This window comes from Suncus etruscus, chromosome 18, assembly GCF_024139225.1.
Source record: "Suncus etruscus isolate mSunEtr1 chromosome 18, mSunEtr1.pri.cur, whole genome shotgun sequence".
Taxonomy (NCBI): Eukaryota; Metazoa; Chordata; class Mammalia; order Eulipotyphla; family Soricidae; genus Suncus; species Suncus etruscus.
Genome location: NC_064865.1, coordinates 27,879,789 through 27,951,660, shown reverse-complemented (window position 1 = coordinate 27,951,660; position 71,872 = coordinate 27,879,789). Strand labels below are relative to the sequence as shown.

General features: G+C 43.6%; 1 protein-coding gene and 1 non-coding gene across 5 annotated transcripts; both read right to left on the bottom strand.

Annotated features, from left to right (window-relative positions):
- Positions 1 to 12,490: 12,490 nt before the first annotated feature.
- Positions 12,491 to 12,593, bottom strand: LOC125996788 (U6 spliceosomal RNA). The gene has a single exon (XR_007491465.1). It is a non-coding gene; the product is annotated as a U6 spliceosomal RNA (small nuclear RNA).
- Positions 12,594 to 28,664: 16,071 nt separating this feature from the next.
- Positions 28,665 to 65,426, bottom strand: RNF8 (ring finger protein 8). 4 transcript variants are annotated; one of them, XM_049765370.1, is made up of 8 exons: positions 65,216 to 65,426; positions 58,834 to 58,962; positions 46,794 to 47,525; positions 43,871 to 43,933; positions 41,630 to 41,719; positions 39,130 to 39,237; positions 36,408 to 36,612; positions 28,665 to 29,124 (listed from the first exon to the last, which is right to left on the bottom strand). In XM_049765370.1, the coding sequence occupies exons 1-8, from the start codon at positions 65,324 to 65,326 to the stop codon at positions 29,105 to 29,107; spliced, it is 1,458 nt and encodes a 485-aa protein (XP_049621327.1). In that variant the 5' UTR covers positions 65,327 to 65,426; the 3' UTR covers positions 28,665 to 29,104. The 4 variants fall into 4 exon arrangements, with proteins under 4 accessions (XP_049621327.1, XP_049621329.1, XP_049621328.1 ...); XM_049765372.1 differs by lacking the exon at positions 39,130 to 39,237; XM_049765371.1 differs by lacking the exon at positions 43,871 to 43,933.
- Between the last annotated feature and the right edge of the window lie 6,446 nt (positions 65,427 to 71,872).

The following is a 71,872-nucleotide window of genomic DNA, read 5'->3' as shown; positions in this document are numbered from 1 at the left end:
TTCCCCTCCCTCCCTTCCTTAATCTATACTTCCATTTCTCTCTTCTTTCCCCCTTTCCTAAGAGTTTTCCTAGGAGAATCATTCTTACAGGGCTTCCTTTACACACTTTGATTAATGTTGTTTGTTCTCTTTATTTTGAGTTGTAGAAGCTCTTTAGGTAATTTGGATAATAAATTTTAATGAGCTGAGCAATTTGCAAATATTTTCACTCAATCCATAGGTTGCCTTTAAAGTGCAAAGGTTCTTAATTTCGATAAAGTTCATATATCTATTGTCTCACTTGTTAACTATCGTTTTGGTATTATATATTCATATATAATACATAATGTATATTTATAATCATAAATAAATCCAGTAGGATGAGGATTTTTGTCTATGTTTTCTTCTAAGATTTTTATTATTTTTCAACTATCACCATATTAACAATTCCCAGCTTCACAGCTTCACGACTAATCTCAGAAGCTTTGTAAACATGGGTGCACACTTCTTAGAGTTGAAAACTCTGGGGTGCTCCTAGAGCATTTGATCATAGACATAACTGCATGAAATCTCCAAATTCTACAATACTGACAGTCTAGCAAGAACACTCCAAATTATAGGAGAAAATAGCAAAAAACAAAAACAAAAAAAACTAAGCTCAATAACACAGAGGTTCAGCTAGCAACACACAGTAAACCCTCAGATTTTTTTTTGTTTGTTTTGTTTTTTGGGCCACACCCGGCATTGCTCAGGGGTCACTCCTGGCCGTCTGCTCAGAAATAGCTCCTGGCAGGCTCGGGGGACCATATGGGACACCGGGATTTGAACCAACCACCTTTGTTCCTAGATCGGCTGCTTGCAAGGCAAACACCGCTGTGCTATCTCTCCGGGCCCAAACCCTCAGATTTTAATGATCCCCATGCTGAGATGTGACAATTTTCATAAATTTCCTTTTATTGAAGTCTTTTTTGATCATTCCAATAGTTTTTTTGTTGTAACAAGAAATGTGAAATAACTTATTTTGTGCTTGCCAAGGGAGCAGGTTAAAGGTGTAGATGAGAAACTGGGGGCAATGGCAAAGGAAAGGTCATATTAGTGGTGGGGATTGGTGTTGAAATATTGAATGCCTGGAGCAAGTTATTATGAACAACTTTGTAGACCACAGTTTTGAAATAAAGTTAAATTATAAATAAGAGTAAATATATGCAAATTCATTTCAAAAAAAGGTTTTATTGCCATAGTTCTTATATTTAGCTTTTTTTTTTTTTTTTTTGGAAGGTCACACCCGGCCGCGCTCAGGGGTTACTCCTGGTTCTATGCTCAGAAGTTGCTCCTGGCAGGCTCAGGGGACCATATGGGATGGTGGGATTCAAACCACCGACCTTCTGCATGCAAGGCAAACCCTTTACCTCCATGCTATCTCTCCGGCCCCCATATTTACTTTTAAATCCAGTTTAAGTTAAAAATTTTTTTTGGTTTTTGGGCCACACTTGGTCATACTCAGGGGTTACACCTGACTCTGCACTCAGGAATCACCCCTGACAATGTTCAGGTGACCATATGGGATGCCTGGGATTGGACCCAGGTTGACCATGTGCAAGATGCAACAACCTATCTGCTGTACTATTTCTCTCAGCCCCATATTTCTGCCCTCTTAAGAAAAAAAAATCTGTATTTGTTGATTCACTGCTTGTCTACTTTATCTGAAATTATTTTTTGTGGTATCAGGGATTGAAACCTACACAGAGCCTCCTGCATGCAAGACTGTGTTCTACCACTGAGCCACATCCCTAATTCTGCTTTTATTCTTTAAACTTAACTTTTTTGTCCTTTAAACATAATCATAAGAGTCTCTTTGACGTTTATGTCTGCCAAATTCAATATATGTGTCAGTCAGAGTCGATTTCTATTTATTGCATTTTCCTTGTTGTAGATGGGTCACATATTCACATTTCTTTGTGTAACTTGTCATTTCTGTTGTTGTTGAAAATTGGATAATTTTTGATAATAGCTTGTGGCAACCTAGGCTTCTCATTTCTCTCTGAAATTTTACTATTGTTGCTATTTTTCTGTACTTTTGCTTAGGAATTTATGGGGACTGAGTCCCTGAAATCATCTCTCCTACCGTTTGTCACCACTGCTATTTATGTTCTGTTTGGTTATATTTGATTCTTATTTTTCTTTTGTGCTTCCTAAGGATTGTCCATGTCTGTGAAGCTTGGTGGTCATCTTTGATAGGACAGAGTTTGTATTTAACCACCTTTTGTGACTAAATCTTCTCTTTCCTGCAGAGAGTAGTGTGTAGAGTTAGGAGAAGGCATCCAACATTTAGATTCTTTCAAGTCATACTCAGTGTTGACAATCCCTTGGATCTTCCTGTGCTTTAGATGTATACCTGAATTTGGTGTTAGACAGGATGCTGTAGTTGACTTGGTCTCCCCCTTGTTTTTTGCATGTGTCTTCACAGCCTTGCTCTAACCAAGTCCACAGCCTGAAACTATGAACCCACAGGCTCACTTTATGCCTATACTTGAGCCTGGGAGTGGCTTGGCTTACTGCCAACAATTGAGAGAGCCCCGGTGGCCAGCAAGGAAGCTGAGGGTATCTATCCATGTATAAGCATATTTCATGACTTCATTTTCATACTAATGACTTCATAGTATTCTATCGTGTATATGTATATAGTTTCTTTATCTACTCTTATATTGTCAGGCACTTAGATTGTTTCCAGATTCTGGCTATTGAACATAGGAGTGTAGATGTCTTTTCCCAATCCATGAGCAGGGGATGTGTGTCCATTTTTCATGTCCTCTTTACTTTTATCTTGAAGAAATGTTTTGTAATTGTCTTTGTGTAGGTGTTTCTATACCTCTTTAGTTAAGCTGATTCCAAGATACTTGATTTTCTGAGGCACAATTATAAATAAGATTTTTAAAATATCTCTTTCTTTTTATTTATTATTTTTATATAGAAAAGCCATGAATTTTTCATATTAATTTTTATAACCTATACAAATCTATTGTCTCCAGAAGCTTTTTTGGTAAAGTCTTTAGGATTTTTCTGTCATATCATGTCATCCACAAAACAATGAGAGCTTGACTTCACCATCTCCATTTGGTTGCCCTTGGTATTTTTTTCTTGCATAATTGCTCTGGCCAGTACTTTCAGTACTATATTAAATAGAAGTAGCAAGAATGGGCAACTTGGTCTTCTGCCTCATCTGAGAAGGAAGGCTTTTAGCTCCCAGCCCCGCATTGAGTATAATGCTTGCTGTGGATTTGTGGTAAATGACTGACTATATTGAAGAAATTTCTTTCAAATCCCTTCTTGTTGAGAGCTTTTATCATGAATGTGTGTTGGATCTGCATCTGTTGATATGATCATATGATTTTAATTTTTTCTTTTGTTGATATGATGTATATACACATCATTTAGTTTTGGGGCTTTTGGGGGGCTTCACCCCACTAGTTTCATATACCTGGCAGCAGTGGGGCAGAAAAAGATGCACAATGCTGAAGTTTGCAGGCAGCAGAGCTGGGTTTAGGCAATCCTGAGCTCACAATAGCACAGTAATCACATCCACAGTCTTGGGTTTTCAGCGAGGTCCCTCGCAGTCACAGAGCATCTCGCAGGCCAGAGTACTCAGCACTTTGCAGGGAAGATTAAGAACAGATCCCTCCTGTACAACATGCTGTATGTTCCTGCCTTTTAGCAATACATGAGCAGGAACTGCAATCTAAGGGAATGTTAAAGCTCTCTATTCACAGACCTTGCAACTCTATACCTGATCCAGATCCTGAATTAGCAACATAAGTTTTGTTGTTTTTTTGTTTTTTTTTAACTAACTCAGTGTGCCAGACACCTCAGACACTAAATTACTTCTAATACTTCTGGTACCTACTTCTAGTTTAAACACCTGTTCGTTTTGTAAATCAAGCTGTCTTATGGAGGAGGAAGGGCTAAGGATCCTTATGTGAACCATGCTGGTTTGCAAATCTTGAGCCAACAATAGAAACAACTCACTTCCTTTGTTTGATCAGCAAACAATTTTTGCTACAAACTCCTGTAAAGCAGCAAATATCTAAGTCAGGAAGAGAGAAACATACTGCTTACAAGTGTAGAATTGCCTAATGCATGGCTAGCTGTGTCACATAAAAGTAATGGAAAACTATAATTGCGTATTGCCTTACAATAGATCTAATAAGACTGTAATTCAGTGACCAGAAGTAATATTTGGAAATATCTACAGCAACTTCAATGCGACATGAAAATAGCTTTGGTTTGATTCTTTTCTTTTCCCCTTCCCTTTCTTTTGTTGTTATTGTTCAAGTACCATGCATCGCATACTTGATGTGGCATTCAAGAACACTTGTCGGTAGTGCCCAGAGATGCTTTACTGGAGAGTCACGTTTCCCAGTGGCAGTGCCTCTGGGCAGCCTGTAGGCAGTGCTGGGAACTGAACTGGTGCTCAACTGGCAGGTCTCTGTGTTTCTATCTGGTGACAAGGTCACAGAAATTACTAATAGTTTTGAAGCATGCTACCCCTTGTGTTAGTTATCTTCTGCTGCATCACGTATTGCTCCAAAATGTATCACTTAATATATTTATGGGCCAGAGTGCAGTGGTTAAAGCATTAGCCTTACATGTGGCTGATCCCAGTTTGATCTCCCAAACTGCATGATTCTACTGAGTACAGCCAAGAGTGATCCCTGAGCACAAAGCCAGGAGCAATCCCTGCGCAACACTAACTGAGGCCCATACTGTGACCCTCCCCCCAAATCTGCTAACATTTATTTATTTATTTATTTATTATTGTGGTTTTTGGGTCACACCCGGCAGTGCTCAGGGAATTGCTCCTGGCAGGCACGGGGGACCATGTGGGACGCCGGGATTTGAACCAATGACCTCCTGCATGAAAGGCAAATGCCTGACCTCCATGCTATATCTCCAGCCCCAATACTAACATTTATGATCTCGTGATTTCTGAAGGTCATGAATATGGCAACAGCTTAGCCCAGTGGTTCTATTCAGGGTTCTCTCCTATGGTTGAAACCAAGATGTGCCACAGAAAGGCTTGACTCAGCAGGAAGATCTTCCAATTATATTCCTGTGACTGAGAAGCCAAAAGTCTTGGATTAACAAGATTTCATTCTCAATTGATACAGTAATCCCAGCCAGGTGGCAACTACGTGTGACCATATTCCATATGGGTCAATGAGTCTTACATAGACATTGTCAGAATGAAACTTCCTTCCTTCCTTTTCTTTTTCTTTCTTCTTTCTTTCTTTCTTTCTTTCTTTCTTTCTTTCTTTCTTTCTTTCTTTCTTTCTTTTTCTTTCTTTCTTCTTTCTTTCTTTCTTCCTTTCTTTCTCTTTCTTCCTTTCTTCTTTCTTTCTTTCTCTCTTTACTTCCTTCCTTCTTTTTTCCTTCCTTCCTTCCTTCCTTCCTTCCTTTCTTTCTTTCTTCTTTCTTTCTTCCTTTCTTTCTCTTTCTTCCTTTCTTCTTTCTTTCTTTCTCTCTTTACTTCCTTCCTTCTTTTTTTCCTTCTTTCTTTCCTTCCTTCCTTCCTTCCTTCCTTTCTTCCTTCCTTCCTTCCTTCCTTCCTTCCTTCCTTCCTTCCTTCCTTCCTTCCTTCCTTCCTTCCTTCCTTCCTTCCTTCCTTAATTTCTTTCTTTCTTTTTTGGTTTTTGGGTCACACTGAACAACAGTGCTCAGGGTTTATTTACTCTTGGCTCTACGCTCAGAAATCACTCCCAGCAGGCTCAAGGGAACCACATGGGATGCTGGGATTCAAACAACTGTCCTTCTGCATGTAAGGCAAATGCTCCACCTCCATGCTATCTCTCCAGTCCCAACTTCTTTATTTTTAAAAAAAAAACTTTATTTATTGATTATTTGGTTGTTGAGCCACACCCAGTGGTGCTTAGGTGTTACTTCTGGCTCTGCACTCAGAAATCACCCCTGGCAGGCTGGGGACCATATTACTGTCAGGAATTAAACAGGGTCCCTTCCTGATTGCCCGCATGCAAGGCAAATGCCCTACCGCTGTACTGTCTCTTCGGCCCAGAATGAAACTTCTTTAAATTTTTCAGATACTTGCTGTCTTGGATCATCAGGCAGTCACTAGGATGGCTAAACCCAAGACAGAAAGGGCCCAAGTCCTCAGTAACAGTAAAATTTCCCTTCAGCCTCTACTTGTCTGTTTATGGGAAAAAACTTGCTTTGCATTGGCCTGATCTACCCCATTCTGCTCACATTGTCTCCTGCCATCACATAAACCTCAGGAGGAAATATTTGATTCTGCACTTTGTGGAAAGGGAGTCACAGTGAGATAGAGACTTGTCTGAAAGCACAGGCACAGTAGAGATTGAGCAGGAACTTGAACCCTGCTGGCTCTGATTTTCTTGCAGTGCCCATGACCTTTGCAGTCTGAAAGAAGGCCATCCTCATATGGGTGGTAATTACAGGCTAACAGAAATAGCTAATAATTGGCCAATACTTGCAACAATGTTTCTCTTCTTTCTTTCCTTCCTCCCGCCCTCCTCTCTTTCTTTCTTTCTTTCTTTCTTTCTTTCTTTCTTTCTTTCTTTCTTTCTTTCTTTCTTTCTTTCTTTCTTTCTTTCTTTCTTTCTTTCTTTCTTTCTTTCTTTCTTTCTTTTCTTTCTTTCTTTCTTTCTTTCTTCTTTCTTTCTTTCTTTTTCTTTCTCTCTTTCTTTCTTTCTTTTTCTCTTTCTTTCTTTTTCTCTTTCTTTTTCTTTCTTTCTTTCTCTTTCTTTCTCTCTCTTTCTGTCTCTCTCTTCCTTCCTTCCTTCCTTCCTTCCTTCCTTCCTTCCTTCCTTCCTTCCTTCCTTCCTTCCTTCCTTCCTTCCTTCCTTCCTTCCTCCCTCCCTCCTTCCCTCCCTCCCTCCCTCCCTCCCTCCCCACTCTTCGATCTCACTCAGAGATCACTCCTGGCAGTGCTTAGGGAACCATATGTATGTTGGGTTGGTCACAAACAAGTCAGTACCTTACACACTCAACTATTACTCTGTCCCCAGAATTTATATTGTCATGGGGTAGTTTACTCCCATTTTCAAAAGAGGAAGAAGTCATTTTAATTCATTTCCCTTTAACTCTAGCAGGGATGTAGGTGATCAAGGTGGGTTCTTATGTATTCTGTGGATGCTGCCACTGGATATGCAGGGGAGCTGGATTGGAGAGGAAAAGAACAAAGACTTAAAAGCTCACTCAGAACAGTACATCTTTTTTTTGTTTTGTTTTGTTTTTTTGTTTTTTTTTTTTGGGCCACACCCTGTGACGCTCAGGGGTTACTCCTGGCTATGCGCTCAGAAGTTGCTCCTGGCTTCTAGGGGATCGAACCGCGGTCCGTCCTAGGCTAGCGCAGGCAAGGCAAGGCACCTTACCTCCAGCGCCACCGCCCGGCCCAGAACAGTACATCTTAAACATTTTCACATAAGAAAAAAAAGTTCATGGTTTTGGAGTCATACCTGGTGGTATTTCAAGTCAAGAATCACTCCTGTTGATGCTTGGGGAGCCAGATGAAATGCCAGGGTTCAAACCAATGTCAGCTGTGTGAAAGACAAGTTCCCTATCCATTGTACTATTGCTCCAGCCCTCACCCAAGAAGTTGTCATGCTACCTTTGATAAATGGGTAGACAAAATAATTATACAAAGTGAACATATACTGATAATAAACCATTAGAAAAGAATTTGGGGTCACACCTGGCGGCACTCAGGGGTTATTCCTGGCTCTACACTAAGAAATCACTCCTGGCAGGCTATGGGGATCATATGGAACGCCGGGAATCGAACCGGGGTCCCTCCTGGGTTGGCCTTGTGAAAGGCAAACACCCTATCGCTGTGCTATAGCTCAGGCCCTAGAAAAATATTTTAATTGGGGCCGGCGAGGTGGTGCTAGAGGTAAGGTGTCTGCTTTGCAAGCGCTAGCCAAGGAAGGACCGTGGTTTGATCCCCTGGCATCCCATATGGTCCCCCAAGCCAGGGGCAATTTCTGAGTGCTTAGCCAGGAGGAACCCCTGAGCATCAAATGGGTGTGGCCTGAAAAAATATTTTAAAGTGATACATTCAGGTATGTGACTACATCTAGGGTTATGACCCACCCTCACCCCAGTTTAAGAGGCTATGACAGAGGAAGGAAGGTTTGAGCACTTGGCCATTCTCTGAGTTTTACTTTCAATAAGTCTATTTTATAGATTTTTGAGGAAACTCCTTTTGTGGGGGGGGGGGCGGGGGAGTAGGACATTCTTGAATCACACCCAGTGGTTTTCAGAGGTTTCTTTTGAGCCTCCCATGTGTGCAAAACAACTACCCCAGACCTATTGAGTTCATTTGGGCCCTAGAAAACTGTTTTGTCTTTTCCCCATGTCCAAGAGCACAGTAGAGGTGTCTCCTGGTCGTTATGGCTGACAGGGCTGGTGATTTAGAGTGATTAGAGAGAGCACCTATAAATATGGTGCTGCTTGGCCCCTGAGTGTCTGAGATAACCTTGGCTACCACGGCAATGCTCAGATTCAGAGAAATCACGTGGATCAAAATATCAAACCAGGGTCAACCACGGGCAAGGCATTTGCCTTAATCTTTGCACATGCTGGTCCCACTAGGAAGCTTGGGATTTTTATTTGTTTTGGTGCCACACCCAGCAGCTCTCGGGGCTTACTTCTAGCTCTGTGTTCCAGGATCACTTCTAGTGAGGGCCATATGTGGTGCTGAGGACAGAACCTGGGTCAAAAAATAAATAAAAAAAAAAAAAGAACCTTGGTCAGACACAGACACGTGCAAGCACCCTGCCCCTGGACTATCTCCATGGAGGATGCTTGATTTTAAGGCAGGTTTTCTTCAGGAGGGTGAGGCTGAGGTTACCTTTATCTGTCTTCTCACAGCTCCAAGTCTTCACACTTGCTTGAGCTTCTGGAATGTCCACTGTCCCAGATACTCCCAGAGTTTATGAAAGAATATAGGTAGCAAAAAGTGAAGAGAAACCTCTTTCTAATATCACATATTTAAAGGAGACCTTCTGTGAGTCAGAGCTAAGTATGGCAATCCATCTTATCCCTTATTTCTCAGCAAAGCCTTTTTATTATTATTAAATTACCTTGACATACAAAGTTAAAAATTTGCTGATGGTTGAGTTTCAGCGATACAATGTTCCAATACCCATCCCTTCACCAGTGTTCATTTCCTGCCACCAATGGCTTCCGTTTCCCTCTTGTTCCCACTCCCCCTGACCCCAGCCTGCCTTTATGACAGATACCTACTTCTCTCTCTTTTTTTTCACTTTAGGCATCATGGTTTGCAATACTGTATGCAAATACTCCTTTCAGCACCCAGTTCTTGTCCAGAGTGATTATTCTATTATTATTATTATTATTATTATTATTATTACATGGTAGCATCTCTATCATAACTGTACTTCTGTTATTTCTATTATCTTTGGATATTATTCTCACACTATTTTTTTCATATCCCATAGACGAGTGAAATCTTTTTATGTCTGATTAATTTCACTCAGCATGATATTCTTCATGTCTATCTATGTATAAGAAAATATAGTACTTCACTTTTCCAATGGCTTTAGAGTATTTGTTTGTGTAGATAAACCATAATTTCTTTATCCTCACTTCTGTTCTCAGGCACTTGGGTTGATTCCAAATTCTGGTTATTGTGAATAGTGTTGCAGTAAACATAGGAGTGCAGATGCCTTTTCCTGCATTGTGTACTGGGGCCTCTAGGGTATATTCCCAGGAGCAGTATTGCTGAGTTAAATGGAAGCTCACTTTTTAGTTTTTTGAGGAATGTCATATTATTTTCCCAAAAAGGCAAAGCTCTCCATGACATTGAATCTGAAGGCATCTTCAGCAATGAAACACCACTGACAAGGCAAGTGGAAACAAAGATAAATAGATGGGATGATATTAAAATAAGAAGCTTCTGGGTCGGAGTGGTGGCACAAGCGGTAGGGCGTTTGCCTTGCATGTGCTAACCTAGGATGAATTGCAATTCGATCCCCTGGCATTCTATATGGTCCCCCAAGCCAAGAGTAATCTGAGCGCATATCCAGGAGTGACCCCTGAGTGTCACCAGGTGTGGCCCAAAAAGGAAAAATAAATAAAATAAAATAAGAAGCTTCTAAAAAAATAAGAAGTTTTGGGCCCAGAGAGATAGCACAGATAGCAAGGCATTTGCCTTGCAAGCAGCCGATCCAGGGCCAAAGGTGGTTGGTTCGAATCCCGGTGTTCCATATGGTCCCCTGTGCCTGCCAGGAGCTATTTCTGAGCAAACAGCAGGAGTAACCCCTGAGCATTGCCTGGTGTGACCCAAAAACCAAAAAAAAAAAAAAAGAAGTTTCTGCACCTCAAAGTAAAAAATGACTAAAATACAGAGACCACTCACAGAATGGGAGAGATAATTCACCCAACAGGGGTTAATATCTAAGATATATAAGACACTGGTAGAACTTTATAAGAAAAAGCACCCAACCCCATCAAAAATGGGGAGAAGAAATGAACAAAAACTTCTTCAATTGGACAAAGGTGCATGAACATATGCTCCACATCATTAATCATCAGGGAGATACAAATCAAAACAACAATGAGGTACCATCTCACACCACAGAGATCAGAGCCACATCACAAAAAAAAAAAAAAACCCACAAAACCCAAAACCAAAACCAAAACAACAATAACAACAACAACAACAAAAAATAAAACAAGAACAACCAGTGCTGGCTCAAATGCAGGGAGAAAGGAACTTTCATTCGCTGATTGTGGAAATGTTGACTGGCCCAGACTTTCTAGAAAACAAAATGGACAGTTCTCAAAAACCTAGGAATTGAGCCTCCATATGATCCAGCAACTCCACTCCTTGGAATATACCCCTATGGCACCAAAGCAAAATGGAGAAAAGACTTTTGCATCCCTGTGTTCTTTGTGGCACTATTCACAATAGCCCAAACCTGGAAACAACCCAAGTGTCCAAGAACAAATGAGTTGATTAAAAAAAAAAAAAAACAACAGTGGCACATAAACACAATGGAACATTACTTGGCAATAAGAAAAGATAAAGTCATGTAATTTGCTGCTCTATGGAGAGATCTGGAGAGTATTATGCTGAATGAAGTTAGTCAGAGGGGAAGAGAAACTGTCACAGATGATCTCTCTGATATGCAGGCTATAAAGAAGCATAATGGTGAAGTAACGAATATCTAAAGAAAATGAAATGAAAGAGGATGAGCACTGGTACTCACCTGAGGGACCTGGAAGATAGGATAGGGAGGAAGTAATGGTTGATGGAGGAAAGAATTCAACCAGGAGGAAGAGGCGATTTGAAGGGTGGTAAGCATCACATATAAACCTCTATCAGTAACAGTGCTATATATATATATATATATATATATATATATATATATATATATATATATATATATATATATATAGTACAAAAACTAAAAAGGAAAAATAAAACAATAGCACCTCTCCTAGAAGCCAACTGGTGGGTTGGAGGCAAATGAGGTGAGATGAGGCATTAGAGGAGGCAAGTGAACATTGGTGAAGAGATGGAGTTGAAACCTGTGCCTAAAACCCAAAATGAACAGCTTTGAAATTTCACGGTAACTAAAACAAAAAACTTTTTTTTGTTTTTGTTTTTGGGTCACACACGGCACTGCTCAGGGGTTATTCCTGGCGCCATGCTCAGAAATTGCTCCTGGCAGGCACGGGGGACCATATGGGACGCCGGAATTCGAACTGATGACCTCCTGCATGAAAGGCAAATGCCTTACCTCCATGCTATCTCTCCGGCCCCAACAAAAAACTTTTTAAAAATAGTAATAAAATAGTGCCAGATAAAGAGGTCAAATATGGGTGGGACACTTACAGGAAAATCAACATAAGATTTTGTAACAGTTTCCCTTACTTCCCATCAGGAATTAAACACAGGCTTTGTGCATCTGAAGAGTGCAATCTATCCTGGCGTTATACCTCAGCCCCATAACAGTACTGAGGATGTAGCTGGTTACTGTTTAATGTGTTCCTGCTATGGCTTCTGAAGATGAAGGGGAATGTTAAAGTAAGAAGAGTGATAAGAATGTATTCTCAGGGAGCCGGAGAGATAGAACAAGAGGTAGGGCGTTTGACTTGCATGCAGCTGACCCAGGACCGATGGTGGTTCGAATCCTGGCATCCCATATGATCCCCCGAACCTGCCAGGAGCGATTTCTGAGCAGAGGCAGGAGTAATCCCTGAGTGCCGCTGGGTGTGATCCAAAAACGAAAAAAAAAAAATGTATTCTCAAAAAGGAGATTTATTTATTTATTTATTTATTTATTTATTTATTTATTTGTTGGCTTTTGAGCCACACCTGGTGGTGCTCAGGGGTTATTCCTGGCTCTGCACTCAGAAATTACCCCGGGCAGGCTCTGGGGACTATTTGGGATGCCAAGGATATAATGGAGTACAACTGTGTGCAAGGCAAATGTTCTTTTTTTTTTTTTTTTTTAATATGGAACGCTTCACGAATTTGCGTGCCATCCTTGTGCAGGGCCCTGCTAATCTCTGTATCATTCCAATTTTAGTATATGTGCTGCCGAAGCGAGCACACAAATGTTCTTAATAATATATTATGTAATGCAATTTTCTTATAGAAAATTGACATACCTATAAAAACTACTATATTCCACAAGAGTAATGCATCTATATGTGAAAAACATGACTACATCAATGAAGGAGTGTGCATAGGCAAAACCCATCACTTTATTTTGCCATGTTTGGCAGTAGAAATTGTTCTAGCTTCTAAATTCCAAGGCCACAAATTAGTCCTCTGACTTCCATCTCCCATGATCTGATCCTGCAGGTGATTCTTCCACTCCCTGGACCTACTTGCATTCTAGCTACCTACCACCTGCAGTACCACCTCACCTGTTTTCCTTCTCCACCTAACCAACCTTGACTCCAAGTTCTATCACTTCAACTGCTTTTCTCTACCCCATAGCCTTACAAAATCTTAGTTCTAAATCCATTTGGCTTTTGTCTCCAGTCACAGGAAATTGAACCCTTCCAGGGAAAACTACTCCTCATCCCCATGCCCCAAGACATCCACATCAATCTTCCTCTCTGTCTCTCTGTCCATCTCTCTCTCCTATCATGTTCTCTAAACTATTTCTCATCTTTTTCTCCTTCCAACCTGATCCCAATCAGTGCTTCTCCTTTCCTTATTCTTTTCAAGAGCCACTTCCAAGAATAAACGGAAACTACAGTAGAAAACTTCCCAGTGTGCTCCTGCCATAGTTTCAGACTATCTGTATTTTAACATTCTACCCCGCCATTTTCTTTTTCCCTTAAGACAAGTATTTCACTCATTTTACATACTGGAAAAATTGTTGATTTTGGCCTCATTATGTCACAAAAATGTTTTTTCCAACCTGCTGGTTGCTGGTTCTTGTCTTACTTGGTCAAACAGCAACATTGGCTCAATCATCTACTCCCTGGGCCTGAGGGATATTACAGTGGATAAAGAAAGTTTGCATGTGCCTGACCCAAGTTCTATCCCCGACACCACATAAAATCCACTCAGCCACACCAGGACTGATCCTGAGTGCAATGCCAGGAGTAAGCACTGAGCTCTGCTGGATGTGGCCCCAAACCAAAAAATGAACAAGCGAAGTGATCGGATGCTCTGTAATACTTGGGTATTGGGAATTTATTTTATTTTTTCCAAACCCAGAAGTGCTCGCGGTTTACTCCTGACTCATCACACAGAGATCACTTGTGGTGGTACTTGGAGCATTATATGGGTTGCTGAGAATCAAAACTGACTCCTCTTCATCCAAAGCAGACGCCCTCCCTCTCCCCTTGTACTCTCTCTCCAGCACCTACTCCCTAATTCTTAAAATGCTCCCTTACTACATTCATACTTCAACCAGAGAAACAGAACTTATAGGCTGTAGACAGTAGAGAGGCATAGAAATGATTCACAGTTACTGATGTTGACTTAAGTGGTAGAACACATACCTTGCATATGTGAGGCCTGGGTTCCAGCTCCAGAACTGCATAGCTCTGAGCACTGCTAGGTTTGGCCCCAGCAATGGGATTAGAAAAAAACAAAACAAAACAAAACTGGAATTGGCATAATAGTACAGCAGGTAAGGCACTTGCCTTGCATACAACCAATCCAGTATTAAACCTGGCACCTCATCTGATCCCCTGTGCACTACCAGCAGGAATTCCTGAGTGAAGAGCCACGAGTAACCCCTGAGCACTAGTGGATTTAACTAAAAAAATTTTTTTAATAGGCAGAAGAGACAGTTTAAAAGACTAAAGCTCTTGCTTAGCATGCACAGTGTTCTGGAATGGCCTCCTGAGCAGTTAGATATAAACCCTGGGGAAGGGTCCAAAACGAAAAAAATAACTGTCTCCCACAATTGTGGAGGTTTAGAGGTTCAACATCTGCCACTGGCAAACTGGAAGGAAAGTGATGATCCTGTCCTAAGGCTCAAGCTAGAAATGTTTCCTGGAAGGAGAAAAAGAAAGGTCACAGATGTAGGAGAGGAGAAACTTCTCTCTCATACCAGTATCAGCCTGATGTGTTCAGGCCTCCAGTTCACAGATGAGACTCATGCCTTGGATTCCTGCTTCACTGAGTCCTGACTGAAATGTTCCTCTCACCCAGAAAACATCTTCAGTGCCACCCAAAATTGTGTTTGAACAAATATCTGGGTTATTCATTGCCTGGTCAAGTTGACTTGTAATGGCTTAACATGACTTGTAATGGTAACATAAGGGCAACCATCTTGTCTCCAGACCACTGTATTGCTGTTTGTTTTCCTTAAAACAAGCTTCATAAATAACCCTTGCAGAGTTCCTGTGATTGTGACCAATGACTGACATTTCTTGGGGTCAATCAACCAGACCAGGGACTTCCTTCAAGCTATAGATTCTAAAAATAATCCTGATTAAGTCTAATGACAGGGTTTTTCTTATTATTAACTGCTAAAATAACCTCATAATAATAGCTACACTTCCCACTATCATGGCATATAACTACTTATCTGCTATTGATGGATGTGCTCCAGTCATTAAAAGGCATGGAGTACCTGTGATCATGGCTGCATGATTTAGATCTGGGACCCCATGTAGTTGCTGGCTCAAAACTTCTTGAATTCTTAAACTTTTCCAGGATTGAGTCTCTCTATGCAACCCCATAATATACTCCTACATCACATTTGCCCTAGAAGAATTCTCACCATTTACTTCTCCTGCTTCTCCTCCTCCTACTTCTCATTTAATTCTCCTCCATTTACCTCTCCTGCTGCTCTGCCCCTGATTTTTTAGTGACTATCCGGGACTCTAGTCTCCCATAAGATACCAGTGGCCAACAACACACCCACATATGTATGGCTGGGCCACTCCTGGGTCTATGCTTAGAAGCCATAAAATCCTCTAAGTGAGTCTCATCCTTCATCTCAAGCAGAAGCCACCTCCTGGTAAGGGAGGCAGTTTTTCATGCGGTCACCTCCTCTCAAGTTGCAAATATTGAAATGCGCTCAGGAGTGTACTTCACATATGAATTTCTCTGCAACTATGAGCGGTCATGAAGCAGTGGCTCTTCTGCTCCAGCACTTATGCTCATCCAGCCAGTAAATATTTATCTTTACACTCAATTCAGTGGCTTTGGGAGTGGACCATGGATCCTGGTATCATGTGGCACACTTAGAATGTGTGTGAAGTCAACTTTGGGCAGTGTGGAAGAATAAATTCTCAAGTCCTCTTAATGACATCTGGATTCCTTAAAATACCTCTCTAGGCCCATGGACATAGTTTACACCAAGGATTAATGAAGATGATGTTGAGAAAAACTGAAATATGTGTGGAAGACAGAGGGACACTAATTATGTGCACAGACTTTATCAACATTCTGCCATTTTCTTTCAGATATCCTCAAACTCTAGAATCCCCAAACATTTAGGAAACCCTTTCATGTCCAGTATCTCCCTCCCCCTTTTTTGTGGTTTTGGGGTCACACCCGGCAGTGCTCAGGGGTTATTCCTGGCTCCACGCTCAGAAATTGCTCCTAGCAGGCATGGGGGACCATATGGGACACCAGGATTCGAACCGATGACCTCCTGCATGAAAGGCAAACGCCTTAGCTCCATGCTATCTCTCCAGCCCTCCAATATCTCCCTTCTAAGGGCATTTCTCTTCCTGGATTATTTCAGTGGCTTCTTCATAGTACATTGTGCCTATGACCCCCACCCAGACAAAACCCACCAAAATGACCCATCACACGCCCAAAATCACCCTACTAAAATCAACTATCATAGCCCTGAAATCACCAACTGGAGCCCCCAAATCACCCACTGAAATCAACGACTGCAGCCCCAACCACATCTAAGTACTTTCTGCTCCACAGATAAGATGAAAAGGCCTGGATGTATCTGTAAAATAAAAATCCACGAGCTGTCAGCTCACCCCATGCACCATCTTTTTAACCCCAGGCAGACAGATCTGAAGAAGCAGGGTAGTGGTGAAAACTAATAAACCAAGCCAGTCAGTAAAGAGCCATGAAGCCAAACTTATAAAAGTGGTTGTTATTTTGCATAGGCACAGTAAAAATTTCCTTAAAAAAAAAAAAATCAAAGGCAGGCCAGAGCAATAGCACAGCAGTAGAGCGTTTGCTTTGCAAGTGGCCAACCCAGGATGAACCCGGGTTTGATTCCCAGCATACCATATGGTCCTCCAAGCTTGAAAGGGGCGATTTCTGAGCACAGAGCCAGGAATGACCTCTGAGCACTGACTGGTGTGGCCCCCTCAAAAAAAAAGGGGGGGCCAGAGCAGTGGCGCAAGCAGTAAGGCATCTGCCTTGCCTGCACTAGCCTAGGAGGGACTGCGGTTCGATCCCCCAGCATCCCATATGGTCCCCAAGCCAGAAGCGATTTCTGAGCGCATAGCCAGGAGTAGCCCGAGCATCACCAGGTGTGGTCCAAAAAAAAAAAAACAAACAAAACAAAACAAAGAATCAAAGATCAGATTGTGCATACATATTCTCAAAACAATCAGCTTTTTATACACAGAGGGAAGCAGTTACACTAGCAGTCCAGGAGGGCAAATGAGGGAGAGATGGGATGCATGCTGGGAACAGGGGTAGAGGGAAGACAACACTGGTAGTGGGAATGGCCCAGATTTATTGTTTGTTTATTTACTATTATTAAATAAAGATTTGTAATTCATTTTGGTCACAATGAAAATTATTTTAAAAAAAGTAATACAAAATAACACAACCAACAACTTTAAAAAATATTTTCCCCATATTTTTGTCTCATACATTTCACAAATTTTTTTCATACATTTCTCTGAATATAAACATTATAACCTTTCTGCAGATAGTTAATCTGAAAATTCTTAAACGGGGCCGGAGAAATAGCACAGCGGCGTTTGCCTTGCAAGCAGCTGACCCAGGACCTAAGGTGGTCGGTTCGAATCCTGGTGTCTCATATGGTCCTCCGTGCCTGCCAGGAGCTATTTCTGAGCAGATAGCCAGGAATGACCCCTGAGCACCGCCGGGTGTGGCCCCCCCAAAAAATTCTTAAACATTCTTACACCAAGCACTGTAATATGAGTCTAGAACATGAGTTCCTTTTCATAAACTTCTCTAAACAAAATTACAAGAACTGTAGATACATATACAGTTTGAGAATAAATTTGCTGAAACATTCTTTTTTTATTTTTTATTTTTATTTAATTTTTTTTTTTTTTTTTTGGTTTTTGGGCCACTCCCGGCGGTGCTCAGGGGTTACTCCTGGCTGTCTGCTCATAAATAGCTCCTGGCAGGTACGGGGGACCATATGGGACACCGGGATTCGAACCGACCACCTTAGGTCCTGGATCGGCTGCTTGCAAGACAAATGCCGCTGTGCTATCTCTCCGGGCCCCTGCTGAAACATTCTTATAATGAGCACTGTAAAAAAGAGTCTAGTATCCAAGTTTCTTTTCCATTGACTCTGTGAACAAAGCCTTTAGAACATTTTGCAGACATAATTTAAGAATAAGTTGCTGCATCATATATGAAATCAAACATCGCAGCAATTGGGAAACATTCACTAGGATAGCTGCGAACTATTAAGATCTAACAACATTATGCATTTCCCCAGAACTGTGCAAACTAACATTAAGCCACTGAAGATGGATACAAAATGTTCTGTTTGCAGTGGGGCATAAAACAAAACAGTCCATATGAAATCTAATACAGGTAGAAAACAGTTTACCAGCAACATAATGATTGATGCAAATAGGAGGGCTAGATCAACCTAAAAGAAAGTTACAGAAAGTTCTGAAAGCAGTTTCTCCTCAATTGGGGTTTGACTGAATTTGGACTTTCATCTTTTCCATCTTCTTCTGTGTTAGCTACCGAAGTCGTTTGGAATGGAAAGGCCTTTTCAGGGCTGAATCTGGGTGGGGGTACCCGCTCCTCTCCCTGCTGTTTGTCCCCTTCAAATGGAGATTTCTCTTTGGCTTCTATCCCATCTGACCTAGATAAGCTGCTGAAGGTTGGGGGGTTGAGGCCCTCACACAAAGCACCTTTGGTAGAAGAAAGGCAGTAGCCATCGACCTCTGGGATGCTGCTCATAGTTTTCAGCTCTCTCCCCTTCACTGCCTGCTTTTGTCCCAGCTAAGGGGGGCCTCTGCCATATTCAGAACAGGAGCCATGTTTATCGATGTTCCAGTGAAGGGCACTGTACACTCATTTCAGCTCAAGGAGGCTGTCACGGTGATTAGCCACCAGGGGTCAAGACACTCAACCAATGTTAGGGTTTTCTTGGATCCCTGGATACTGGATTGCTGTTCAAACACCAGTTGTAAAATAAAAATCCACAAGTTGTAAGAGCACTCCAAGCATCGTTTTTATTTATTTGTTTTTTGGTTTCTGGGTCACACCCGGCAGCACTCAGGGGCTACTCCTGGCTCTACACTCAGAAATCATTCCTGGCAGGCTCGGAGGACCATATGGGATGCCGGGATTTGAACCACCATCCTTCTGCATGTAAGGCAAATGCCCTGCCTCCATGCTATCTCACTGGCCCCTCTTTTTTTTTTTTAAATAATATCTTTATTTAAGCACAATGATTATAAACATGTTTGTTATGTGGGGCCAATTCCTGCCGTGATTGGGTACCCAGAGACTTATAAACCACAGCGGCCTTGCTCTCTACCTTTTCTCTGCTGAGCCTGCCTACATCCAAGGACTATAACCTCCTCAGGACTCACACCCGGTAAGATGTCCCCACCCAACACACGTGGGGCCAATTCCTGCCATGATTGGGTACCCAGAGACTTATAAACCACAGCGGCCTTGCTCTCTACCTTTTCTCTGCTGAGCCTACCTACATCCAAGGACTATAATGCAGCTGCTCCACTTTGCTCCGCGGCCGCGCTTATCTTGTAACCCCTGAATTCCATTTCTGTACATTTTAAGAAGCAATCTACAGCCTTGCCAATGGAGTAATTTTGCAGTACACCCCCATATTTACAGAAATCAAGATGGCTCCTCTAATAATCTAAAAAATAGGAAACAAATAGGTATCCTCTCAAGAAGTTTAGAGTAGAATTATGGAAAATGTTCAGGGAGCTCAAAAAAAAAAGCATCGATAAACTTGACTGGAGCAAAATTAAGCATCAAGAAGATTTGTCAACTGAAATTAGAAATTTTCACACTGAACTAACAGATCAGAAAAACTGAGCTCACCAGGACCCTTATTCCCAGCTTGAGGAGTGCTGGGAGGCTTGGCAGGCCCCCAGCTGCACTCGTCTCCGCTTCTGCCCTTTAATGGGAGAGATCTCCGGCCAGCAGCTTTCTCTCAACCAGGACAGAAGGTAGAAGGTGAATACAAATAATTCGCAAGTGTTAAGCTCTTTTGTGAACACCTAGAAAATTAAGCCGTAGAAGTTAATAAAACGCTCAAGCTGAGTTCCTGTCAAGAGGCTTTAATGATGGAGAGCTGGGTTTTTATGTCCTACTTCAGTGGGAGGAGCAACAACATAGGATTGAAATTTAAACCAATCAGATTTGTACAGGTACAACGATTTTAACCAATGGGAGCAGACACATTTTGATGGCGGGAAGGATAAGGAGAAACCTGGCAGGATGGGGGGAGGGGAAGCAAATCCTTAATAGATCTTACAGTTTAAACCTTACAAAAACCTATCTATAATTGCGTGTATGAGAGCAGTTACAAAAAACAGGTTCCATGGAAAGATTTAAGGAATCTAGTTAAGCCAGATTCTCTGTGGTGAGCTAAATTTATTTGCAGGGTTCTTTTGGCTCAGGGCTATGCAAACTTTTGTGGCTTGAATCAGACGGTGGAAAAATCCATTCAGAGTTCCATTAAATATGTGGGTGCTCGGTCGCTCACACCCAGCCGTCCTTGTCTTTTTCCCCTGACTCAAGGCCTTCCCTGGGTGCCAGCTCAGATGGCCAGAAGTGGGTTCAGGTGGACTCTTGGTGGTCCTCAGGTTCCCCCCTCCCTCTGTACTCCAGGGGGGAGGTGCATGGGGAGGAGGGTGGGCAGACATCTGGCTTCCTGTTTCCTCTTTGATTCTGGAGACCAGCTCTTGCTAGGTATAGAGTTTGGGGAGGCCCCATACCAGAGCTTTTCTCCCTAGCCTGGGGAGTGCTGGGAGGCTTGGCAGGCCCCCAGCCATCCTTGTCTTTTTCCCCTGACTCCAGGCCTTCCCTGGGTGCCAGCTCAGATGGCCAGAAGTGGGTTCAGGTGGACTCTTAGTGGTCCTCAGGTTCCCCCCTCCCTCCGTACTCCAGGGGGGAGGTGCATGGGAGGAGGGTGGGCAGACATCTGGCTTCCAATTTCATCCTTGATTCTGGAGACCAGCTCTTGCCAGGTATAGGGTTTTTCTCCCCTGGATTTCAGTTTTTCCCTGGGCACTGATCTAGGTGCTTTCCCCCATCTCTCCCTACACTAATGGTAATGTGCTCTGGGAGGAGGGCAGGCTGTTCTAGCACTGGTTTATATTGGGACAGTCAGTGGAAATTTTTTCTCTTTGTTTTCATATTGATAGTATTGTGTGCATATATTCTATATATCCATAATATCCATCTTGTATTAAGACCTTGATACTGCCCTACAAAGCTCATTTCTAATATTTTACTGCCTCAGTCCCAAAACCTTACTTCCCCCCATCCTCCCAATGTAGGTGCAGCTAATGACATGAAGTTCACCACATAGAATGATAAGTGCAGTTAGAGAAATAACTACACTGAAAACTATCATAACAATGTGAATGAATGAGGGAAAAAGAAAGCCTGTCTCGAGTACAGGTGTGGGTAGGGTGAGGAGTAGGTAGATCTGGGAAGTTGGTGGTGGGAATCCTGCACTGGTGAAGGGGGGTGTTCTTTACATGACTGTAATCATACAACTACAATTATATTTGTAATCATGGTGTTTAAATAAAGATAATTAAAAAAATAAAATAAAAATAAAAATCTTCTGAATCTTCAGTTTATGAGAAATGAATTATGAATAAAGGCCTTTCAAAAAAAGCAAAAAAAAAAAAACAAACAAACATGTTTGTAGTTGGGTTTCAGTCATAAAAAGAACACCCCCCTTCACCAGAAGCACCACATCTTTCATCCCAGGAAGATGGGTCTGAAGAAGCAGGTTAGTGGCAAAAGATTAATAAATCAAGCCAGTCAGGAAAGAGCCATGGAGCCAGTACGCTTTTTGTGGTTTCTCTAAGCCAAAAGCCAGAACTGCCTTTTGTTATTAAATCAATAACCATATACTAGGAGGGGGGACGGTTGAGTAATCCAGGTAAGCTTTTTATATATCAAAGGAGAGATTTAAAGGAAGATGAAGATGAGGGAATGCCTTTGTTTTAGGATAATAGCTGGGTTGTTGCATTAAATAATTAACGATGGGGCTGGATGGCGGTGGATTTCTCTCCGTGCCATCCCAGTCCACGTGGCTCTGCAACCTCCATGCAGTTGGCGAGTTCCAGGCCCAAGTGAAATCACTCACTCACAGTCAGGCGTCAGGAAGCAACAACTTTATTCAAGCCCTAGCCACCACGTGTGTGTGGCCTATTCATAACCTTTCAAGCACAGCAATATTTTGCTAGCCCTGCATCTTATTTCCTGTTAGCCATCTTCCCTTTGGGCTCCATGCTGGTCAAAGACCAGAACACAGAAACCCAGAAGCCAGAGCGCACAGCAGCGCAAAAAGGGCAAGGAGCCAAAAAGAGCCGAATTCCCTTGGTCCAAGCCTTATTTAACATTTCCAAGACCCCTCCCAGGAATGGGAGGGTCTCGCAGGTAAGGTTACACCTACTATCCGGTTCCCAAGACCCCTCCCAGAAATGGGTGGGTCTCAGGGTCTCAAGGTCTCAAATAGGTACACCCACACTGGGTGTCATCTTACAGGCCTCTGTCCTAAAGAGGCAAATCCCAAGACCCCTGAGCTGGCCCCTGGTTTCCCCAACATTTACCACTTGCAGCCCAATGAGGTTGGTCAATCAATGTGCAGACTTCCTTACTTTTCAAGACAGAGGAAAATGTTTCTCCTCCAAATATGGCCTTTGGACTAGGGAGATGCAATGCATAGCTTGCATGAGGAAGGGCCTGGACTTGATCCCCAGCATCATATAGTTCCCTAAGCCCTGCTGAAAGTGGCTCCTTAGCAATGAGCTGAGCATAGACCACCAAAACCAATGGGTATTGGCCCTACTTAAAATATTTATGTATTTCAAAAATAAATAAATAAATAAATAAATAAATAAATAAATAAAATAAAGGGGCCATAGAGGTGGCACTAGAGGTAAGGGGTCTGCCTTGCAAGCGCTAGCCAAGGAAGGACCGTGGTTCGATCCCCCGGCATCCCATATGGTCCCCCCAAGCCAGGGGCAATTTCTGAGCACTTAGCCAGGAGTAACTCCTGAGCATTAAATGAGTGTGATCCAGAAAACCAAAAATAAAAATTTATGTATTTCACTAACTTCCTAGTTTATGAATGTCATTTTCTCTTACGTCCATCAATTTGTGTGGTTTAAACAAGTTACCTTACATTGCTTCCATTTCTTATCTATAAAATGGGGTTATAACAAGTTGTTACAAAAGTTAATTTTTCTGAAGAGGTCAATAAACCTTAGTGAGCTAGTAATAGCTCATAAATCTTTTTTGTCTGTTTGTGCTATCCCTGGTGGTACTCATGGTTATTTCTAGCTCTGTGCTTAGAAATCACCCCCGGAGAGCTCTGGGAAATACCTAGGATGGTGGGGATCAAACCCAGGTAGGCTTTGTGCAAGGCAAGCATCCTAACTATACTACTGCTCTGGCCCCTAGTTGCATTCTTTTTTGGGTCACACCTGGTGGTGCCCAGGTGTTACTTCTGGCTCTGCTCTCAGAAATAGCTGCTGGCAGGCTTGGGGGACCATATTAGACGCCAGATTCAGACCTGTGTTGGCCTCATGCAAGGCAAACAAATGTCTTACCACTGTGCTATGGCTCCGCTCCCCCTAGTTGGATTCTTATTGTTTAAAACTCCATGATTCCGCCATTAATTTGGGTGGGGGCTGCAAACACAACCAGGGTACTCAAGACATACACCTAGCGTGACCAAGGGGACATATGGTGCAGGGTTTGAGCTGGGATCCAGCTCTACCTTTCACTGCTCGAGGCCAACTTGCCTTTAAGCCTGAGCTTTGATGTATAATATTCCAAGAAACTAAATAGGGCCCTTTATATAGGTGAATGCCCCCTCAACTGTGCTCTCTGGGCTCCCTTTACCTTTTTGACTCCTTACTCTGTGTGATTTCCGTAGGACAGTTTCTGTGATGAGATAGATCTTCAGAGTCACTCACGGTGATATTTCAGTGTTTGTAACCTGAACACCCAGCAGTGCTAGCAGGTTGTACTATTTCTGTTTTTGTTTGTTTTGGGGCCCCACTTAATGACACCCAGCTCTGCACTCAGGGATTGCTGGCAGGGCTATTTGGAGACTATTTGGAGGTGCTGGTTGGTGGCATGTAATGTAAGTACCTTAACCCCTAGGCTCTCTAGTTCCATTGAGTGTTTGTGGAACAAATGATGCTGAGCTTTCCTAGTGCAGGAAATTTCCTTTTTCCTCAAAGGTCAAGTCCAAAAGAGCCAATGAAGGTGAACAACCACAGCAGCCCTCCCATTCAAGCCTCAGAAAAAGCAGTGGCGACCGCTATGTCCCTGCATTTCAAGACCTGTGTCCAAAGATGTGAAGATCCTTCCAAGAAGAGCAGACTACCCACTGCTGCATGACTGAGAGCTCTGAGATCAGTCTGTCACAAGGTCAGCCCTCATGTGCTCCACTGTGAGCTTTGAGGCTAGGGGTAGCTATGCCCTCCCCAACGATAAGGGAACAGGCCCCTGTTCCACTCTCCATCATGACCAGCCAATGAGGCATAGCAGTAACAGACTGCTACTCCATGATGTGTGTGGGACAACCTCAAGATAGTCCTTGTGACCACAGCATAGGCAAAGAATTCTCTGAAATGGTATTTAAATGCTAATTAAGTTACATGCTTAGAAATTTGTGCTTTTGTCCTCTCCATACCTTGCTGCCTGCAAATGCCCTGTGCTCCCACTGATAGTCTATAAAACTGAGCTCTTACCACTGTTCTGGACCCAGACAAGGAGGGTACGTGGGTTCCTGGTAAAATAAATGCTGCTTCTAAAGCTTTGTGTTTCGTTTTTCCTAACCCAGCTGGGTCAAATTCCTGCAACGCTAGGAGAATGTGATCTCCAAGGAGCTGGTCTTACATCCTAAATAAAAGTAAAAGGAAGGGGAGGAGGAGAGAGTAAAAGGAGCTCTTATTAAACTCACAGGAAGGCCAGATCTAGGTGTGGGCCACACACACAGTTCACAGGTGGTCAAGCTGAAGACTCACCAGTATGGTAACTCAGGAAGCAGTACCGCTTAACCTTAGAGTTCATAGGTAGAGTTCATAGGTTTAAACTTCTGAAAGTAAGATTCAGGGCTGGAGAGATAGGACAGTTTGTAGTGTTTGCCTTATACATGGCCAATCCAGGTTCAAACTCTGGCACACAATATGATCCTTGGAGTATCACCAGGAGTAATTCCTGAGTGCAGAGCCAGGAATAAGTACTGAGCACCACTGGACATGGCACCAAACCTAATAATAATATAACAATACTAGAATCAATTAACAAGTTAGTGTTTTTGCTTTATCCATATAAGGTCTCATCTTTTCCAAATTTTACTTTACTGGCTCAATTTCCACATATAGTTTAGACAGCTACTGGGGGGAACATTTCCTTTTTCTGAATGAAGTTATCTGGTGTTTAGAACAGGCTCTCGGCCCACTAGAACCAAAGCCCGCACTCGACTCAAGTTAGGCTCTGTCTCTGCTCCCCAGACTGAGCCTCTGGTCAAACATCATCTGGTCCAGAACCCTGCAAACTCTCTCAGGCCTTGAAAACCAGTAAGGGAGAGACAATCTTCTTGCTTTGCAAATTGTAGCATTTCTGCAGGGCCTGAAGGAGTCAGTCTTGAGCATGCAGGGCACCCTTGCTTCTCCTTAGAAAGCAGGGGGCATTCTACTCAAAGACAAGCTATTAAAAGCAAAGGGCATTTGGGGAACTCAGCCCAGACTTCCACACCTACAATGTTCATTCAGAGAAGGAAAAAGCAGGAGGAGAAAGGAGCCAGAGAAAACAAGGGTATTTAGATCTTTTTACAAAAGCAGCAACAGCCTCTGGTGAAACTGAGGATGAGCATCCAGTCATTCAAACTGCAAAGGGCAAAGCCTCGACCATCCCCTGCGCAGCCTGATTGCTGGACAAGCCAGTGAGAGGCAGAGCGAGCCTTTGCTCAGCTCCCATAATTGAATGGAGACAGGACACCTGCCACTCACGGCCACCAGCTTCACGCAAGCAGCTGGCTGCATTCATCTGCTTAATAAAGCTGGGCTCAGAAACAAACCCTCTTTACCCAGTTTCTCAGAGCCCTGTTGCAGAGAACATGCCTTTAATTAGAGCCAGAGCACACAGCAGCGCTCAGCTATCCTGCACTTTGGTGCTGCAAGGCAGAAAAGTTACCATGTATTTTTTCAGGCAAACAAAATGTGGATAATGTTTGATATCAGATCTCTTGCCAGGGAAAGAATAAGCTGTAGCTCAGAGAAATAATGCAAAAGTCTGAGTTAAAATTTGGACCACTTGTAGCTTTTAAAAAATGGAATATTCAGAAAAGAAAGAACAACATTCAAGTTTTGTTTGTGAGCTATGCAATAGTAAGTAGTAACAAGGTAATTAATTATATAAGGCTCATAAGAACTCAATGGACTATTTTAATTTTTTTTCCTTCGGTATTTGGGTCACACCTGGCAGCGCTCAGGGGTTCCTCCTGGCTCTACGCTCAGAAATTGCTCTTGGCAGGCTCGGGGGACCATATGGGATGCCGGGATTCGACCCACCGTCCTTCTGCATGCGCCTTGCCTCCATGCTATCTCTCCAGCCTCTATTTTAGGATTTAACTTAGGTTCTAAGTTGGGTCATTTGCTCAAGGTCACAGAGTAGGAATTGAAACCAAATCATTTTGACTTTTAAAACTGTTTATAAAATGTTAAAAAATTATGCCTGTACAATCAAATAAACAAATCACATATACAGAAAAAAACAAGAGATAGTAACCCTTTCTGGGGCTGGAGAGAGCACTGCAGGCATGGTTCAACCACTGGCATAGTATAGTGGTTGACCCAGAGTTCAATCACTGGCACCCTGAGTGCAGAGCCAGGCATAAGCCCTGAGTACTGCCAGGTGTGACTTAAAAACCAACCAAAGAAAAAGATCTTTTTTATCCTTTCTCTAGTTTTCCAGTTTTTTTGATGTAGTTATTAAATATTAAATTTTTTTGTTTAACTTATATCCATATTGACTACACTAGGGTTTTTTTTTTTTGGGGGGGAGGGAATTGGATCACACCCAGCATCGCTCAGGGGTTACTCCTGGCTCTGTACTCAGAAACCGTTCCTGGCAGGCACGGGGAATGCTGGGATTTGAACTGCTGTCCGTCCTGAATTGGGCTGTGTGCAAGGCAAACACCCTACCGCTGTGCTATCTCTCCGGCCCCTACACTAATTTTTTTAATCAGTAATCAGGGTAAGATAAACAGAGAAAATTGTGAACTCCAGAAGCCCCATACTCACATTATATGCAACCAAGGGAAAAGGCTGTCATTGGAAAATTCAAGAAAATACTTCCAACCTTGTATAAGAACACATGGGCTTACAAAGAACTGCAAAGAAGTATTAGCCAGCTCGGGGCCGGAAAGGTAGCACAATGGTAGGCTATTTTGGGGCCGAATAGCACAGCGGTAGGGCGTTTGCCTTGCACTCGGCCAACACAGGACAGGCCCCAGTTTGAATCTCGGCATCCCAAAAGGTCCCCTGAGCCTGCCAGGAGTGACTTCTGAGCGCAGAGCCAGGAGTAACCCTGAGCGCCGCCGCTGGCTGTGACCCAAAAACCAAAAAATAAATAAATAAAAATATACATATATATTAGCCAGTTAAGCAATAAAAGGGAGATAAAAGCGCCTTTCCGCCTGGAAGCAGATCACTGCATGACATATTGCAGTTTATTAATCTTATTAAAGGCTGATATGATAGTACAGCAGGTAAGACATTTGCCTTGCGGGGCCGGAGAGATAGCATGGAGGTAAGGCGTTTGCCTTTCATGCAGAAGGTCATTGGTTCGAATCCCGGCGTCCCATATGGTCCCCCGTGCCTGCCAGGAGCAACCCCTGAGCACTGCCGGGTGTGACCCAAAAACCAAAAAAAAAAAAAAAAAAAAGACATTTGCCTTGCATGCATTGAAGCTGCATTTGATCCCTGGCACCTCACTGTTTCTTCAGCACCTCCAGGAGTGATCCCTAAACATAAAGCCAGAAGTAAGCCCTGAGCACTACCTAGCATGGCACCCCATAAAAAACCAACCACAAAAACCAAGCCTATAAGAAAAAAACCCTATTTCCAAATGAATACTCTTCAACTTCCTCCTTCTCATTACCAGATTTTCCTAAGCTTTTATCTCTGAAACATCAAACTAGTTTTCTGTTTATAAAGGGAAGGCACGAGAGAGATGACCTTTAATTTTGTTGCTGTTGTTGTTTTTTGTTTTGGTTCATACCCGGCAGCGCTCAAGGGTTACTCTTGGCTCTGTGTTCAGAAATTGCTCCTGGCAGGCACAAGGGACCGACCATATGGGATGCCGGGATTCGAACCACCATTGGTTCTGGGTTGGCCACTTGCAAGGCAAACACCTATGACCTTTAATTTTTAAAAACAGCATACCAAGTCCCCAAGATTTTCTTTTCTGTCATTAGGTAGAACAGATTTGAAAACAATTTCTGAACCCTGGCTTTTTAATATTTAGTGATTTGCCTAATCTAAAAACAGCTGGACAGCAGCAACAACACCCTGAAGAGAAAATGAAATGCAATAGATGGAACTAGAGTTCACCCTGCTGTGGCCTTTGGCTTCAGGGTGGTTGGCCTCATGGGCTAACAGCCACTTGACTCACTGTCTGATATGCTTTCTAGGTTGCTGCTTATGAGCTGCTGGTGTTTATCTGTGGGACTAGGAGCTGGAAGGGAAAGACAAATACATTAAAGCCAAGCTGATCCACCAAGAGGTTTTTACATTTATTTTCAAGAAATGACATTTTGCTTTCCAAAGAAGAGTTGTACCATCCTCTCAGACTTTGCTTCAGTGCCGCCACAAGGGTACAAATCACTGGTCTAAAACAAATGTTGAGAAGTGCGTCTGAGGTACCCAAAGAGTAACAGAACAGTAAATCTGGAAAGTCTAATAGAACGACACAGCTCATTCAGCATGCTGGAACCTTTCATGGAGTCCAGGAGAGGGTGCGGTGGGTCCCAAGCGCCACAGGCAAAGGTGGCAGTGCTTGGCCATGGTGGTAGAGGACCACCTCAGTCTGTCCCTTGGGCAGCTTCATTCTCGGTCCCCAGGTGGTGCAAGACCCATTTACAGAGAATCTTCCAGATCATTCCAAGTTCCACTGCTTAACAATCTTCCAAATGTCTCTGGAGCTTGGACTTCAAGATGGTCTCCCTGCTCCTTTGGAGAGAATGGAAAGAGAAATAAGAGGCTGGAGGTATCTGACCCAACTTTCCTACAGCAACCTTCAGTCTCTTAAGCTACTCAGAGATGCTGTGAACTGGGAGGAGGGACGGAGGGAGGGAGGGAGGCAGGAAGGGAGAGAGGGAGAGAGAGAGGGAGAGGGAGGGGAGGAGAAAGAGAGAGAGAAAGGAGAGAGAGAGAGAGAGAGAGAGAGAGAGAGAGAGAGAGAGAGAGAGAGAGAGAGAGAGAGAGAGAGAGAGAGAGAGAGAAGCTGGAACCCATAGTTTACTGCTCAAAATTACTCTCTGCTTCCTTTTCCCACAGTCAAAGCCTTTCCACAGGCCTCTTAGACTCTCCACAATATGTCTGGCTGACCTCCAACCCAGCCTCCAGCCTCATTCTTGGGCCCAGCCCTGCTCATTCCAACACCCAGGGCATTCCATGTCTTTAAATTTCTTGCAACAACTCCCATCAACTGTAAAATTAAAATGTCCTTCACTATTCACCCACCTCCATCCATAGCACCGTATGGTGCTAGCACTTCCAGCCTGTGGAAGTCAAATTTCCTTAAGAACCTGCCTATTCTTATTGTTCCTTCACCTCATTCTCCATTTACTGAAAATTGGCCCTTCACCTCACCAAGTTTCCTGGATTTGTAGTAAATAAAAGCCATCGATGTCCCATAGCCCTGTTGTGTCCAAGGGCAAGTTGGGGGCTTCTATTGTTTTACTTCCTAGCAGTATTTGGTAGTGATTTTGTACTTTATAAATGTTCACACATATTTATAAAGATAAACCATTCATCAACATTCTCCAGGGCCCTAAGAATATCTAGACAGCCTATAATGAACACTGTTCTCAAGGGGTTTATCCACCCTCCTACAGGTAGGAACACTGACACCCAATAGCTACTTGAACACAGGCCAATATAGAAGGTCAGGACAATAAAGACCAGCAGTCTGAGGGATCCGGTGCCTGTCCTTCATGCCCGTCTTCCCAGCTTTTTTGCTGGCCATTACTCTTTTGTCCCCATCTCTCTTTTCTAAAATCAATAATTTTTTAGTCACAGTAACATCAATTTACACCACTGTAGATCTCAAAAGTACTTTTCCATGTCTCTTCAAGTGTCACTTCATGGGGCAGGAGCAATAGCAATAGCTTAAGAACCCTACTTTATATTTATAAAAATGGTCTTCTACAATACAAAGTTTCTAGAATGTCTGAAAAACAAACCATACAGTTACATTAGTGGGGGAGGTAAGATCTGCTCTTCAAGAGAATCAAAAGTCAAAATAAAGATTTTATTTTTAAAATGGGGGGGGGGGACAAAATGATAGCACAGCAGTAGGAATGTTTGCCTTGCACGCAGCTGACCCAGGACAGACTTCAGTTCAATCCCCGGTGTCCTATATGGTTCCCCCAAGCCAGGAGTGATTTCTGAGTGTATAGTCAGGAGTAACCCCTGAGTGTCACTGGTGTGTCCCACCCCCAAATGTAGGGGGAGTGGGACGGTTGAAGCAAAAGAAATGTCTGAAATGTCTCAAATGGTTCCTGCCTGCAAGGACCAATCTTCCTCGTCAGCACAACTGAGTAAGGGATGGATCGCCAGGGCTTCCTGACTTCAAGATTGGCCAGAATCTACAACTCAGTTCCTTCAAATCCCATTGATTGTGTGCAGGGTGCATTGAGGGACCATCAATTACAATCTATGATGTAGGAGAGTAGTCTCCTAAGCTGTGAAAGTCTTTCTATGTGCCTCTGGGAGAGAGATGGTAGCTTTTAGGGATGGGGAGAAGATACTCCATCTCTCTGGTCCCAGAAAAACCAAGTTAGAGATTACAAAATATATAGTGGGGCTAAAGAGAGTACAGTAAGTATAGTACTTGCTTGCATGTAGATGACCTGGGTTCGAACCCCAGCTTCCCATATGGTCATGAGTACTGCCAGGATTAATTCCTGAGTACAGAAGGAGTGAGCATCACTGGATGGGATCCAACAGCTTAAAAAAAAAACAAAAACAAAATCCAGTGCTACATGCAATCTGAATGATGTGGACAGCCTCAACACATACCAACCTTGCTGAGAGACAGATAATGTAAAAAGAGACCAGGAGGGCACATGGGCTTGACACACACGATCTTTCAATGCTACAGGAAGAGAAAGGACAGGTGAGTTATAAGTACTGGTAGGAAGCTTGCCACATATAGCAGGAAAGTGCAATTAGGGCAGAGCAGAGACTAATAGTTGGAAATGATCACACTGGAACAGAACTGGGTGCTGAAAGGAGATAAAGTGATATGCATAACACCCCATTCAGTAATAATACTGTAAACCACAGTATCTTAAAAAAAAAAAAAGGCAAGAGAGAGAAAGAAAATTGAGAGTAGAAAAATATCTGCCAGAGATAGGCAGGAGAGGGCAGGAGGGAAATGAGACACTGGTAGCAGGAAATGTGCACTGGTGAAGGGTATTAGACATCGTGTGACTGAAGCTCAATCGCAACCAGCTTTGTAACTGTTTTTCATGGTGATTCAATTAAAGAATTCATTTACATACTTTTTTAAAAAAAGTACTAATACTGTATATTCTTTGTGGATGACATTCATTTGTCAGGTCCTAGAGCAGTAGTCATTCCCTGCGTACTCTTTCTCAGACTTCATGTTTCAGCAAGGCATGGAGGACAGATGGGCAGAATTGGGAAAAAGACTTCCAAGTGGCAGACACTCTCTTCAGAAACCACTCACTTCTGTCAATCTGAACTGCCCTCCTCAGCCTGCAGAGGCCAGCAAGAGGTCCAGGCCACATGGTCCGACTTAGCCAGTCTTCCTGGATCTGCCTGGAACCCCAACCCCTGGAGACTGGGGTTTTCTGCTCAAGGAATGCTGTACTTCATAAAGCTTTCTCTCCACTGTGGCACACCAGAGGGCATATTCCCACAGGTAGTGTCAGCCATTATAGCATCTGGGCATCATGGCGCTGCCAAGGATTAAAAGTAGTTAGAAAAAGCCCCTGGACCCAAAAAAGCACTATCTACAAGGACCAACTAGCTCTTTTATTTGTAGAAAATTCATGCTTCTTTTTGGAGCACAATCAAAAGCAATGGCTAGGAAAAGCGAAGAGTGAGACTGTTAATACTCTTTGTCAAGCAACCAACAAACATCTAATGAGAACAGAATCAACAGGGAAGGGGAGTGGGTGGTGACTGGCACAAGAGCCCACTCCAGCACCTCACCAGCTCCAGACATTAAAAAAAAAAAAAAAAGAAAAGAAAAAAGTCTTGCCTTCAGAAAAGTATCTCCTGCCAATATTTCTGAAAGCTACAGTCACTCATGTGACAACCTCCGACTCAGCCATGTGTTATCTGCCTAGCACTGCAGCACCACAGAGAGGGTCTGGCAGCCGACCACCCTCCTCCTCTTCTCTTTAATCAGGTCTCACAGAGCTTACAGGGGATCAGAGGCTCATCAGTCACGAAGAATGACTCCTACGGGGAATACAGAACCACTAGCCAATGAAGGGGAGGGGCTGCTCTGGGCAAAACCAGGTCCCCTGACACCAGACAGGCGGGTCCCCTCTGAGCTTGTGATAAGAGCAACCCTGGCCCCGAGGAAGATGCTCCCCGCCACTGCATCAGAACTCCAACAATGGTAAGCTTGCCAATCCTTGTTCCCAGATTCTAAATTTGGCCCTTTTTTGAATTCCCATGCACTGGGGATTAAAGTGCTTTCAATTGGCAAGGAAGGTCAGTATTTGAGCTGAGAATTTTCTCTAGCCCCCACACTGCAGCTCAGTGAAGCCGCTGATGGCTCTGGCACATGTTTCTCTAAATCAGCCTTCAAAACCGCCTGTCTCTCTCTGGAGACAACCTCAAAGCTGCAGTCACTGTGATAACTGCAGAAACCTAGACTGGTGCCAGAACTGCTTTCAGCCAATGGATGCAAGAGGGAGGCTCAGAGAGTTTATCATGCAGACTTCCTGTTACCAATAAGACAGAGGCAGCCTCTTTAGCCTTTGGAGAGAAATGGGGTGAAATGGGGGCTGATATCGTTTACTCAATAGAATTAATTCAGCTAGAGGGGAACTGCCTCCTTGTTCCTTTTCTAAGGTATCACGATGCCATCTACTGTAACACGGAACCTAGTCACAGTGCTAGGTGTCTCCAAACCCACATAATTCTGTAGCTCTTGGACCCTGCCCTGCTCAAATTCAGGTCCTCTCTCCTGCAGAGCCCCAGATTTCTGGATTTGTGGAACTTGCTACACTGCCTACTTAATTTCAATCTTCCCCACATCCTGCTCGCCCTTCCCTCCCCTCCCAGCTGGTGTAGAGTAGGCTGTAGAACCATTTACATAGTGACAAGTTACAGGAAAGAAATGGGATTTTGCTAGAATACATCTTTTGGAGGGTTCAGATGAGGCTCAACCAAGTTCACAGCTATCGATGAAGTGAAAGTTCCAAAGAACTTCCAAAGCACCCCACGTCTCACAGGTGAGACGGAAAGGTCAGAATGTCATCCTAGGTCACAGCAAGCTCAAGCACACTTGTTAGTCAGCACCCTCACTACTGACACAGCTACTTGTGGCCTCTCCTCTGGTTTTTTTTTTTTTTTTGGTTTTTGGTCACACCCGGCAGTGCTCAGGGGTCATTCCTGGCTCCATGCTCAGAAATCGCTCCTGGCAGGCTCGGGGGACCATATGGAATGTTGGGATTCGAACTGCCGACCTTACCTCCATGCTATCTCTCCGGCCCCAAGGCGGCCTCTCCTCTTACAGGCGAACCCAGGCCAGTTTCACAGTGTAGCTGCCCATAAATCAGCAAAAGAGTCCTGAGTCCCCTCAGGTCAATATTGTTGAAGGGCTTGGAAGAGTAGCTATGATCAGGAAACCCCCATCTGTAGCTCTATGGCTTTGTTTTGGTGGTGGTGGTGCTGGGTACTGAAGTCAGGACCTCATACAGCCCAACTACTACGTTCATCCCCAGCCCAGGCCTTGTAGCTTCTCTAAGAACAATATAGACAGAAACACACAGAAACACAGTCGATAGGTAGGAATGAGCAGTGACCCAGAGGTAAGAAGCACCTGTATGAACAGAGTTCCTTTCTATTCTCTGATCATATTTTGTTTTGTTTTGGAGCCACACCCAGTGGTACTTAGGGGTTACTCTTGATTCTCCATTCAGAAATCACTCCTGGCAGGCTTGGGCGACCAAATGAAATGCAGTAAGAGCAACCCTGGGTCAGCTGTGTGCAAGGAAAATGTCCTATCCACTGTACTATCACTCAGGTCCCCTGTTTACTTAATCTTTGGTATTGGGTCATACCTGGCGGTACTCAGGGATTATTTCTGGGTGTAGACTGGTGGTGCTTGTGGGATCATATAGGATGCTGGAGTCAATTCTGGGTAGGCTCCTCTGATCAGATTTGTAATATTTCACTGACATAGACTTAGACTCTGAAGCTTTCCCTGGAAGCAATACTATACCTATATATGAATTGCAAAGGAATTCCAATTGTCCTTGCTTCTATGCATTCTTCCCTCACCATCCTACTATCCACTAGCTTCTCTGTGCTTTGCCCCATGACACATTCTTATGCCATAAGTACATTCAAGTCTTGTGCGGAGTAGCTGTATAATCCTTGAAATAGCTGGCCCGGAAGTGATAAAAATCACTGTTGGGTTGGCCACGTGCAAGGCAAACGTCTTACTGTTGTACTCCTGCTCTGGTCCCTAAATCACGCAGTTACATGAATAGATATTCACTATGTGAGTATGTATGGATCAGGGAAGTTCACTCCACCTTCCCCCAACCTTTATCCAACTGGGAGACTTGTTAGTAAATATACTCAGATCTCTAAGGAAACATAAAATGAAATTTGTCTCTCTGGCTTAACAGCTTGCCCAGTTTGTTAACTAAATTATGACAAAACCAATGTATAAGTTTCTTCATTCTACAAGTTCAGAACTTTGATATGTACACATCTTATTTATAATTTATTCCATGCCCACCCAAGGTTTCTATAACTAACACATCAGTAACTAAACTGTCTTGAACAACAGCACCATCTAGTGACTAGCCAAACAGTTGACCCACTATTTACAAACCACAATTTCTTTTGTGGGGGATGGGTTTGGGCCATACCTGGCTGAGTTCAAAGCTCATGATTGGCTCGATGCTCAGGGGACACTCCTAGCAGGACTGGGGGACCATACGTATTATTGAGAATTGAATTGCATGCAAGGCAAGCAGCTTACCTTTCTACTCTTTCCTGCCCTCCAATAATCCCCGCAACCAAGGCACATACTTTTTTTTAGCTACCCCTAACCCTGCTGTTTAAATGAAACAAATTAGTTCTACATCAACCTTTCTCACACATTCATTACTGTTGAAGTCCGTTTATCCTACCCACCCCCATTTATTCTACCTTCTCTTCCTTCGTTCAAGAATCATTAGTATAGTCTTGTACATGGCCAACCCAGATTTGATCCTCAGCATCCCATATGGTCCTCTGAGACCACCAGAAGTGATTTCAAAGCACAGAGCCAGAAGTTAACTCCTGAGCACCACTAGGTGTGGCCCTCAAATTAAGAAGAGATAGCACAGCGGCGTTTGCCTTGCAAGCAGCCGATCCAGAACCTAAGGTGGTTGGTTCGAATCCCATCGTCCCATATGATCCCCCATTCCTGCCAAGAGCTATTTCTGAGCAGATAGCCAGGAGTACCCCCTGAGCACCACCGGGTGTGGCCCAAAACAAAAGAACAAAACCCAAAAAACAACAACAAAAAAAAGAGTCACCATGGGCCTGGCGAGGTGGCGCTAGAGGTAAGGTTGTCTGCCTTGCAAGCACTTGCCAAGGAAGGACCGAGGTTTGATCCCCCGGCGTCCCATATTGGCCCCAAGCCAGGGGCAATTTCTGAGTGCTTAGCCAGGAGTAACCCCTGAGCATCAAATGAGTGTGGTCTGAAAAACAAACAAACAAAAACAAAACCCCCCCCAAAAAAAAAAAAAAAGAATCACCAATCTGGGACCAGAGCTATAGTATGGTAGGTAGGGCACTTATTCTGCATGTGGCCAACCCAAGTTTGATTCCCGGTATCCCATATGGTCCCTGGAGCTTGCCAAGAGTGATTAGTCAGCGCAAAGCCAGGAGTAACTCCTGAACATTGCCAGATGTGGCCCCCCAAAAAAACAATTCAAAAGAACCATTAGTCTCTTTTCTCCCCACCAAGGAAGTCTGCTATTAATAAATTCTCTGTTGAGAGGACCCTCTTGAACATTACCTACCTTTTCGTTCCCTAGTGAGAGCAGTTCGCTGTTCTTTCACTTCCGAGCTCAGATTTTCTACCATTTTATCAATGCAGTTATCCAGAACTAGGGAATGGGTTTTGGACTTGATATCCTCCCGACAAATGGGGCATTCTGTCTTCCGCTTCATCCATTCATTGATACAGTAGGAGCAGAAACTGTGGGCACAGTTCAAGGTGACAGCCTATAGAAAAAGTGTGAACATATCAGAGTTGCCATGCCTGTTTCCCCTGGACAGAGAAAATCCCCCAGGCCAAATGGAAAGTTTGTGGTAATGAGATCTGGGGACTTACAACGGGTATTAGAATTACTCCTAGGGAGAGCAGATTTTAAGCAGGTTCATAGACTCAGGCCCCCAGCAAGCTGGCTTGTCTGTTTTGTTCCACAAAGTCTCTTCTGCCAATGTAGATTAACTTCTTTGGGGGAAAATGTCACCAAAGGCAAGGAGGATTCCTGTGTAAACCTTTATAAAAAAACATCACTAATTCTCTTACAAAGGTAAGTATATGGGCTGCACAATGGTAGGGTGCTTGCCTTGCATGCTGCTGACCTCAGTTCGATCCCTGGCATCCCATATGGTCCCCCAAGTCAGGAGCGATTTCTGAGCGCATAGCCAGGAGTAACCCCTGAGTGTCACTGGGTGTGGCCAAAAACAACAACAAAAAGGTTTATGTCCAATTAGTGGCAAATTTGAACACCAAATTTAACATATGAATGGAAGCACATACTGAATATAGTGTACAGAAAGGTATGAGGCATCATCTCTATTAAAAAAAAAAAGCCAACATAAAAGATACCGGTAAAAAGGGTCTTAAAAATGTAGCATAACACTATAACAAAGCAACAGGTTCACTGTTAGTGTCTGAACCCCTAAACAAATAAGCCCAGGAGAGGAACCAGATGGAAGCCTGTATTTGCAGGCCAGTTTGCTGCCAGGCCCTTTTAACCGTCAAGAATATAAACCATTCTCTTTGTGATTCTTGTGCACATCTCCTGAGGCCCAACTTTTTCTGAGATTCAAGTCTTTTTTCTTGAATTTAGAACTTAAGTGGAAAATAACACAGAAATTATATTGTTTTTCAAATGTCAATTTGGGCCTAGAGAGCAAAGACATTCTTTTTACTTAATGAAATAAACTAATGAACAGGACCAAAACCTGTCTGATGAAAATGAAACCTCTTTGCAACACTGCCTGTAAGAGGTGACGGGTAGAAAAGGTCAGGCAGGGAGTATGCTGTCAACAAAACAGAGTCAAGCTGTTTGCCTCTTAGATGTCTGTGCAAATGCTCGTACCCATTCCCACCTCCCTCATCTCCCTCTGGTAGAACCTCCATAAAGACCACCTAGAAACAAAAGGGAAGCAGTCCACACACAGATTTTTTTAAAGCATCTGAAAAGCGGTGTCACTTAAAAAGAAATTTATATTTGTGGTTTCAGGTAAACTGGTCACAGATGGGAGAATTTGTGAAAAGTAACAGTTAATGCAAAATTTTGACAGAATAGGAGATTTTTTTTTTTCATTTTATAAGGTGTCTCAGAATTCCTGAAATAAACTCCACTGGGTTATTGAATTCCCAGTCACCATGTGACTGTCACTTTATTGCCCTGTTTAAAGCCTACTCTATGTGCCACTCAGCACTGTGCCCCTTTTTAAGTGAAAAAATAACTTTATTGAGAAGTTTTATTCTGCTACTTAGAAAATCTCAAGCTATGGGGCTGTTTCCTCCTCAACTATGAAGAGAGAAAGATTTTATTTGTAGTTTTAAAAATTAATTGGAGCTGGAACAATAGTCTAGCAGGCCAGAGAGATAGCACAGCAGTAGGGAGTTTGCCTTGCAAGCTGCCGCCAACTCAGGATCAACAGTGGTTTGAATCCTGGAATCCCATAAGGTCCCCCATGCCTGCCAGGAGTGATTTCTGAGCACAGAGCCAGGAGTAACCCCTGAGCACTGGCAGGTATGGCCCCTAAACCAAAAAAAAAAAAAGTCTAGCAGGGGCCAGAGAGATAGCATGGAGGTAGGGTGTTTGCCTTGCATGTAGAAGGATGGTGGTTCGAATCCCGACATCCCATATGGTCCCCAGACTGCCAGGAGCGTGGAACCAGAGGTAACCTCTGAGAACTGCTGGGTGTGACCCAAAAACCAAAAAAAAAAAAAAAAAAAAAAAAAGTCTAGCAGTCTTGCCTTGCACGCAGCCAGCCTGGGTTCAATGCACAGCCCATATGGTCCCCTTAGGCCACCAGGAGTGATTCTTGAATTTAGAGTCAGGAGTGTGTCCTGAGCACCAAGGGTATGGCTAACAAACAAACTAACAAACAAACCAACAAACAAAAATTTATACTAGTAAATAACTCAAGAAGAAATAAAGATGGACATCTCTAAAAGTCACTGGGATCAAATAGCTAAAATAATTTCCTACAAGGGCCAGAGTGATACAACAGGTGGGTTCAATCCCTGGCATCCCATATGGTTCCCCTACCCTCATGCCTGCCAGGAGTAATTTCTGATTGCAGAGCTAGGAATAATTCCTGAGCTCACTGGGTATGGCCCTCTAACCAATAAATGAATGAATGATTGAATGAATGAATGCATAAGTAAATAGATTTCTACAGCCAAGAAAATAAAATCCCTCCAGTGTAGATAGCCTATATTCCATTAAGAGCGGAAGAGTAAGAAAGCAATGAGCCACTGCTCATAATTACCTCTATGAAGTATTCTGAGCAAATAATACACTGGAGCTCATTCTCTAGCACATCATTCACGTGGCTAAGAACTTCCTCCTTCTCTGCCTGCACCTTCTCCTTCTCTTCCTGCAAAAATACACAACCCAGACCTGTCATTGCAGGAGAACCAGCAAGAATATAAAGCAGGACAAGGAGCAAGATAACTGTCTGGGATAGAATACAGAAGAAGTCAAATTAAAAATTCATTCTAGCACGGCCATAGCAAGAATAAAAGTTTCCCCACAGGTCACTTGCTCAGAACTGTTTTTCTCAGGGGACACTGCCTTCTGTTCTACCAGTTCTCCACTGTTTTTTCATTACTTGCATTGTCATTCCCATCTCTTTCCTCCAAATTAGCCACATTACAACAACTAACATAGGAAAATTAACCCCAGACTGAAGATCAAAAAGAAGAACTAAGAATCCAGTAACTGCTGAAATCCAACAGGCTATAAAATCATGCCAAGCATCTAAAAACTCACTAAGCAAGGAAGGAGATGTGAGGAAGAATCCAGAAACAGGAAGCTTAAATTGGTTTAAGAGGTTCCTTGTGTTCTTTGCAGCTGATACCCTGCTGATGGCTAGAGGCTGGAGACTGAGACTGTCTTGAAGTACTTCCAGGCTCTTTTCTTTCTTCTTTCTTTTTGTTTTGTTTTCCTTTGGGGGAGGGGGGTTGGGCCACACCTAGCAGAACTCAGAAGTTACTCCTGGCTCTGTACTCAGAAATTACTCCTGGTAGGTTCAGGGAACCATATTGAATGTCAGGAATGGAATCCAGCTCAGCTGTGTATAAGACCCTGCCCCTCTACCTGCTGTACTATTGCCCCCACCACCCCACCTAGCTTTAAGTTTCTTGTTAAGATTCTTGTTACTTTCTATCCCTGCAGAGGTGTGCAAACGATGTCCCTTGGCTTTTCCACAAAACATCTTGTGGGTACTTTTTAAATATGTTCTCTTGAAGAGGACATTTCAGTCTGCACCTCATTCACCAAACAAAAGCCTGGAAAAATCTAAGAGAAACGAAAAGACCACACATTCTATTGGTTTCTGGGCCATACCTGGCAGGGCTTATTCATGGCTCTGCACTCAGGGATCTCTCCTGGGCAGGCTTGGGGAATCAAATGGGATGCTGAGATCAAACCTGGGCTGGCCATATGTAAGACACATGCCCTACTTTCACTCCGGCCCCAATTGAGTAATTTTTTGTTTGTTTTGGCCACATCTGGCAGGACTCAGGGGTTATTCCTGGCAGGCTCATGGGACCATATGGGATGCCGGGAATCGAACCTGTTCTGTCCCAGGTTGACCTCATGCAAGGCAAACACTCTCAGACCTGCTCAGGGAACTGAAAAGAGTTTGAATCCATTTTTAACTAGAATCAAGTTCTCTGAAAGCTTAATGAACAGCTGGATTTTAAAAGATACGGTTAGAGAAGTTTCTATGTGATCTTAAAATAGGATATGAACAGCCCAGCAACCAGAAAGAGGACTTCTCTGTCCTCTTCTCGAGGTCAGCATGTGGGGAGAAGGAGGCAGAGACAGTCATACCTATGCACTAATTTTAGGCCAGAGGCTGCATATGCACACTGCAAACTGCCAACTGGTAGTCTGGAGCCTGGATCCAGTCTACAGATTTCATCAGTTTGGCCATCATGGTATCAAAAATACACCTCCCAAAATAAATGTATTTCTAGTATTTAAAATTGGAATATTTCATATAAACATTTGATTTTCATGTCCTATGGAAAATTCAGAAGATTGGACACCACTGACTCATACAGCAAAGCAGACTTGCCTTGAGAAGGGTGGTGGGAGAGTGGGAAAGGGGAAGAGAAAGGGGGAAAGGGAGTCAAAGGGGGAAAGTAGAAGGGGTGGGAAGAGTGAAAGGGGGTGGAGGAGTGGGCAAGGGAGTGCCAGGCAGTTTCCAAAGGTCACTGTCCTCATCAAGGGCTACTAGCTCGTATAGCTAGGTCATGTTACTCTCTTCTATTACAAGTCTCACCCTGGCAAGCGTTTGAGTTGACTTTTTTTTTGTTTCAAAAGTAGTCTTATATACTGGAAAATATGGTAACTAAATGTAATATGTAAAGAACAAAAGACAAAATATAGACAAAGGACCAAACTTGCATTTTATTCCCATCATTTTTTCTTAAAAGAATGGAACTAGATGTCTTAAAGATTAAAACCTTCCATAAGCCCAAATAATTTGGGAGGAGGTGGCCCACACCCCACAGTGCTCCAGGGGGACTTCTGGTTCAGGGGACTTTGTGGTGTCAGGGACTGAACTGGGATCATGTAAGGCAAGTTGTTTAACCCTTGTCCTATTTTATTTGGCCACTGGCCCATTAATTTTACAGATTACTTCCTATGAAGCAAATAATATCAGTATACTCTCAGTATCCAGAGCATTCCCTGCACTATTGAAACCGCTGAGTTACATGTACTAACCAAATTCTAAACCTTCATCTTCTTTCCAGTACCTTGGTCTGCTCCAATTCCTTGTTCTTGGCTTGAATGATTGCTTCGAAGTCCTTCTTGCTACGATTTAGTTCTTTCATTAGAGAATGATACTGTTGAAATATTAGAGATACACAATTAAAAATGAGCTACATGAAAAAAAAATGAGCTACATGAAACAGGAACAGTCCCAGTTATAGTGGACATTCAGATCAACTGAAGAGCTTACACTACCTTCAGAGTCTAATTCATTTCCACTGAAGTAAAAAAGATCTACAGGGGGCCAGAACCGTAAGACAGCAAGTAGGGCATTTGCTGTACATGCAGCCAATCCTGGTTCAATCTCTGGCATCCGAGAACTACCAAGAGTGACCCCTGAGTGTAGAGCCAGGAGCAACCCCTGATCATTGCTGGAACTGGCCCCACAACAAACAGAAAAAAAAAAATCTAACCTTTATTTATCCCACAAATCACATCCAATATGCTCACATTGCTGGGGGAGCCTGACCTGTGTCTTCTGGAAGCTGCTCAAGAGCAAAGAACTCGTTTTGTGGCTGGCTACACCTAATGTCAAGAGGTTCCACTTCCATGGAACCAAACTTCTCAGTTTCCTCATGCTTACCTACAGCTTATACTTGAACTCTCCAAAGTAGTGGGGCCAGAGCGATAGCAAAGCAGTAGGGCATTTGTTTGCCTTGCATGCAACTGACCAGGGATGGACCAGGGTTCAATCCTCGGTGTTCCATATGCTCCTCCCACAAGTCAGGATCGATTTCTGAGCATATAACCCCTGAGCGTAACTGGGTGTGGCCCAAAAACCAAAAAACAAACAAAAAAAATAGCAAAAACAAAATAGTGATCTCAGGAGGTCTGACTCTGAATTCTGACCTTCAGTTAGATCAATGTCTTGTAACTAAATGAGTCAACAGAAACCTCATTGGCATCAATATTGATTGATAAGAAAGCCAATAAAGGCTACAAAAGCACTCAGGAAAGTTTCTTAGGTTCTATACAACTGCCAGGTTTTCATCAAGGCTAGTAAAGAAAAGCAGGTAACTTCAGAGGGACCACCATGATGGGCCAAATCCAACCACTCAGAATTCTGAGAGAGGGAGATGAGATGTTCCCTGGGCAGGTTGCCACAGAAGTAAGAACTAAAAGCGGCCCACTTGAAGGTGATGGACAAAGAGTGGCTGGGTATGCCATGCTGAATGGCAGTGTTTTCACACACTGCCAGCCTTGTAAGAGGGCAAGTCGAGATGGTGCCAAGCAGCTGTAGACTTCCAAACAGTAGCACAGCGCTCTTTTCCAGTCAGCTTCAAAGTAATAACTCCCAAACTTACCCTCACCCAAAAAAGAAAATCCACTGAAAATGTAAAATCAAAACTATTAGTTTTTAACTAATTGTTAATTATTTTTTCTCTAATTCTTCCTCAGGCTGCTGGTCTACCCATCCCTTAGAGAAATGCAGGCAGCAACTCTCCAAGCTATGCTGTGAGAAAGTTGGCACTGTGAGGTGGGGAGGAAAGTCTGCAACTGAGGAGGGTGAGGGTAAATTCTCCTGAGCACACTTGAATGGAATGCTCACTTTTCTCTTGCCTGGGAACCATTCCACTAATATCCCAATTAAACTTGCATCAAGCTACCAATTACAACACATAAAGGAGGGAAGACAAAGAAGTAAAAGGTTAAGAAGATGCAAAAGAAAAAAAATGGTAAAGACCATTAGGTGAGAAAGCAGTGAAATTGAGTGAAATAAATAATCTTTTGAGAAACTCTTGTTTCTGTGAGGCTTTGACCCTCTGGTAAATTAACCATGTTTTACTGACAAACTGTACATTGTCTATCTGACCTAAAATGTTTAACTGGCACATTCTTGGATGGCTTCTGGATGGCTTCAGCTCAGGAATAATGAGAGAGCGGATGTCTTTGCAAGACCTGGTGGCATAGTTGAAAGTTCCTTTCTGAAAGGCCAGTCACTTTCCCAGCACCGCTCCGAATTTGACAGGCTGCAGGTCCTCTTCACCAGAGCAATGTCTGCTCAGATGAAGATGTTAGTTTTCATGCTGAGGCCTGGCATGGCTGTGAGGCTTCAAATCTCCCAGCTGATGGTGTTAATAGCTGCCAGCTGCTCTGACTATGGTCTGAAGATGCCAGAGAGGCACAGGTGAAGCAGGAGAGGCCACAGGAAGTCTGAGGGGGCCCCTACATCCCCACATCTGCACCCTACTTTCATCTGAGCATCGTGGTAATAAAGAAGTTACCTCCTGCAGAGTCTGGACCAGATGTTGCTTCAGGTCCTCTTCTCCTTGCTCTTTTTCCAAATTCTACAAAACCAAAAACAAAATGGAAGAGAAAGGAACGAAATCCAGTAATAAGCAGAGCACCAGTTTAATGTGAGCCATAGGGGGTGGGGAACAAGTGGGCATTTTCCATTTTACTTCAAGATCTTAGTATAGTTAATTAGTCAAATACTGCACACTTCAGAGGTGTCACCTTTAGGTCACCAATCGAATATTCTGGAGTACCTCTACGGCCAAAACTCCAAATCTCCTTCACTGCTAATGCCAAGACTTACAAAAAACATAAGCAGAGAACTTGATAGTCACCGACTATCAAAACCTGTGATCGGGGCCGGGCGGTGGCGCTAAAGGTAAGGTGCCTGCCTTGCCTGCGCTAGCCTTGGACGGACCGCGGTTCGATCCCCCGGTGTCCCATATGGTCCCCCAAGCCAGGAACAACTTCTGAGCACATAGCCAGGAGTAACCCCTGAGTGTTACCGGGTGTGGCCCAAAAACCAAAAAAAAAAAAAAAAAAAAAAAAAGCCCTGTGATCATCCCCCAAGTTGGCACTAGAAGTTCCACCAAGCTTCCTCCCTCAAATCTGGCCACAGGCTCTATACCAAGTAAGCCCAGACTCCTCTTCCAGACATGATTGCCTTTCACATCATTATTACCTACAAGCATGCCCTACATCTACAAGAACCTGGGACTTTCTTCCTTACCTTATTCATTTTATTGGTATACCTTAACTTGAAAATTTTCTGTGATTTAAATGTTCTATAATTTAAATCTTTATAAAATTGATTGACTGGTTTGGGCACACTCAGTGATGCTAAGGGCTTACTACTGGTTCTACATCAAGGAACTACTCCTGGCGATGCTTAGGAAACCATATGGGATGCTGGGTATCAAATCTGGGTCAACTGCTTGCAAAACAAGTGTCTACCTGCTGTACTATTTTGTGCTATTTTGTCCCAACTGTACTTTAAATATCTTAAATCTGTTCCAATTATTTTGTGTTTATAACATATCTTTTCACTTCAGCAAAATTTCCTAAGGGCAAGAAAATTTTATTTGTCTATATAGCCACCAGGCAATGTGATAGTGCTAAGTGATCACTCTGGACAAGAACTGAGTGCTGAAAAAAAAGTAAAGTGATATGCATGATAATCGTTCAGTAACAGTACTGCAAACCACATTGCCTAAAAGAAAAAAAAAAAGGAAAGTATCTGCCATAGAGATAGGCTAGGGGGCAATTGGTGGAGGGAAGTGGACACTGGTGAAGAGATGGGTGCTTCAACATTGCATGACTGAAACTCAATCATGTTTCAATCATGTAACTTGTACCTCATAGTGATTCAATTAAGTAAAATCTTTAACACCAAAAAGGGGAAAAGAAATATGCCTCTCAAAAAAAAAAAATCCAAGAAAGTCAGTGTGAAACACAAGATTAAATGAGCTTCTGAACAAGTAGTAGGGGGAGATAAATGCCAAAGGCTTGGTGGAAGAGGAGAAATGCAACTAATACAAAAAGGACATACTTTGCTATAGGCAATTTATATGTGACCCACTCATGCCTGGAGAAATTATCCAAGCTAGTCCACTCTGCTTTTCTTTACCATTTTAGTATGGAAAGATTTTTACAATGTACCTTGAAGCATGCCCAGAGCAACCAATGATTAATTAACAGTAACTCTTGTTCCCAAACACATTAGCCTTTAAAAGAGACTTCTGCTCTGAGGAAGGTGCCATACACTAAATATGAGAGATAAGCCTCTTCCTATAAATTTCAAGAACAGCTCAGAATAGATAAGGGAAGCAAAAAGACATATAAGCAGTGCATATCCCTAGAAAGGTCCTTTTAATCCATGGCTTTTGCTCTAAAACTACCAGTTCAAAGAGGTGGTAGAAAACAGAACAAAATTTATAAACTGCAGAAAGAAGCCAACATTACAGGCAGTGCCTTGCCTTGATGGAAGTAAACAAAAGATAAAAGCTTCTTCACTGCCTTCTTGATTGGTCCTTCTTAGTTCTAAGTCAACATCGGGGAGTTCTTGACATTCAGCGTCACCTGAGTGAAATGTGTGGGTCTTGCCAGCTGGGAAATGACATTTTGAGCAGGCACCAGGATCAGCCTAGAAGCTTTGGCAAGAGTGTGCTGTCTAAGCACATGAGGAGTGTGCAGGGCACAGGCCGGGTCTTACTCAGACACAGCCAAATGTCACCAACTCACCTTCGCAGTAAAGTCACTGTTGAAAGGCAGCTTATCCCACTGAGTTCTACTTCTATCTGTTCCCTCCGAGGCTGGCACTGAGTCTCTGCTTCCTACATTCTAGGTTATTACTACAAGGCTGACTGATCATCAGAACTAACAAGCTGCCAGCTCTGACGGGTAGCACCTGTAGGGAGGGAAGGAAAGACAAAGAGAGGAGAGGGAAAGAAGAGGAAAAGAGAGAGGGGGTTGGAGAGGGAGAGAGATATATGGGAGAGAAAGAGAGAGACAGGGAGAGGTGGGAGAGGAGAGGAAGTGAGAGGGAGGGAGGAAGAGGAAAAGGGAGACAGAGATGGAGAGAAAGAAAAAGAGAAGAGAAGAGGGGGGGGGGGAGGGAGGCCACAACTGGGGAGACTAAGTCCACTGTTCTTCCTGAGATCAATCAGTGGAAGCCAGGCTGGTTCATCACCTTCACCCCACCCTGGCCTCTGATTTGATCAGCTGCCACTTTCACTTTCCTTGACCTCCTTTCTCCTCTGAAAGTTTCCAGTTCCCATTCTGTGTTCCTGGTGCTGAGCAATTGGGCTTGGCCCACAGAGCACTACTGGGAGGTTCACAAGAGCTGCCCCCCTGCGAGGGGGTTCTCACTCATTCATGCACTCCCTCCCTCCTCACCCTCCCGGTGAGTGGTACCTGGAGATGCTCCTCCTCCTCCTGGAAAGTCTTCTCTAGCTGCTCTGCTTGGGCCTGCTGCTGGACCTGCTCTGCACACAGTTGCGACTGTAAGTCCTTCAGTTCCTGCTCCATTTTCTCAATTTCCTTTGCGTTCCCTTTTTGGGTCTGCCTTTTCAAAACAGCCATCTGTTTTTCCTGCATCTGTGTTTTCAGCTTCAGAATCCTGGACACGGTCATCTTCAACAGCTTTAAGTTGTTCTGAGATGCTGAAGAGTTTGAGGCTTTGGGCTTCCTAGGTGGCTCCATGACTTCTGTGGGGCCAGGGCAAGTTTGCTTTCCTCTGACCATCTCACTAGGCTCCAGAGAAGTCTGCTTAGCACCGGCACATTCAGAAGAGGAACTAGTCACTGCCCCTTTCCCATGGGACTTCACAGGACACCCAGGTTCGCAGGACACTTTGCTGATTTTAGATATTGAATTTGAAGGGCCTTCAACTCCAGAGCTCTCTAATCTTTCCAAACTAAATTTCCTTTTAGTTCTCAAGCCCCTGTATTTTTCCATCATCTGGTCACTCTTTGGGGCAAGACAGGGATACAACCTCTCCCAGTCTTCTTCAGCAACGTCATATTCATATTCTGCATTTTCCTTGTGTTCTAGAGGCACCCCAAGCTGAATATGGTCTCCCTTATGGATAGAATAGAACTTTAAAGGTTCTAGACGTTCTTTGTTTAACCAGACACCATTCAGACTCTGGGGAAAGGTAAGAAAAAGTAAAACTCATGATTTTACTTGTTTTGATTTTGGGACCACACCAGTGGTACTCGGGTTACTCTGGCTTTTCACTCAGGAACTATACTGGCAGTGCTCCGGGGACAATATGGGATACGCTGGGGATCAAGCTTGTAATCACCAAAAAACTTCTCTGGTACAAGACTGTGTACAAGACAAGAACCCTACCCAGTGTACAATTTCTGAGCCCTCCTTTTTGTGGTGCACGATTTAATTTTGTTTCATTTGGAGACCATATCTGCTGGTACTCAGGGGCTCCTCCTGACTTTGTGCTGGGGGAGATTCATCCTCCAGTGTATTCAGGGGAACATAGGGTGCCAGGGGTTGAATCTGAGACTCCTTTATATGAAGCATGAGCTTAGCCTGTAAAGCTATTTGTCCAGTCCTGACTTTCCTCCTCTAAATCAAATTGCTCTCCTGATGCTGTAAGACCTTTTGCTTTTTTTCAGAAGGAAAACTCTTGAGAACACAAAAGAAAATTTCATAAAACACCATGCTTAGAAACAACATGCTTTAAGGAGTAAATTATTTGGTTGATTTGGATTTTTTTTTGTTTTGTTTTACATTCATGTCTCCGGAGAACTGCTGGTATTATGGGCAAGAATCACAGTATTATTGGTAGATTAATTTCTCAAATAAATGCATTAGCATTAAGAGAAAATGAAATTGAATAGCTCCTCTTGGCCTAAACTGAATGTAATGGTCCAACAGTGGAAAAACTACCACTGAAAAGCAAGTAGCATCTAATGAGGAAGCTTGAATGGTAGGTTTGTCCAGGTAAGTCACACAGTGTGATCTCTGGGTGTGGTCCCCGAATAAGCTGTGAATGAGCCAAGGACTTCCCAGTTCACATAAACCAAAATATATACAGTATGCTGGGTCAAATTGCAGGTGGAAGCTGACCCAATCAATAGAATCTGAGTCCCATGGGCTATACCCAAGAGTAGTGAAGCGTGGTAACTCCGTTTCCAGACTTGGACAGATGAGCTCTGTCACCATGGCCCTTGTCAATTTACTTAATCTCTATGTCTTGGTTTTGTCTGTAAAACAGAGACAGTCTGGTACTTGATATTTTAAGGCATGTCTAACACTTACAGGAGACCTAACACAGTCACCCATGTAGAATAGATGCTCCCTGCACTATGATTTGTGGCTCTAATTTAACCTGTCTAGACTACTATTTTTACCCTTTTTCTGACCTGACCCCTTTTATCTTGTTTCCTTCCTGTGGTCCCCCTATCTTAGTGGCTGGCTCCCTAGTTTTATATGTAACTGTCACTTACCTGATATTCTCCTGTGGCTTCCTTTCATCCTTCTCCCTGTCACCCTCCGCCCAAGGAATGAGAAATGTGGAGTCTTGCAGTTAAAAGCAAGAACCATGGAATCAGAGCCCCGGGGTTTATGTGCTTCCTCGGTAGCTGGGACTTTGCACCATTTTGGGGGGTGGATATGGGTCCCACACCTGCAGTAGTCAAGGAATACTCCTTGCTCTATGCTTAGAAATCACTTCTGGTGGTGCTTGGAGGACCATATGCAGTGGCAGGTATTAAATCAGGGCCAGTCATGTGCAAGGCAAGTAAGTGCCTTAACCCCTATACTATCTCTCTGGTCACTTTCCACTAGATTTTTTTTTAACCCATGTCCCAGTTACCACAACATAAAACAGAGGATAATAATAGTCTCTCCCTTGTGTTCTTTGCGTGAATTTAATGAGATAACATATGCAATGGACTTTGAAAAGTGCCTACCACATGGTAAGCATTATATAAGTGTTCGTTACTATTATTATATTCTGGCCCAATTGATTTCTCAACAATCACTTCTATACTCAACATCTTGCAATGTAAATAAACCAAGTATATAAGTAAATGATAAGAAAACTTTTAGCAGCTGACTACAGAAAAGAAAACACAAGGGCACATATAAGCAAATGCACAATTTTACAGCATAGTCTATAAATACAAAGGAGTGTTATATAGAGTGGGGCTAGCTAAGCAATGCTAAACGGTCTAATGAGTTCTAAAACAGACTTAAAAATAGTATGGGGCAAAGAGCTTAAAGAGACAACTCATAACTATTAAAAGGACTTTACTTTGGAGGACAAGCCAGAGACACATCTCACCAGTGAATTAGAACTCAGACTCAAATAGAAAAACAGCCTGCTTGATCTAAATATGAACAACAGGATGCTTGACCAGGCAAAAGGGCTCCAGGAGAATAGAACTGAGTTTGTAATTTTATACTATGGCTCTAGCAGGGGGAAGGGAGATAAAGATGAGTGTGACACATATAGGAACACTGACTTTTAACAAGCTGTCTTGGGCCTAACCTAAGCCGGTTTATCTGGCCAGCCTTCTCCCAACTTTCCATTCAGCCTGAGAAACTATGGGAGCGATGAGTTTCTGGTGATTACAAAGGGAAATAACAAAGGAAGGAGATGGAGGTCAGAAGAATCTATATGAAAGTAATCATATAGGGCCCGGAGAGATAGCACAGTGGTGTTTGCCTTGCAAGCAGCCGATCCAGGACCAAAGGTGGTTGGTTCCAATCCCGGTGTCCCATATGGTCCCCCGTGCCTGCCAGGAGCTATTTCTGAGCAGACAGCCAGGAGTAAACCCTGAGCACCGCGGGTGTGGCCCAAAAAAAAAAAAAAAGAAAGTAATCATATAGAAAACCCTCAATTGGGGGCCGGGCGGTGGCGCTAAAGGTAAGGTGCCTGCCTTGCCTGCGCTAACCTTGGACGGACCTCGGTTCGATCCCCCGGTGTCCCATATGGTCCCCCAAGCCAGGAGCAACTTCTGAGCACATAGCCAGGAGTAACCCCTGAGCGTTACCGGGTGTGGCCCAAAAACCAAAAAAAAAACAAAAAAAAAAAAAAAAAGAAAACCCTCAATTTTAGATTATACCTAAGAAAGAGATCTCAGGGAAAGTGATGTGACACAGAAGGCCACTTAAGGTCAAGACTCATACTTTGAAGGAAGAAAGCAAAGGCAAAATGAAGTCAAATAATAAAAGTTTCAGGAGCCAGAGTAATAGTATAGCAGGTAGGGCTCTTGTTTTGCACATGGCTGACCCAGGTTTGCTCCCCAGATACCCCATCCTGTCCCCCAAACTTGCTAGGAGTGATCCCTGAGCACAGAGCCAGGAGAAAGCCCTGAGAACCAGGGGATATGGCCCCAAAACAAAGCAAACAAAAAATAATTAAATAAAGGTTTCAAAAGCAACTCAAGGCTAGGAAAAAAACATAATACAAAACAAGAAATCCCTTTTGTTTGCTTTTTGTTTTGGAGCCACATGCAGTGACACTCAGGTTACTCCTGGCTATATGCTCAGAAATCACTTCTGGCTTGGGGGGACCATATGGGACACCGGGGGATCAAACTGTGGTCTGTCCTAGGTTAGAGTACGTAAGGGAAGCACCTTACTGCTTGTGCCACCGCTCTGCCCACCCCCCTTTAAAAAAAAAAAAAGCCAGGGCATGGGCTGGAGAGATAGCATGGAGGTGGGGCATGCAGAAGGATGTTGGTTTGAATCCTGACATACCATGTGGTCCCCCGAGCCTGCCAGGAGCAATTTCTGAGCATAAAGCCAGGAGTAATCCCTGAGCACTGCCAAAAACAAAAACAAAAACAGAAATTAAAGGGGCTGGTGAGGTGACGCTAGAGGTAAGGTGTCTGCGGTTCGATTCCCCCCCCCCCCCATCCTATATGGTCCCCCCCAAGCCAGGGGCAATTTCTGAGTGCTTAGCCAGGAGTAAACCTTGAGTATCAAATGGGTGTGGCCCGAAAAACAAAACAAAACAAAATAAGCCAGGGCAAATTTTCATGTCATGCTGCAACCCTCCACCAGACCTTCTGTACTAATCTGTCTCTTTCAGAAGCTATCAAAAATTTCCCAGCAAATTTCACCTTTGCATCCCTCAATGTTTACCCATCTGTCTCTCGTTGCTGACATCTAGTGGTATAATCTGGACGACAGCCCTGAGTCAAAACTGTTGAAAAGGACAAAAATACCAAGGCTGTGTGAGAATAATGGCCCAGGATGCAGTCTCAAATCCGATTGTTTAAATAAATCAAACTTCTCAAGTCTTTCTGATGCCAGTGTGAATAATGGCAGAAAAGTGGCAAACAACAAAAACCTTGCCCAATGTCCCTCTGCTATCAATAGGGAAAAGATAAAATAAACTGCACCCCTCTGCATACTAATTAATTATAATTAGTTCGCCTTGGCATCTGTTTAGAATTCTAACATTGTGGAAAGCCAAAGCCAAAGACAATGCTGCTCCCTACCCTGGTGTACTCCAGATCTCAAACCTTTATTGTACAGTGAGATGAACTGGAAATGTTAAAACCAAAGAGTAGTGCCCTTCCTCCCCCACCTCTCCCACCCAGGTTGAACTAATTAGCCAGTGACAGAGACTAGGCATCAAGATTCCATTTAAAGTCTCATTTATACACAGAAAGATCCTGTATCAAGACACAGGATTCCTTTCTAGTCAACCCTGGGCCACCACTCAATTCACCTCTGACCATACAGTTTTTCCAAAATCGACATAAATGGAATCATAGAGGGTCGGAGCGGTGGCACAAGCGGTAAGGCTATCTGCTAGCCTGAGATAGCCCAGGATGGACCCCAGTTCGATCCCCGGCATCCCATATGGTCCCCCCAGCCAGGAGTGATTTCTGAGTACATAGCCTGGAGTAACCCCTGAGCGTCACTGGGTGTGACCCAAAACCAAAAAAAAAAAAAAAATGGAATCATAGAGTACCCCCATTCTGAAGTCTGGCATCTTTCACTTAGAACAAATAATGCCTCCAGCATTCATCTACTTTTCTGCACTAGCAGTAGCTTGGTACTTTTATTGCTGAGAGTACTCTAGGATCCAGGCATTACAATTGGTATACCTAGACCCTAGCTATTCTTTCCAGGTTTTAGAAATTATGGATAAAAATCACTATAAACATTCACATATGTCTGTAAGAAGCTTAATTTGGGGTAGACTTAGAGGTTGTCGGTAAGCACGTGTTCAAGTGTAAGAAACTGTCGAACTGTTTTCCAATGTCATGGGACCATGTCTTAAGTCTGTGCTCAGTAGAAAAATGGTTACTCAGTATGCTTGGTAATTCTAAGGGGCATGTGTTAAGATTTTCACTCATTTTTTTCCTGTGCTCTAACCCAGGGCTTCATGCATGCAAAGCATTAGCTTCACCACAAAACCACATATTCCCAATCCAATATTTAGGAAAACTAAAATATAACATAATAAGATATAAAGTAAAAGTCCACAAACTATAGTGTATAACTAACAGATGATCAAAGCGAATACATCAGTACCACTACCACCAAGCTTAAAAGCAACACTGGGGCCTGAGCAATAGCACAGCGGTAAGACGTTTGCCTTGCACATAGCCGACCTGGAACCAATCCAGTTTCAATCTCTGGCATCCCATATGGTTCCTTGAGCCTGCCAAGAGCAATTTCTGAATGCAGAGCCAGGAGTAACCCCTGAGCAAGGCTGGGTGTGGCCCCCCCCAAAAAAAATAGGACTGAAGGAAATAAGGTTCTATCTAGCCTTCATGAGGCCATGATAGTTGGAGTCCCTATATTGGTCATCTGCACGGTTCGCTCCTGAGCATAGAGCCAGGTTGGCACCACTCCAACCCAGAACAATCCCTGAATACCTCTGGATGAGGCAAAAAACAAAAACAAACAAAAATGGGGCCGGGCGGTGGCGCTCGAGGTAAAGTGCCTGCCTTACCTGCGCTAGCCTAGGAGACGGACCGAGGTTCGATCCCCCGGCGTCCCATATGGTCCCCCAAGCCAGGAGCGACTTCTGAGCGCATAGCCAGGAGTAACCCCTGAGCGTCACCGGGTGTGGCCCAAAAACCAAAAAAAAAAAAAAAAAAAAAAAAAAATATCCTCATGCCTCATCTCCAGCTTCATCTCCTCCACAAAGTGATTTCTGGCTAGCTGAACAATACTCTTTAGTTCCTTTTGGACATAATATAGATTATACACAATATGTACTATTTTGTGTCTGTCTTCTTTCATTAAACATTGTTTGTGAAACGAATCCATGTTGCTGGATACAGTCGTTCATTCATATTTAATACAGAATAGTGATTCATTTTAATAATATACTAATTTATTCACCTATTTATTGGTGACCATTTAGGGATAAAAATACTGTCAAAGAGATACATGTATGTGCCGCTTCAATAAATAGTTCCAAATAATTTTTCAAAATAGTTATACCAATCTCCCTTTCACTATTTACTCTGTGTTCACCCTAATTATTATTAATCATCATAATGGGGTATTTTGGGGGGGGGGTCACACCCGGCAGTGCTCAGGGGTTACTCCTTGCTCTACGCTCAGAAATCGCTTCTGGCAGGCTGGGGGGACCATATGGATGCCGGGATTCAAACCACTGACCTTCTGCATGCAAGGCAAATGCCTTACCTCCATGCTATCTCTCCGGCCTCTCAGCATAATGTTTTAATCATTTGAGTGGCAGTATAGAGATACTCTATTGTGAATTTAATCTGCATTTCCCTGATCATTTAGAGCTCAAGAACTTAGTAACTACTAACAGCTGGACACAACCTTTAGTGGTGTCAGATCTCGCCTACTATAAAATGGGGTTATCTTTTCTTTAACTGAGTTGAAGTTTAGTATATATCCAAATAATTCATGTTTGTTTTTTTTCCTTCATCTGTTTTTTGTAGCAAATAACTTTCAGTCTAAGTTATTTTTCCCCCTCGTCTGTCTTTTTTTTATACCTTTATTGATTGATTGATTGATTGATTGGTTTTTGGGTCACACCCAGCAGCGCTCAGGGGTACTCCTGGCTCTGTGCTCAGAAATCACCCCTGGCAGGCTCAGGGGACCATATGGGATGCCGGAAATCAAACCGGGTCCCTCCCAGATCGGCCGCATGCAAGGCAAACACCATAACGCTGTGCTATCTCTCCGGCCCCTCTACGAGATGTCTTGATGAATGAAAATTATTTTAATATGATAACCTCGATAGTTTTAGAAAGCATCCCAGGCAAGAGTACACACTGGAAAGAAAGTTGCGACTTCCAGCACTGTTCCAGCTGCTTGAAGATGGGAAAGTGTCCCAAGCAGCAAGATCTAGTCACAGAGTAGAACTGCCAAGCTCCCCAGAGACATTAACGCAGACAATAAGGAACAACTGATGAGTAAACAACAACTGCCAGGTGAACGCAGTGTGAAAGGAAAGGACAAATAGCAACAGTTCAATGATAGCCTGCCTGAAGGCATTTCAGATCATGACTCAAATAGATTTTCTAATAGAGTAGGATATCAATACACCGGATGAACCATGTGAAGAACTCATCAATTTGGGGGTTAGAAGTGAGAGGGAGGTAAGGGTGCTTTTCACCCTCTGGTCTTGGAGAACCAAGTGATACCAGGTATTAAACCTGGGCCATGGGGCCAGAGCGGTGGCACAGAGTGGTAAGGCATCTGGTCCCCCAAGCCAGGAGCGATTTCTGAGCACATAGCCAGGAGTAACCCCTGAGCATCACCAGGTGTGGCCCCCCAAAAAAAAAACAAAAAACAAACTAGGTCTGCCAATGCAAGACAATGCCTTAACCCCGGTACTATCTTTCACCCTCCTGAAGAGCTTCTCAATTAACTGAAGTCTACACATACATGCACGTGTGCACATGCACATCTTGTTGCAGAATTAACAGCCCTCAAATAGTGTTTTTTCAGTCAATTTCAAACAAAATTATATTTGTTGCAAATTTTATATTTGCACTTAAAAGTTTTCACTTCTTGGTCACTTCATTTCAACACTAGAGGAAAAAGCATTTTTATAAAGAGATAATATAGTTCTAAATGACTACAATTATCTACCTTTTTGAAAAAAATCTTGGCAGATAACTTCAAATAGGATCATTAACAAAATATGCTGCACTTAAAATTAAAATATTTTTCAGTAGCAATGGGCTCCCAAGGCATCATGCCAAAAAGAAGCTTTGGCTAAGAAAAATGAAAAAGGCTGGGAGTCAGAGAAAGAGTAAAGGGGGTAGAATGCTTGCCTTACATGTGGCTGACCTTAGTTCTATCCCTGGCACCCCATCCATATACTCTCAGAATCTCACCAGGAGTAAGAAGTGTAGCACCAATACAAAAACAAGGGAGAAGACTATACAGCCAAGTGTAGTTCCGATCTAAAATCTAATTAGAGAGAAAAGCGTGGCTGACCTTAGTTCTATCCCTGGCACCCCATCCATATACTCCCAGAGTCTCACCAGGAATAAGAAGTGTAGCAGCCAAGTGTAGTTCCAATCTAAAATCTAATTAGAGAGAAAAGCAGGGGGGGGGGGGGGGAGGAACTTTTGACTTATCAGAGCAGTTACTCCACTAAACACCCTAGTAACTGCTTCCCTTAAATTCCCTAAACTAATTGGAGTTGAGAGGTGTTGACCAATGGTACAGGCAAAGACTTGAAGAATCAGGAGTCCCACCATTTTTCACTAAGTATCTCCCTGAGAAAGTGTCATGGCAACAATAGGCCTTGAAGAAAATTGTTCAACAAGAAAACACTGGCAGGGCTGGAGCAAAAGTACAGTAGGCAGAGGGTTTGCCTTGCACAAGGCCAACCTAGGTTCAAGCCCTGGAACCCCAAAGGATTCCCCGCCCCCCAGGCTACCAGGAGTGAAACCTGAGTACCACTGGGTGTGGCTCCCCAACCCCCCACCCCCACAAACCATTACTGGCATATTACCAAGAATAGTCAAGCTCTGCTGCTTCTGTGTCCATGAAGTTAACAATTAAGAAACACTAAAAATCAGATGATAGTGTCTCCAACTCTCAAAAGCTACTATTTCATAAATGGGGCATACTGATAGGGTGCGTCAGCAAGGAAAGCAACAGAAAAGCCTTCTCTAATATACTGTGAACTCAAGTGTAGATAGCCAGCACTCAGGTGGAGAGCATCTCTTCCTGAGTCGTTTTGAAGCAAGTGCAAAGGCTTGATAACTGTATCTCGACTATACACAGCTTTAAAAAAATTTGTGTGTGTGTGTGTTTGTGTGTTTGGGGGCCACACCCGGCAGTGCTCAGGGATTACTTCTGGCTCTGCACTCAAAAGTCACTCCTGGCAGGCTCGGAGGACCATATGGGATGCCAGGAATCGAACCAGAATTGGTCCTAGGTCAGCTGCTCGCAAGGCAAGTGCCCTACCACTGAGCTACTGCTCTGGCCCCTAAACATTATTTTTTAATGATGCAACCAGGAAAGTAAACTGTTCTTGTTCTTTAGTGGTACTTGAAAACAGAAGAACATAGAAGGCTTGTGCTTGACTCTGGTTCTTTCCATTGATTATGTAGAAGGCCACAAGCAAGTCAAACTTCTCTGGGCCTCGGACTCATTCATGCCCAAGGATCATGTCTGAGGCACCCCCACATTCAATTTCCATTCTTCTCATAATGCCATACCAACTTACTTAGAATTTATGCCCTCTCCTTCAACACACTGCAAACTGAACCAATTCTACCATAGCAAAGTATTTTCTGTAACGGTTTAAATCTGGCAGTTCTGTGCATGCAAAATTGAGGATAGTGGGCAGGCCCGAGGGTACTTGTGGCATTGTGAATTATAGTAAGATTTATACATATTAGTTCATCCCATTTCTAGTACAGTTTCTTTAAAAAAATAATATATATATATATATATATATATACATACATACATACATATATATATACACCTTTAGGGGCCAGAGTGATCGCATAGCAGGTAAGGTGTTTGCCTTGCACACAATCGCCGTCATCCCATATAGTCCCCTGGGCCTGCTGGAGTGATTTCTGAGCATAGAGCCAGGAGTAACCTCTAAGTGCTGCTGGGTGTGGCCCCAAAACAACCCCCCCCCCAACAAAAATCCTTTGCTTCAGCTTTTTTTTTGGGGGGGGGGGGTTGTTCTTTTTCCTAGAAGGGAAAAACCTTCCAAGGTTTCCTTTCCTTGGGAGAGGGAGGTTATTTCTGAAGGGACTCTAGCAATTCTCAGCCAGTCAGGCCCATATTGTAACACAATGACCTGAGGATGTGATGTTACTCAAGTGCTAAAGTGCTAGAGATACTGGGGCTACCCTAGTGGTACCAGACAAGTCCAAGGCCATACCGAACAGTAATCAGAGTAATCAGAGGACTGGATCAGTACAGAACCGTAACCACTGCCCTATCTCACAGTGCTACATCATTTGCCTTTTAACAAGGTGACTTTAGAAGTATGCTAAGACTGGGGCCGGAGAGAAAGCATGGAGATAAGACATTTGCCTTTCACGCAGAAGGATGGTGGTTCAAATCCTGGTATCCCATAAGGTCCCCCGTGCCATGGGCGATTTCTGAGCATAGAGCCAGGAATAACCCCTGAGCGTTGCCGGATGTGACCCAAAAACCAAAAAAAAAAAAAAAAGTATGCTAAGACACTGGTGGCTGGAAAGCCTTCCGGTGATGGGTATGTGGAGACTTCCACCCTTGATCTGGGCATGTGGGGGGAGCTGTAGATTGAATCAATCACCAAATGGTCACAATAACACAATAATTTAATCTGGGAGCAGGAGATATAAAAGAGCAGGCAGGGCACTTGCCTTGCATTTGGCCCACACAGGTGTGATCCCTAGAACCCCTTATGGTCTCCTAAATATTTTCAGGAGTGTGATCTCTGAGCAAAGACCTAGGAGTAACCCCTGAGAATTGTCAGGTGTAGCCCAACACCAAACAAAAATACACCCAAAATTACCCTGATGGTTTTTAGGCTCTGGTCTACAGAAATTTTCCTGCTAGTTCATAAAGTTACTTTCGCTTAACTGACAATGACTTTCAACCACCAGTCTGTGGACCGATACCTGCCTTAGAAAAACCTAAGTTATTCGATCTTGCCTATGTAGTGAAACCTAAAAAAATAAAATGAAAAAGGGCACTGAGTAAGGCACTTGCATGAAGCCAACCAAGATTTGATCCTCAGCATCCCATATGGTCCTCCAGGCCCGGCAGGAGTGATTCCTGAGTATAGAGTCAAGAGTTTCCCTTATGCACAGAGAGGTGTGCTCCAACTTATTATATTAGTGTAATCTAACTTCTGGAAGTATACAGAACTGGTTAATTTTGGGAAGGATAATTGGGTAGCTGGGGACCAGAACACGCTAATTTTGCACCATGAATTATTTATGCCAAAAATGGCAATTAAAATTTTGACAACTATAGTAAAAGTCATTATACATATATTCAGTACCTTGTTGTCCATAATTGTCCACTGCCCCTCGGCATTCTGCTTCAAAACACAGTGGTTTCGAGATATCATCAGAGGACAGATTTTTGATACGAGCTGGTACGTGACTCCAAGTCCTCGGCCTATCGTCACCTATGAAGTAAACAACAATATGATCAGCCAGCTGCTGGGCTGAAACGGAAGGCCTTTGTATTCTTGTCAAACAGCAGTGTGCATGGGCTCCAAACTTGTGAAACCAGACTCCCTCCCAGGCAACATAAATACTTCATTGGCACTCTCCCCCCACAGCTCTAGGAAAGCTGAAGCACAGAAAAAATTAAGAATTTATGAGAAGAGCGAGTTCCAAAGAGTTAACCTCTCAGTAATTATGAGACAGAGAAAATCACTCTACCTTCGCTGCTTTAAATAGTACTAAGAAAGATAGTCTCTATGCAAGACAGTGTCTCCTATTTTTTAAGTGGCTATGATTTGAAATCTTTCTCCCTATATATCTTCTTATTGGCAGTGGCCCTGCCTGAGTTCCATTAGAAAAATGCCTTAAACTTTTTCCACATGACACCTTACAGCTTGAAGCAGTTTTTCCGTCTTCACCTGATGTTCATTCTCAAGTTACTTCAACCTAATTCCCCAGGCCATCTCTACCATCTGAATGGGTCTGTGAAAACACTCTTGGTTGGTCCTTTTTCTAGATGCCCAGTGAAAAATAAACAATTCCTATCACATAGTTAAATGCAGTATCACGGGCCCGGAGAGATAGCACAGCTGCGTTTGCCTTGCAAGCAGCCGATCCAGGACCAAAGGTGGTTGGTTCGAATCCCGGTGTCCCATATGGTCCCCCGTGCCTGCCAGGAGCTATTTCTGAGCAGACAGCCAGGAGTAACCCCTGAGCACCGCCGGGTGTGGCCCAAAAACCAAAAATAAATAAATAAATAAATAAATAAATAAATAAATGCAGTATCACTTTCCCGGTTCAAGACATTATCACTGGAGCATAGAATTGCATTAGTTTTCATAGCACACCCATCACACTATCAATGTATCCTCAGGCTTATGAATGAATGATTAAATTCTTGGTCTAAGCCTCCCTCAAGAATTGATAATGCTAAGTCATATTCTATACTTGGCTAGTTGGAAATTTAAATTCAAGCGCAGGTCCTTAAATTGATTTCTACTAAATTTCACCTTGATAGTTTGGCCTATTAAATGAGCTTGTCAAAACCTCTGATTTTTTACGCTGCCTTCAGAAATACTCAATATTCTTTCTAGCTTTAGATCACCCAACAATTTGATATGATGCTCTCTATTAAAAATAAAGATAAGAAGACATAAAAATAATAATACCACCTTGGTGGTGGTGAGGTGTAGTAGTGGTGTACATCAAAACTTATCAACATTTGGAGGGGCCAAGAGATAGTACAGTGGGTAAGGATAACCTGAGTTTGATTCCCAGTATCCCATCTGGTTCCCTGAGCTATGCCAGGAGTGATTCCTGAGTGCAGAGCCAGGAATAAACTCTGAGAAATGCTGGTGTGTCCCAATAATTAAGCACTAAAAACAAACAAACAAACAAAATTAAGCACTGGCGCCAGAGCAATACTAAGCAGGTAGGGTGTTTGCCTTGCATGAAGCCAACCTGGGTTTGATTTTTGGCACCCCATATGGTTCTGAGTCCTGCCAAAAGTGATCCCTGAGTAGAGCCAGGAGTAAGTCCTGAGCACCAACAAGTATGGTCCCCATACTATTGCAAATATGTGACCCAAACTAAATTTTTAAAAACTGCCAAGGGTAGAAGGCTGGTAAGTAGAGCAACCTTGAGCCATCGCAACTGGACATGGAAATGGGTGGTAGGTGTGGAGAAGCTGCTGGATTGCTACTGTATATATCCAGAAAAGGTATCCTAGAAAAGGGAAGAGTACCTTTAACTGAAATTGCCCCAGAAGAATTCTAGATCTGGGGTCAGAGATAGTAGAGATTAAAGCACTTGTCTTGCATGCAGTCAACCCTGGTTTGACTCCAAACCCTACAAAATGTCCCGAGGGACCACACTGGTGGCGCAGGGCGCAAGGCATGTGCTAGCCTAGGACTGACCGCAGTTCTAACTGTGGCGTCCCATATGGTTCCACAAACCAGGGGTGATTTCTGAGCGTATAGCCAGGAGTAACCCCTGAGGGACACCCAATGTGGCCCAAACACTAAGAAAAAAAAAGTACCTTGAGCACTGCCAAGAGTAAGCCCTGAACACTGTCACCTTCGCAAACCCTTGAAAAGAAAAAATTTGACCAAGATAAATTTTATCTTGGCACTACTAATATATCCCTTAAATGACAGATACAGTCTGCAGTTTGCCTCTTTAATAATCCTAAATCTAAATTTCCCATGCAGAGTTCCAAGAAACTGCCAACTCTGTTGTAGAAAGTTTCCATTTACATCAGTATTAAAAGGCTCTGAACTATTAACACTGGTCTACAAGATCATCTTATCCTTACTTCCCTTCATTAATTGTCCCATACCACTTGGGTATGACAGCATTAATTCCTACTGTTTTCCAGATGACCAACAAATACTTGGAACCATGCTTTCCTTTTCCCAACACTTCTAGGGCAGGAAGCTTCATAAAAACCAGATACAAAAGAAAAAGAGAAATATTTAGATACTGTACTTTTTCCCCAAGGGCCTAGAAATGTATAGTGCTTGATGACTAGATAATTTACATAAAATCTCTAATTTGGTTTTCCACCAAATTATCTACTGGTTTCAAAATTTTAACCAAGAGTCTGGGGGATGGTTCACAGGCCAAAGACACAAGATTCTCATCCACAAAGACCTACCTGAGTTTGATCCCAGAGACCACATGCCTTACCCCAAGTTCTACTTGGGGAACTTGGATGAGGTCCTAGTGGCCTGAACACATCTACTCACCAGGGATGGTCCCCAGAACACTGCTTGGGAAGCCTCCCTCCATCGTTCACCAAAGAAATCCAAAACCACCAATTTACCACATTTCCTCAGACATTTAAGTGTAAAATGGGAGACTGTGAGGGAATTAGAAAGACAAAAAACTGAGGCCGGAGAGATAGCATGGAGGTAAGGCGTTTGCCTTTCATGCAGGAGGTCATCGGTTCGAATGGTGCCCCATATGGTCCCCTGTGCCTGCCAGGAGCAATTTCTGAGCCTGGAGTCAGAAATAACCCCTGACCGCTGCCGGGTGTGACCCAAAAACCACAAAAAAAAAAAAAAAAAAAAAAAAAAGACAAAAAACTGCCTTTACTCTGAAGAGAAAAAGTTTAAGAGTTGAATGCAACTTAGCCTTAAAATCCTTCATAAACTCTCAGTGACTCTGGCTCTGGCTGTCACAAGCCAGTGACAAAAGACCTCCCTTAGGTTTTGTGACCCCACTGTTAACTTTTGTGGTTGTTTCTTTGTTGTAATAAAGGTTCTCCTAACTGAGTTAGGATGACTGAGGTAATGTTTTTTCTAAGATAAAGACCACAGCTGTAAAATAAGGAATGGTGACGCTGTACCTTTGCTGTATAAAAACTTGTGAGAATTGTGTTTCAGGGCCTTTGCTCTGGGGTTCATACCTCAGCACTGGCCCTGGTGTCACCCTGGCATCAGAAAGAAATAAATGATCATTTTTACAAATTTGCATGGCTCCCTATCTTCTTGAACCGCTCGAGATGCCGCTTGAGAGAGGGAGATTAATCCCAGACCCCAACAACTCTATGTAGCATTACTTATTAATTATAAAGTCCTAGTAGTGTGAGGCCTTTCTCGGCCTGGCCCAGCACCTGCAGCCCCTTTGGCCCTAGGGTCTGTTGGTTCAGGATAACAGTGAAGAAATGATCAGTCATTTGAAGTCAGTTGAAGTTTTAGGAGAAATCCAGCTTTATTACAAGGCCCTAACCACCATGTGCATATTCCTCACATGATCTCTAAGCTAAAGCTAAGTGGCCTCGCAGCATCCAACCTGTCTCTGATCTTCCAGCTTCGGCCCCCTCCCCCCTGGCCACTCTTAATTACCAACCACAGACCCTTCCCAGCTAAGGGAGGTTCTCAACATCCAGGTGAGGTAGGCAGGAAGTTGGGGGGGAGGGGAGAAAAACACTCTATAGTTACAAGCTCGTGCACACCACCTGGCTATGGTTTGGGAACCAGATAATAAAACAAGGCTTGGGATAGCACAGCGATAACACAACAGTGGGGCGTTTACCTTGCACGCGGCTGACCCAGGACGGACCTAGGTTTGATCCCCAGGTCCCAGGAGTCCCATATGGTCCCCCAAGCCAGGAACAATTTCTGAGTGCAGAGACCGGAGGAATCCCTGAGCATCACCAGGTGTGGCCCAACCCCTCCCCACAAAGAAACAAAAACAACGCTTGCTCTTCAAGGCTTGTTTTTGTTTTGTTTTAACACACCTCTCATTTGCTTGTCCTTATCTTTGATTCCTTATTTTCGACTCAGGAGATGCCAGCATTCCCTCTTCAACAGGTACTTTCTCACGTCTTTTCTAGGTAAGTTTCAATATAAAAAACAAAAAACAAACCAACCAAAAAAAAAAAAAAAAAACCAAAAAACTGGAGCAATAGCACAGCGGGCTCAAAATTTTGCCTTACACACAGCCAATGCAGGTTCAATCCTCGGCATTCATTGGGCCCCCGGAGCCTACCAGGAGTAATTTCTGCATGCAGAGCCAGGAGTAACCTGAGCAATGCCAGGTGTGGCCCCCAAAACAAAACAGCTTTACTAAACAAAGTGTCCTCACTCGGTTTAGACTCAGGCTCTCTCCATATATACAGTAGGCCATGTTCCCGCTAACCTAAAGCTGGCAGATTTCCTCCTCCACATAAGTCCAAAGTGGCAATTTGACCCCAAATTCTCCATCTACTCTATTATGTGGTTCTGTTCTTCCCCATGGATGCTGCCACACAAATAATCCAAGAGTTTAAAGTATGTCCAGGAGTTATAGGAGCTTAAATTCTGTTGTGGTTTCCCCTCTACACCCCCCTATCCCCAAGTGCTACCAAGCTAATGGAAAGTAATAAATCCACAGCAACAAAATATCAAAGGATGAGAAACATTTTAGTAAATGTAAGTAAGGTGTGTAGGGCTTAGATTAAGTAATGTACATTACAGCTACACAATACAGGGCATAGTTACCATTATACAAGTGTAAATCTTTACATGTTATCTTCCTAAATATGCTTTCGGTAAGGGCAGTGCAGAAAAGGGTCCAATTTCGGGTTGAAAGCATAACTGCCTGGTAAAGAGGGCACAAACGCACCCATTCCATAGATTTGGGGGCAGAGGGTCTTCCTGGTACTTCTCAAATCACAACCTGGACCAGTGACCCTTCAGAACCCACACATGAGCAATGTTTAAAGCTGAATCGGAATCTCTCTTGTGACTTGAAGAACCACTGGCAATTCGAGAGTAATGTGAGAAGACGACTACCATTTGGGGAAACTAAGTTGAATAGGGCACCCAAAAGGCCGTTAGGAACCAATAGTTTTTTAACATAATTTTTATGAAAGATGAATGAAATCTTTTAAACTTTGGAATTTCTCCACCCATAAGCTATCTAGTGTCAATCCTGCCTCCAGGGTAACTAACGTACTGAGAGTTTGCATTGTTTTATGCAGTACACAGAGCGAAAGAACAAAGACTTTTGCATCAACTTACTCATGGAACGTTTCAAGATTTTACAGAGGACCAGTCGCCTGAGATCATCCAGGCTGACCCTTAAAATTAAGTGCCAAGAGGTCCTTTTAGCCTGGGACTAGCACACCCCTTCTGCCTTCCACCCGCACCCTAGCAGCCCCTCTAGTGTTTCCCCTTTTGTTTTCCTCTTTTCAAAACTTGGACAAAATGTGCCTAGATGGCCTAGGCCTCTACCATTATTCTACTAACCAGCCTCGAGAGAACTCGCCTATTTCTGGATTGCTAACCGGACCCGCTCTGGGGCTGCGGTACCAGGACTCGCAGGGTCAATGGGACCCAAAGCGCTAATGCACCTCAAAATAAATAAATAAATAAATAAATAAATAAATAAATAAATAAATAAAATAAAAGGCCTATGGTGAGTGAGAAAGAGAAGGCATCGAGACCCCAAACGCCTTCACACCCAAAGAGAGGCCTGGCAAGCGCCCAGAGCAAGGGATCTCACGACTGGGGGGAGTTAGGGCAGGTCAGCTTGTGGGGCCCCCGCCGAGGTCCGTGCAGCCGAACCCCCAAACCCAGAGCTCCCTTCTCGCCCCTCTTCCCTGCACCCCAGGCCCCCGGGCCTGCAGAACAAGGCCGTCTTTCCCCCATGCAGTCCCTGGCACCTCCCACCGCCCCCCAAGTCTGCACAGCGCTCCCCAACAGCTCGATGCCCCCCAGCCCTCACCTCGCCGCCGTCCTCCAGCAGCAGCCACTCGGCGTCCATGCCCACCCGCCGCAGGCACCAGGTCCGGGTCTGGGCACAGCCCCCCGCGACCCCAGGGCCCGGCTCCCCCATGGCCCCTCGGCCCGGGCGGCCGTCAGCACCGACAGAGGCCCGGGCCCGGCCGCCCAGCGCCTCCGGGGCCCCTCGCCCGCGCCATAACCAAGCAGCAGGCAGGAGCAATCGTACGCGCTCGCCGCGATCGACGCGGACCTGCTCGGCATTCGCGCCCCGCCTGCTCGCGGAGCCGCCGCGCCTGCGCAGGAGGGCGCGGGCCGCCATCTTGGCTGCCTGGCAGCCGCTCTTGCCGCCTCCCTGAGTCTCTTAGTCCCTTAGTCCCCGCGCTACCTTCCAGCCACCTCGAGCCCGAGCCTCTTCTCTCCCTTTCTCCTCCTGGTTTTAGCTTGGCTTTGGACGGCATTGATCTCTTTTTTTTCTTTTGCTCATTTGAAACTATCGCTCTTTAAAAACTTGAATTTGCGATGATTTTTTAAATCTCTTATGTGTGTCGCGAAGTAGATTCCACTCTGGCTCTGAGCCAAAATGCCAAGAAGCGACGCTTAGTAGATTCCAATTGGCACAACTTCGTTGCACTGCGGAGTTTCTGAAACATTTACAATAAGTGAATCATTTGGAGCGGAAGGCGCTCAGGTCAAGTTTGGGTGTCGGGGTGGCATGCAACTTGGCAGAAATTGCTCAAGTGAGAGTGTTCTAAAACTGAATGGTGGTGCTGACATAACTATAAATGTATATAGGATATAAATCCTCCACTATGGAACTTGGGTCTGGAAAATGGTTCAAAGGGCAGGGGTGTGTGCTTTGCATGGAGGAACCCCTACTTCTATACCCACCCCAAGGGTGCTCAGTGTCCCCTCAAAAAAAATTGCTGAGGGCCCGGAGAGAGCACAGCGGCGTTTGCCTTGCAAGCAGCCGATGCAGGACCAAAGGTGGTTGGTTCGAATCCCGGTGTCCCATATGGTCCCCCGTGCCTGCCAGGAGCTATTTCTGAGCAGACAGCCAGGAGTAACCCCTGAGCAACGCCGGGTGTGACCCAAAAACCACACACACACACAAATCGCTGAATAGATATGGCCAGTGGATGGATTTTATGACATAAATGATCCTCAATAAAGCACTTGAAAGCTTTTGATTTGGGCTCAGGTGAGATAGTATAACAGATTAGACACTTACTTCGCATACAGCCAAGACAGGTTCAATCCTGGCACCACATATGGTTCCCCAAGCACCTCCAGAAGTGATCCCTGAGTACAGAGCCAGGAGTGAGCCCAGAACACCAAGGTATGGCCCTCAAACAAGCAAAAAAGCTTTTGGTCTTGTAAAAACTTTTGATTGATTCTCCAGTATTATGTACCTTTAGTATGTCCCTCTATCATAACTCAGTTTCCCTTTTGCCTTTTTCAACTCCTCCTATCTGGTTAACTATTTTCTAAATTCTAAATGTATGGGAAAATACATAATATATGAATTTATGTGAAATTCAATGGCCCACATTATTAGAAAGCTAGATGCCAAGTTGCAGACTTTGCACCTACCACAGACTTAATATTAAGTATTAATACTTAGTTAAATTAATTATTAAATTCAATAGTAATTATTTAATATCTAATATAATTTGATAAATTAAATGTTAATTATTAAAGTATTAACAATCTTAAATGCTCCATACAATCTGAAGGTGGTTACTACAATATTTGCTACTTTGGTGATGAGAAACACACAGAGGTGTTTTGTAACACTCCCAATCAGTTTAGTTGGTGGAGTAGAATGCCACTTTAGGTGGTTTCAGAACCTATTTTGTTAGGTTTGTTGCAACCCTAGCCTAGAGCATTTCTTTTATGTGGCACTGGCAAATCAAGAATCAAGAAGCCTGTGACAGAACAGAGAATCAGGAATGCTGATGGATTCATAACTACTGTACTCATAGACCGCTTCCTCATGCTTAGGATGGGGCTCTGCCTCCTCTCAGCTTTGCATTCTGTCTGGGACCAGCCAATGTGCCTAGAGGCCACTCAGGTGTTTAACTAAATTCTCCATTGGCTGTTCTCTAAGTGACAGTTTCTCAGCCTGTTTATTTATTTAATTAGTTATTTTGGTTGTTAGCCCACACCTGGAAGTGCACAGGGCTTACCCCTAGACTCTACTCATCCTAGTGGGGTTCAGGGAATATCTAGGACGACAGCGATAGAGCCTAGGTCAGCTGCATGTAAGGCCATATAGGGTGCTTACCCTGTCCACTGTACTATTTCTCCAGCCCCCAATTTTCCTTGTTCTTTTGTTTTTGCACTTACGTGGGTTATTTTCTATTTTATAAATTTCCCTTGATTGGAATTTGATTTTTTTTCTTTATGGGGCTGGAGGCTTAGGGCAGGAAAACACTGAGGTAAAGTGTGATTCTTGTTATGTGATAATAATCATATAGTCATACAGTTAATCGTAGTCATCTGCTATGGTATTGCCTACTGCATCTATAAGCTAATGTACATGTATCATGCAGTATCTTACCACTTTAATGCATTTCTGTCTGGCATGCTGGTCTGTAACCTTCCACTCCAGAAATGAGAAACCAGGACCCCAGCATCCTCTATCCATGTACTAAACTGTCATTTCCAGGATATCTGCACTGCATTTTCAGAACTGTTAACCTACACTCCTGTGGGAAATAACTTTGAGCTCAAGAACTTTCAGCCAGGGCAGGGTCCCACCCAGGTGCTTGGAGATACTCCTAGCTCTCAAGAGTCATAACTCATAGCCATGTTTGGAGGACCATATGTAGTAGCAGGCATAAAGCTGGAATCAGCTACATGCCAGGAAAATGAGATATCCTGTACTTTCCTCGGTTCCTAAACTCAATAATTTTAATATTATTTTGCCTTTAGTCACTCATTTATAAGGTTGTAGCATTTTGCTTACCCCCCTCAGACAGTCATTTCTTAAATACATGAGAGCCTGCCATAATGGCTTCTGATCCCAAAGAAAATACTGAGGACCAGGGCCAGAGAGATAGCATGGAGGTAGGGCATTTGCCTTGCATGCAGAAGGTCGGTGGTTCGAATCCCGGCATCCCATATGGTCCCCTGAGCCTGCCAGGAGCGATTTCTGAGCATAGAGCCAGGAGTAACCCCTGAACGCTGCCAGGTGTGACCCAAAACCAAAAAAGAAAAAAAAAGAAAGAAAAAGAAAATACTGAGGACCAGCGATGAGACATGAATTCACTGTTTGTTTATGGATGCAATGGAGGTAATAAACTAGTGGAAAGAATAGAAAACACTGGTTCCTCAGTATTGGCAGAAGGCATGTATTTATTAGATGGATCCAAAGCTATCTGCTCTATGCAACACAGTCTTAGGTACAAAAGTGTCCCAGATCTTGGCTTTGGGGGATAGGGCCACCGATGGTGTTCACAGCTTACTCTTGTGCTCAAGGTTCACTACTGGTGGGTTTAGGGGCCACAAAGGGTGCTGAAATAACCCAGGTCACCCATATGCAAGGCAAGTGCCCTCCCCAATGTACTGTCTCTTGGCCCCCTCTTGGATTTTCTTTTGTTTGTTTGTTTTTGGTTTTTGGTTTTTGGGTCAAACCCGGCGGTGCTCAGGGGTTACTCCTGGCTATCTGCTCAGAAATAGCTCCTGGCAGACTCGGGGGACCATATGGGATGCTGGGATTCAAACCACCGTCCTCATGCATGCAAGGCAAATGCCTTACCTCCATGCTATCTCTCCAGCCCCAAATGGTTATTTTTTTAATCTCTGTACATTATGGCTCACTTTAAGGTCAAGTTCTATGAGTTTTGACATGAATGCTTAATCATAGAGATTCATTTCCCTTACATGTCTCCACAATGCCCTACATCTTGCTTTTGGTTTTATAGGACCTGCACCCAGGGGTATTTGACTTCCAGGAACAACTTGTCTGTTTTATCTGACAATGTACCTAGAAAGCACTCTACAACCAACATTCTGTGTTTTCCCCCCAAAGACATCTTTATTTAGCCAAGTGGCTGTAGGCATAGACTTAAAGAGCTGCTCACCTACCCCCACAACATGCACTGGGTGGCTGAGGTGTGGTGCCTGGCAGGGTAGCAGCAAGGAAACTACCTACCGCTGTACTATCTCTCTGGCCCAATTGAAGGCATCTTCATCTGCACACCATAGGAGTCACGCATGGCCTTCTTGCAGAAGAGACAGTTGGGTGGCCAGGAGAGCAGGGAGAACTGCAGCAGCAGCAGCAGCAGCAGCAGGCATTCCCCTTCTTCAGAGGAACATAAATATATGTTCTTCCTTTCTGTTCAATAGAAATGTGTGTTATTCATGGTGATAACATACCATCATTTATTCAATCCTTTATTGATGTATATTTGTGTTCTTTCCATTCATTCATTGCACAAAAGGCTATGATCTAGGTTTCATCTTTGATGCTGCAAATGGTTCCTTGAGCACTGCAGGAGTGGTCTCTGAGCACAGATCAGGAGTAAGCCCTGAGCAATGCCATGTGTGGCTAAAAATAAAATAAAACAAATCAAAACAAAACAAAACAAAATAAAAGCTTTGGGATGAATTAGTAGGTACCATTTGTGAATGGCCTATTTTTTTTTCTTTGGTTTTTGGGCTACACCTGGTGACGCTTAGGGGTTATTCCTGGCTATGTGCTCAGAAATCACTCCTGGAAAAAAAAGAAAAATTGCTCCTGGCTTGGGGGACCATCTGGGATGCTGGGGATTGACCCGAGGTGCATCCTGGGTCAGCCGCGTGCCAGGCAAATGCCTTACCGCTGTGCTATTGCTCTGGTGAATGCCTGTTGTTATTTTTTTTTTTGGGTGGGGGAAGGGCGTACTTCTGATCCTGTGCTCAAGGATCATTCTGGCAGTACTGGGTAACTATACACAATGCCTGGGATGGAATTTAGACCTGTTGTAGGCAAAACAAGCTGCCTCCTTATAGCTGTACGTACTTTCTCTCTAAATTCTGGGAAGTCTCCATGCTGTTTTCCAGTTGGTTGGACCAGACAACATTCCCACCAATAGTGAATAAAGGTTGCTTTACCATGTCGCTGCTGACAGAGTTGTTTTCCAGTTCTCTTAAAATATATTCTCACTGATGTAAGATGGTACCTCCTTGTATTTCCTTGAAAATAAATGATAAGAACACATTTTCATATGCTACTGATTGTATCTATGTCCTTTTTGTGGAAGTGTCTATTCACCTTTGCTCCCCACATCTAATGTTTTGCAAAAATTTCCCCCCTTTTGGAGCCGGAGAGATAGCATGGAGGTAAAAGCGTTTGCCTTGCATGCAGAAGGTTGGTGGTTCGAATCCCGGCATCCCATATGGTCCCCTGAGCCTGCCAGGAGCAGTTTCTGAGTATAGAGCCAGGAGTAACCCCTGAGCACTGCCAGGTGTGACCCCCAAACCAAAAAAAAAAAAGAAAAAGAAAAAAAATTTTCCCCCTTTCAGTATGGTGACATATAATTTCATTTTATTTATTTGGTTTGAGGCCACAGTCAAGTGATGCTTAAGGGTTAGTTCTAGCTCTGCACTCAAGAACCACTCACTACTGGTGTGACCATATGGGATATTGAGGATTGAACCTGGGTTGGCTGTGTGCACCAGCCTGCTCTACTACCCGCTTCACTATCAGTTTGGCCCTGTCATTTTATTTTAGCGCAAGTTTCTTTAACCATGTTAAAAAAAGTTGTTAAAAAATAAAAAGTTGGGGGCTGGAGAGATAGCATGTGCCTGCCAGGGGCGATTTCTGAGTATAGAGCCAGGAGTAACCCCTGGGCACTGCCGGGTGTGACCCAAAAACCAAAAATAAAAATAAATAAATAAATAAACAAAAAGTTGTTAAGCTGGGGTCAGAGCAATAGTACAGTAGGTAGGGCATCTGCCTTGCACATGGTTGACCCAGGTTATTCCTGGTACTGAATATGGCTCCCTGAGCACTGCCAAGAGTGATCCCTGAGTATAGATCCAGGAATAAGTCCTGAGCACCACCAGGTATGCCCCCAAAACAAAACAAAACAAAACAAGCATCTTTTTTTTTTTTTTTTTTTTTTTTGTTTTTGGGCCACACCTGGCAGTGCTCAGGGGTTACTCCTGGCTGTCTGCTCAGAAATAGCTCCTGGCAGGCATGGGGGACCATATGGGACACCGGGATTTGAACCAACCACCTTTGGTCCTGGATCGGCTGCTTGCAAGGCAAACACCGCTGTGCTATCTCTCCGGGCCCAAAACAAGCATCTTTAAATTGATATAGTCCCATATTTTTTGTTGAAGACACCTCTAAGCTTAGAGAGTTCTTGCCTATGTTTTCCTCAATGATACTTTGCGGGGTCCTAGAGTCCCCCGGAGGGGCCCGGCCAGCGGGGAAACGGCTTGGAGGCTCTTGGACTTCCGCACTCTTATTTTGCTGGGTTAAAAGAACAACCACACCTGTAAAAAATCTGAGAGAGGTTAGTAAAGAAGACCCCAGGCGAAGTTCCGGTCAGAGGCAAAATTTATTGATCCAGCATCTCTTTTTTTTTTTTTTTTTTTTTTTTTTTTTTTTTTTTTTTTTTTTTTTTTGGTTTTTTGGGCCACACCCTGTGACGCTCAGGGGTTACTC

Excerpts from the sequence above, each read along its gene's own strand:
- RNF8 (XM_049765370.1), bottom strand. The coding sequence starts at position 65,326 with ATGGGGGAGCCGGGCCCTGGGGTCGCGGGGGGCTGTGCCCAGACCCGG. Across the intron at positions 47,526-58,833 it reads GGACAATTATGGACAACAAG|AGTCTGAATGGTGTCTGGTT; the intron begins GTACTGAATATA and ends ACCTTTCCCCAG. Across the intron at positions 41,720-43,870 it reads TGGTCCAGACTCTGCAGGAG|TATCATTCTCTAATGAAAGA; the intron begins GTAACTTCTTTA and ends ATATTTCAACAG.